This window comes from Salvelinus namaycush, chromosome 27, assembly GCF_016432855.1.
Source record: "Salvelinus namaycush isolate Seneca chromosome 27, SaNama_1.0, whole genome shotgun sequence".
Classification (NCBI taxonomy): domain Eukaryota; kingdom Metazoa; phylum Chordata; class Actinopteri; order Salmoniformes; family Salmonidae; genus Salvelinus; species Salvelinus namaycush.
The window spans coordinates 6,110-78,198 of NC_052333.1; the positions used below are offsets into that span (position 1 = coordinate 6,110).

The 72,089-nt window shown below is 42.9% G+C and overlaps 2 protein-coding genes and 1 long non-coding RNA gene across 3 annotated transcripts; 2 read left to right on the forward strand and 1 right to left on the reverse strand.

Moving 5' to 3' along the window:
* The first annotated feature begins 6,010 nt into the window (after positions 1 to 6,010).
* On the forward strand, positions 6,011 to 23,828 carry LOC120021984 (acetylcholinesterase collagenic tail peptide-like). Its single transcript, XM_038965787.1, has 12 exons — positions 6,011 to 6,031; positions 6,826 to 6,960; positions 7,131 to 7,175; positions 10,824 to 10,850; positions 11,219 to 11,290; positions 15,488 to 15,568; positions 17,332 to 17,428; positions 18,515 to 18,669; positions 20,110 to 20,229; positions 21,905 to 22,034; positions 23,146 to 23,248; positions 23,438 to 23,828. The coding sequence occupies exons 1-12, from the start codon at positions 6,011 to 6,013 to the stop codon at positions 23,505 to 23,507; spliced, it is 1,056 nt and encodes a 351-aa protein (XP_038821715.1). The 3' UTR covers positions 23,508 to 23,828.
* Positions 23,829 to 32,419: 8,591 nt separating this feature from the next.
* LOC120022759 lies at positions 32,420 to 34,842 on the reverse strand. Its single transcript, XR_005472634.1, has 3 exons — positions 34,489 to 34,842; positions 33,368 to 33,531; positions 32,420 to 32,483 (listed from the first exon to the last, which is right to left on the reverse strand). It is a non-coding gene; the product is annotated as an uncharacterized LOC120022759 (long non-coding RNA).
* Positions 34,843 to 38,252: 3,410 nt separating this feature from the next.
* Positions 38,253 to 54,961, forward strand: LOC120022735 (nucleoporin NUP42-like). The gene is made up of 7 exons (XM_038966725.1): positions 38,253 to 38,527; positions 49,111 to 49,423; positions 49,551 to 49,639; positions 49,948 to 50,024; positions 50,451 to 50,537; positions 51,575 to 51,677; positions 53,498 to 54,961. Exons 1-7 carry the CDS (start codon positions 38,365 to 38,367, stop codon positions 54,064 to 54,066), a joined length of 1,401 nt encoding a protein of 466 aa, XP_038822653.1. The 5' UTR covers positions 38,253 to 38,364; the 3' UTR covers positions 54,067 to 54,961.
* Positions 54,962 to 72,089: the final 17,128 nt, after the last annotated feature.

Genomic DNA, 72,089 nt, shown 5'->3' on the forward strand with positions numbered 1-72,089 from the left:
GAGTCAAAGTGGAGGCTATATACAGGGTGTTACGGTACAGAGTCAATGTGGAGACTATATACAGGGTGTTACGGTACAGAGTCAAAGTGGAGGCTATATACAGGGTGTTACGGTACAGAGTCAATGTGGACACTATATACAGGGGGTACCGGTACAGAGTCAATGTGGAGGCTATATACAGGGTGTTACGGTACAGAGTCAATGTGGAGACTATATACAGCGGGTACCGGTACCGAGTCAATGTGGAGGCTATATACAGGGGGTACCGGTACAGAGTCAATGTGGAGGCTATATACAGGGGGTACCGGTACAGAGTCAATGTGGAGGTTATATACAGGGGGTACCGGTACAGAGTCAATGTGGAGGTTATATACAGGGGGTACCAGTACAGAGTCAATGTGGAGTCTATATACAGGGGGTACCGGTACAGAGTCAATGTGGAGACTATATACAGGGGTACCGGTACAGAGTCAATGTGGAGGCTATATACAGGGGGTACCGGTACAGAGTCAATGTGGAGGCTATATACAGGGGGTACCGGTACAGAGTCAATGTGGAGGCTAGAAACAGGGGGTACCGGTACCGAGTCAAAGTGGAGGCTATATACAGGGGGTACCAGTACAGAGTCAATGTGGAGGCTATATACAGGGTGTTACGGTACAGAGTCAATGCGGAGACTATATACAGGGGGTACCGGTACCGAGTCAATGTGGAGGCTATATACAGGGGGTACCGGTACCGAGTCAATGTGGAGGCTATATACGGGGTGTTACGGTACAGAGTCAATGTGGAGGCTATATACAGGGGGTACCGGTACAGAGTCAATGTGCGGGGGTACAGGCTAGTTTGTAAAGTAATTTGTAAAGTGACTATGCATAAATAATAAACAGCGAGTAGCAGCAGCGTAAAAACAACTCTGCAACTGCTTGATGTGCGGTAGCAGAGAGAACAGTCTATGACTTGGGTGACAAGAGTCTTTGACAATTTTTGGTTCTTCCTCTGACACCGCCTAGTATATAGGTCCTGGATGGCAGGAAGCTTGACCCCAGTGATGTACTGGGCTGTACGCACTACCCTCTGTAGTGCCTTACGGTCAGATGCCGAGCAATTGCCATACCAGGCGGTGATGCAACCGGTCAGGATGCTCTCGATGGTGCAGCTGTAGAAGTTCCCTGAACTAGTTCACCTGATTCAGCTATTGAAGGGCTTGACTCGTTCAGCTGTTGCCAATGGAGCTCACTTGGATGTGTAGGACTTACTTCTCAGCATCAAGTGTCCCAACTTGCGCCAGCGAATAGCGAGTCTTCTTTTTTCTTTTTTTTTTGTGTGGTGCAGACTGGTAGGACGCTTCAGGAGGAAGGTCACGTGTGCTAGCAAGGCAGAGGTCCCGGGTTCGCTGCCGGGTACGGGCTCGAATCGGGAGGAAGTGGTCATCGCTAAGCAAGCGGTGTGTTGTCCTTTACACTAGCTGTGGAATAGTTCAAATACATAGAACGGATGGGAGTCTCTGTTTGATAGGTTGGAAACCCACAGGGCCTAGGCTACTCCATGAGCGATAAACTAAACCTCTGTACAGAGTAGTCTTCTATTTTGAAGTAAATCCTTCCCATCATATGCAACCCTTTTTGAACAATATGAGGAGAAACCAACAGCCCGAAGACTATAGACCAACTCTGTCCTTTCCAATGACACATCGTGTCTGTCCTTATCCAATGACACATCGTGTCTGTCCTTATCCACTGACACATCGTGTCTGTCCTTCATGTTGATATCATGGGGAAAGTGGTGAAACTATAGTGGTAACGAGGGGGTAAAACAAGCTGTTGTAGTGGCTATGGGAGATTCAGCACCACTGAAGTGGACAGCGTCAGAATCTGGGTCTGGGCCCAGTGGACAGCAACAGTCTGGGCCCAGTGGACAGCAACAGTCTGGGCCCAGTGGACAGCAAGAGTCTGGGCCCAGTGGACAGCAAGAGTCTGGGCCCAGTGGACAGCAAGAGTCTGGGCCCAGTGGACAGCAAGAGTCTGGGCCCAGTGGAAAGCAACAGTCTGGGCCCAGTGGACAGCAACAGTCTGGGCCCAGTGGACAGCAATAGTCTGGGCCCAGTGGACAGCAGCAGTCTAGGCCCAGTGGACAGCAACAGTCTGGGCCCAGTGGACAGCAATAGTCTGGGCCCAGTGGACAGCAATAGTCTGGGCCCAGTGGACAGCAACAGTCTGGGCCCAGTGGACAGCAATCGTCTGGGCCCAGTGGACAGCAGCAGTCTAGGCCCAGTGGACAGCAACAGTCTGGGACCAGTGGACAGCAATAGTCTGGGCCCAGTGGACAGCAAGAGTCTGGGCCCAGTGGACAGCGACAGTCTGGGCCCAGTGGACAGTGACAGTCTGGGCCCAGTGGACAGCGACAGTCTGGGCCCAGTGGACAGCGACAGTCTGGGCCCAGTGGACAGCGACAGTCTGGGCCCAGTGGACAGCGACAGTCTGGGCCCAGTGGACAGCGACAGTCTAGGCCCAGTGGACAGCGACAGTCTGGGCCCAGTGGACAGCGACAGTCTAGGCCCAGTGGACAGCAACAGTCTGGGCCCAGTGGACAGCAACAGTCTAGGCCCAGTGGACAGCAACAGTCTGGGCCCAGTGGACAGCAACAGTCTGGGCCCAGTGGACAGCAAGAGTCTGGGCCCAGTGGACAGCAAGAGTCTGGGCCCAGTGGACAGCAACAGTCTAGGCCCAGTGGACAGCAACAGTCTGGGCCTAGTGGACAGCGACAGTCTGGGCCCAGTGGACAGCGACAGTCTGGGCCCAGTGGACAGCGACAGTCTAGGCCCAGTGGACAGCAATAGTCTGGGCCCAGTGGACAGCGACAGTCTGGGCCCAGTGGACAGCGACAGTCTGGGCCCAGTGGACAGCGACAGTCTGGGCCCAGTGGACAGCGACAATCTGGGCCCAGTGGACAGCGACAGTCTAGGCCCAGTGGACAGCGACAGTCTGGGCCCAATGGACAGCGACAGTCTGGGCCCAGTGGACAGCGACAGTCTGGGCCCAGTGGACAGCGACAGTCTGGGCCCAGTGGACAGCGACAGTCTGGGCCCAGTGGACAGCGACAGTCTGGGCCCAGTGGACAGCGACAGTCTGGGCCCAGTGGACAGCGACAGTCTGGGCCCAGTGGACAGCAACAGTCTGGGCCCAGTGGACAGCGACAGTCTGGGCCCAGTGGACAGCAACAGTCTAGGCCCAGTGGACAGCGACAGTCTGGGCCCAGTGGACAGCAACAGTCTGGGCCCAGTGGACAGCGACAGTCTGGGCCCAGTGGACAGCGACAGTCTGGGCCCAGTGGACAGCAACAGTCTGGGCCCAGTGGACAGCAACAGTCTGGGCCCAGTGGACAGCAATAGTCTGGGCCCAGTGGACAGCAAGAGTCTGGGCCCAGTGGACAGCGACAGTCTGGGCCCAGTGGACAGCAACAGTCTAGGCCCAGTGGACAGCGACAGTCTGGGCCCAGTGGACAGCGACAGTCTGGGCCCAGTGGACAGCGACAGTCTGGGCCCAGTGGACAGCAACAGTCTGGGCCCAGTGGACAGCGACAGTCTGGGCCCAGTGGACAGCGACAGTCTGGGCCCAGTGGACAGCGACAGTCTGGGCCCAGTGGACAGCAATAGTCTGGGCCCATTTATTTCCTTTCATATTTGTGGAAAAGCTGTTACACAAACTTGAAACTTGATATTTGAGTCATTTAGCAGAACCACTGGTGTCCAGAGCGACTTACAGTTATGCGCATTCATCTTCCTGTAGCCGGGTAAGACAACCACATATCACAGTCTTCCTCAATAAAGACACTATCAGCAGCTTGTAAGTGTAACGGTTGTCGTCTGGAGAAGGAGAGGAGGACCAAGGTGCAGCGTGGTAAGTGTTCATATTATTTAATAAAATAAGCAACACTTGACAAAACAACAAACGAACAGTCCTGAAAGGTGAAACAAAAACACTAAACAGGAAACAACCACCCACAACCCATAGTGGGAAAACAGGCTAAGTATGATTCTCAATCAGAGACAACGATCGACACCTGCCTCTGATTGAGAACCATACTAGGCCAAACACATAGAAATATAACAACCAAGACATACAACATAGAATGCCCACCCCAACTCACGCCCTGACCAAACTAAAATAAAGACATAAAAAAGGAACTAAGGTCAGAACGTGACAGTAAGACAATAAAAGACAAGACAAGTGCATGAAAGGCAAGGGTGTCACTTCTCATTTTTAATATGTTTTCACAGTACTTCCACTAGGTGGCAGTGGCTATTAGATATTGGGCATATATTGCACTGCGTTAGGTTAGGCTGCATTCCTACAGACAGATTTCATATCCAAAGATATTTGCTGAGTTGTGCCTTGCCTCCAGCCACTGGCAGCCAGTACTGTTTCTCCTCACTGTCGCGACGCAGCTCCTCACTGTCGCGACGCAGCTCCTCACTGTCGCGACGCAACTCCTCACTGTCGCGACGCAGCTCCTCACTGTCGCGACGCAGCTCCTCACTGTCGCGCCATATAAAAGGCACCCAGCTCTAATTTAATTGTTGTCAACAACAACAACAACAACGGAAGGAAGGAAAGGGATCTATAAGTGAATCTGATTGATAAACAAGCTTGGGATACATTAGCTTACCTCTAAATGACGAGGAAGTAGAGGGACAGGGCGAAGAATCTGGGGAAATTATCGTAACCAAAAGATCTCAAGTTGTGGATTCGACGGGATATTTGAACAGAATACCGTCGAGGTAACGGCACCCTGTTACACCGCTGTATCTTATCTATATGTATGTATTACATTATAAATGACTCGCAGGTGTTGAATGTTTGTGACTGAATAGACAAGAGGTTTGATATCAGCAAGAGGACGCTCTCCCGCAAAGTCCAGGAGGGAACCGGTGATGCGTCCTTTTACTGCTGTCAAGACGCACCTGGAATAACACGGGTTCTTTTACAGCGAATCTGTTTTGGGATGTCTCGGGATGTTTTGGGATATTTTGGGATGTCTTGGGATGTTTTGGGATGTCTTGGGATGTTTTGGGATGTCTCGGGATGTTTTGGGATATTTTGGGATGTTTTGGGATATTTTGGGATGTTTTGGGATGTCTTGGGATGTTTTGGGATATTTTGGGATGTTTTTGGATGTCTTGGGATGTTTTGGGATATTTTGGGATATTTTGGGATGTCTTGGGATGTTTTGGGATGTCTTGGGATGTTTTGGGATATTTTGGGATATTTTGGGATGTCTTGAGATGTTTTTGGATGTCTTGAGATGTTTTGGGATGTCTTGGGATGTTTTGGGAACATGTTTTGGGAACATGTTTTGCTGAACGTTGCCTTTACTGCAGTGTAGAGGGGGGATGAAAACAAAGTCATTTGATTCCACCTCTGTCCGTCTGGAAGAACATGTTGCTATTTTATTTTCCGTCGTAGTAAGAGAGAGTGGGAGAGAGAGAGAGAGAGAGAGAGAGAGAGAGAGAGAGTGGGAGAGAGAGAGAGAGAGAGAGAGAGAGAGAGAGAGAGAGAGGGGGAGAGAGAGAGAGAGAGAGAGAGAGAGAGAGAGAGAGAGAGAGAGTGGGAGAGAGAGAGAGAGAGAGTGGGAGAGAGAGAGAGAGAGAGAGAGAGAGAGAGAGAGAGAGAGAGAGTGGGAGAGAGAGAGAGAGAGAGAGAGAGAGAGAGAGAGAGAGAGAGAGAGAGAGAGGGGGGGGGGGAGAGAGAGAGAGAAAGAGGGGAGAGAGAGAGAGAGAGGGGTTCTAATTCTGGCGCATGAGCTGAGGGAGTGTTAGCGCGCGACTGTAATTACAGCGTCTTGAGCCCATCTGGTCCGCAACGAGCCGGTCATGACACAACACCGCACCTACTGAGCTTTACCCCGTGTGTGTGCCAGCAGGATATGATGGAGATGGTGTGGATAGGACTGGGCCTTCAGCTCCTCCTCTACCAGACATGGGCCCAGTCTTCATATCATCCCTTACACCATGTACTCCATGCTCAAACAGGTAAGACTGCCGTGTGTGTGGTGTGTGTGTGTGTGGTGTGTGTGTGTATGTGTGTGTGTGTGTGCGTGGTGTGTGTGTGTGTGTGTATGTGTGAGGTGTGTGTATGTGTGTGTGTGAGGTGTGTGTGTGTGTGTGTGTGTGTGTGTGTGTGTGTGTGTGTGTGTGTGTGTGTGTGTGTGTGTGTGTGTGTGTGTGTGTGTGTGTGTGTGTGTGTGTGTGTGTGTGTGCGTGCGCGTGCGCGTGCGCGCGTGTGTGTGTGTGTGTGTGTGTGTGAGGAGGTGTCACTCTGACTGCTAGACTCAACTCCATCATGTGTTTCAGCTTTATTGATTTCTCTTAAATGGCTGTCTGTCATTGGTTCTGCCATGTGTCTGTCAGCCCTCAGGTCCCTGGATGAGCCAGTGAGGGTTGACCCCTGCTGTCTCTTGGCCCCTCCCCCACCCCCACTCTTCCCTCCACCTACCCTGCTCTGGAAGCGACGGACTGCGGTGAGGTTATACACACACACACACACACACACACACACACACACACACACACACACACACACACAGACACACACACACACACACACACACACACACACACACACACACACACACACACACACACACACACACACACACACACACACACACACACACACACACACACACACACACACCATAACCGATGAGTAACCTTGTCTTGCACCTGAAGACCCACAGCTATTGCCTGGACTTTAGCTCCCATTATTGACAGACAGCTCCTGTTGGATACCCAATCAGACACTGTTACATAACCTGTGTTTGAAGGTTGACTATCCAGTGATAGGAGGAGGAGGAGGAGGAGGAGGAGGAGAGGAGGAAGAGCAGAGGTATAAACACCTGCCTGTGATCCCTGGATGTGAACCAGGACCCCAGGGGCCCAACGGACCCCCAGGACCAGAGGTGTGTGTGTGTGTGTGTGTGTGTGTGTGTGTGTGTGTGTGTGTGTGTGTGTGTGTGTGTGTGTGTGTGTGTGTGTGTGTGTGTGTGTGTGTGTGTGTGTGTGTGTGTGTGTGTGTGTGTGTGTGTGTGTGTGTCATTATAAATGTGTGAGCTGTATCAATTGTTTTCAGGGTCCCAGTGGGATGCCAGGAATTAGAGGACCAAAGGGAGAACAGGTGAATATTATGTGTGTCTGTGTGTCTGTGTGTCTGTGTGTCTTCATGTCTGTGTGTCTGTGTGTCTACATGTCTGTGTGTCTGTGTGTCTACATGTCTGTGTGTCTGTGTGTCTTCATGTCTGTGTGTCTACATGTCTGTGTGTCTTCATGTCTGTGTGTCTACATGTCTGTGTGTCTTCATGTCTGTGTGTCTACATGTCTGTGTGTCTGTGTGTATACATGTCTGTGTGTCTGTGTGTCTTCATGTCTGTGTGTCTTCATGTCTGTTTGTCTACATGTCTGTGTGTCTGTGTGTCTACATGTCTGTGTGTCTGTGTGTCTTCATGTCTGTGTGTCTACATGTCTGTGTGTCTACATGTCTGTGTGTCTACATGCCTGTGTGTCTACATGTCTGTGTGTCTGTGTGTCTTCATGTCTGTGTGTCTACATGTCTGTGTGTCTGTGTGTCTACATGTCTGTGTGTCTACATGTCTGTGTGTCTACATGTCTGTGTGTCTGTGTGTCTACATGTCTGTGTGTCTACATGTCTGTGTGTCTGTGTGTCTACATGTCTGTGTGTCTGTGTGTCTACATGTCTGTGTGTCTACATGCCTGTGTGTCTACATGTCTGTGTGTCTACATGCCTGTGTGTCTACATGTCTGTGTGTCTGTGTGTCTTCATGTCTGTGTGTCTACATGTCTGTGTGTCTGTGTGTCTTCATGTCTGTGTGTCTGTGTGTCTGTGTGTCTACATGTCTGTGTGTCTACATGCCTGTGTGTCTTCATGTCTGTGTGTCTACATGTCTGTGTGTCTACATGTCTGTGTGTCTGTGTGTCTTCATGTCTGTGTGTCTACATGTCTGTGTGTCTGTGTGTCTTCATGTCTGTGTGTCTGTGTGTCTGTGTGTCTACATGTCTGTGTGTCTGTGTGTCTGTGTGTCTACATGTCTGTGTGTCTACATGCCTGTGTGTCTGTGTGTCTACATGTCTGTGTGTCTACATGTCTGTGTGTCTGTGTGTCTGTGTGTCTACATGCCTGTGTGTCTACATGCCTGTGTGTCTTCATGCCTGTGTGTCTTCATGTCTGTGTGTCTACATGCCTGTGTGTCTACATGCCTGTGTGTCTTCATGTCTGTGTGTCTACATGCCTGTGTGTCTTCATGTCTGTGTGTCTACATGTCTGTGTGTCTTCATGCCTGTGTGTCTACATGTCTGTGTGTCTACATGCCTGTGTGTCTTCATGTCTGTGTGTCTACATGCCTGTGTGTCTTCATGTCTGTGTGTCTACATGCCTGTGTGTCTACATGCCTGTGTGTCTTCATGTCTGTGTGTCTACATGCCTGTGTGTCTTCATGTCTGTGTGTCTACATGTCTGTGTGTCTACATGTCTGTGTGTCTACATGTCTGTGTGTCTGTGTGTCTACATGTCTGTGTGTCTGTGTGTCTACATGTCTGTGTGTCTACATGTCTGTGTGTCTACATGCCTGTGTGTCTACATGTCTGTGTGTCTACATGTCTGTGTGTCTGTTTGTCTACATGTCTGTGTGTCTGTGTGTCTACATGTCTGTGTGTCTGTGTGTCTACATGTCTGTGTGTCTACATGTCTGTGTGACTACATGTCTGTGTGTCTACATGTCTGTGTGTCTGTGTTGTTGTGTGTCTACATGTCTGTGTGTCTACATGTCTGTGTGTGTGTGTCTACATGTCTGTGTGTCTACATGTCTGTGTGTCTGTGTGTCTACATGTCTGTGTGTCTGTGTGTCTACATGTCAACATGTCTGTGTGTCTACATGTCTGTGTGTCTGTGTGTCTACATGTCTGTGTGTCTGTGTGTCTACATGTCTGTGTGTCTGTGTGTCTACATGTCAACATGTCTGTGTGTCTACATGTCAACATGTCTGTGTGTCTACAGTCATGGCCAAAAGTTTTGAGAATTACACAAATATTAATTTTCACAAAGTTTGCTGCTTCAGTGTCTTTAGAAATTTTTGTCAGATGTTACTATGGAATACTGAAGTATAATTACAAGTATTTCATAAGTGAAAAATGCTTTTATTGACAATTACATGACGTTGATGCAAAGAGTCAATATTTGCAATGTTGACCCTTCTTTTTCAAGACCTCTGCAATCCGCCCTGGCATGCTGTCAATTAACTTCTGGGCCACATCCTGACTGATGGCAGCCCATTCTTGCATAATCAATGCTTGGAGTTTGTCAGAATTTGTGGGTTTTTGTTTGTCCACCTGCCTCTTGAGGATTGACCACAAGGTCTCAATGGGATCAAGGTCTGGGGAGTTTCCTAGCCATGGACCCAAAATATCAATGTTTTGTTCCCCGAGCCACTTAGTTATCACTTTTGCCTTATGGCAAGGTGCTCCATCATGCTGGAAAAGGCATTGTTTGTCACTGCTTTACTGTTGGCATGACACAGGACTGATGGTAGTGCTCACCTTGTCTTCTCCAGGACAAGCTTTTTTCCGGATGACCCAAACAATCAGAAAGGGGATTCATCAGAGAAAATGACTAAATGACTTTACCCCAGTCCTCAGCAGTCCAATCCCTGTACCTTTTGCAGAATATCAGTCTGTCCCTGATGTTTTTCCTGGAGAGAAGTGGCTTCTTTGCTGCCCTTCTTGACACCAGGCCATCCTCCAAAAGTCTTTGCCTCACTGTGCATGCAGATGCACTCACACCTGCCTGCTGCCATTCCTGAGCAAGCTCTGTACTGGTGGTGCCCCGATCCCGCAGCTGAATCAACTTTAGGAGACAGTCCTGGCGCTTGCTGGACTTTCTTGGGTGCCCTGAAGCCTTCTTCACAACAATTGAACCGCTCTCCTTGAAGTTCTTGATGATCCGATAAATGGTTGATTTAGGTGCAATTTTACTGGCAGCAATATCCTTGCCTGTGAAGCCCTTTTTATGCAAAGCAATGATGACGGCACGTGTTTCCTTGCAGGTAACCATGGTTGACAGAGGAAGAACAATTATTCCAAGCACCACCCTCCTTTTGAAGCTTCTAGTCTGTTATTCAAACTCAATCAGCATGACAGAGTGATCTCCAGCCTTGTCTTCGTCAACACTCACACCTATGTTAACGAGAGAATCACTGACATGATGTCAGCTGGTCCTTTTGTGGCAGGGCTGAAATGCAGTGGAAATGTTTTTGGGGGATTCAGTTCATTTGCATGGCAAAAAAGGACTTTGCAATTAATTGCAATTCATCTGATCACTCTTCATAACATTCTGGAATATATGCAAATTGCCATCATACAAACTGAGGCAGCAGACTTTGTGAAAATGTATATTTGTGTCATTCTCAAAACTTTTGGCCACGACTGTACATGTCTGTGTGTCTACATGTCTGTGTGTCTACATGTCTGTGTGTCTACATGGCTGTGTGTCTACATGTCTGTGTGTCTACATGTCTGTGTGTCTACATGGCTGTGTGTCTACATGTCTGTTTGTCTACATGTCTGTGTGTCTACATGTCTGTTTGTGTGCATAAGAGATGTTATTGACACCATCAGAGACACATTTTGTGCGGAAGGCATTTTGTGTGTGTGTGTGTGTTTGTGTGCGTGTGTGTTTGTGTTTGTCATACATTGTGTCCTTAACAGATTCTCTGAGTACTAATGAACACATCCCTCGTTTCTTCTTGTCATCCAGGGAGAGATCGGACGACCAGGGTCAAAGGTGAGACTCCACACAGACACACAGACACACCCACACACCACACCACACTGTTTAATGGGGCACCAAGCTGAAGTCAGATATCATGTTCGCTCAGGATTCAAGATATTTGATAAAAAGTCCTGTATTTTTTTTTTCTATCCTGTGTCTCTTTTGTTTCATTCATCAGTTGGAGTTCTGTGGTTATTGATTTAACTACTGTCTTGGATCGGGTCTGCAGCAGGTTCTGACAACGTTTCAAGAGAGCCAGTTAATGTATAACCATTGTTTTCTACGAGCCTGTGGATCCTAATACAGTAGTGTGTTTCATCTGTATGGAATTCAGTAAATCCTTTTTGCAGTAGTGTAAATGTGCCTTTTGTTTACTCCAGGGTCGTACTGGTCCTCCTGGGTTACCAGGTAGACACGGACCAGCCGGATGGCCCGGTCCAGAGGGACCCAACGTAAGTCTCTCACGCCTCTTAATGAATACCTCTCTACGGAGGTCTTGTGGTGTCAGCAACACGCAGGTGAATAAACCTTCTGTTTCCAGGGACAGAAAGGAGACCCAGGATTGATGGGCCTGCCGGGGTTGAGAGGACCACATGGGGCTAAGGTCTGTAATCACAGAAACACAATCAAACAAACATATTTCCTCCTCTCACACACAAATGGACACACATGCAAACCACCATCCACACCAGAACAGAGATCATTAATACAGGTAAACACCATACACACAAGAACAGAGATCATTAATACAGGTAAACACCATACACACCAGAACAGAGATCATTAATACAGGTAAACACCATACACACCAGAACAGAGATCATTAATACAGGTAAACACCATACACACCAGAACAGAGATCATTAATACAGGTAAACACCATACACACAAGAACAGAGATCATTAGTACAGGTAAACACCATACACACAAGAACAGAGATCATTAATACAGGTAAACACCATACACACCAGAACAGAGATCATGAATACAGGTAAACACCATACACACCAGAACAGAGGTCATTAATACAGGTAAACACCATACACACCAGAACAGAGATCATTAATACAGGTAAACACCATACACACCAGAACAGAGATCATTAATACAGGTAAACACCATACACACAAGAACAGAGATCATTAATACAGGTAAACACCATACACACCAGAACAGAGATCATTAATACAGGTAAACACCATACACACAAGAACAGAGATCATTAATACAGGTAAACACCATACACACAAGAACAGAGATCATTAATACAGGTAAACACCATACACACCAGAACAGAGATCATTAATACAGGTAAACACCATACACACCAGAACGGAGATCATTAATACAGGTAAACACCATACACACCAGAACGGAGATCATTAATACAGGTAAACACCATACACACCAGAACAGAGATCATTAATACAGGTAAACACCATACACACCAGAACAGAGATCATTAATACAGGTAAACACCATACACACAAGAACAGAGATCATTAGTACAGGTAAACACCATACACACAAGAACAGAGATCATTAATACAGGTAAACACCATACACACCAGAACAGAGATCATTAATACAGGTAAACACCATACACACCAGAACAGAGGTCATTAATACAGGTAAACACCATACACACCAGAACAGAGATCATTAATACAGGTAAACACCATACACACCAGAACAGAGATCATTAATACAGGTAAACACCATACACACAAGAACAGAGATCATTAATACAGGTAAACACCATACACACCAGAACAGAGATCATTAATACAGGTAAACACCATACACACAAGAACAGAGATCATTAATACAGGTAAACACCATACACACAAGAACAGAGATCATTAATACAGGTAAACACCATACACACCAGAACAGAGATCATTAGTACAGGTAAACACCATACACACCAGAACAGAGATCATGAATACAGGTAAACACCATACACACCAGAACAGAGATCATTAATACAGGTAAACACCATACACACCAGAACAGAGATCATGAATACAGGTAAACACCATACACACAAGAACAGAGATCATTAATACAGGTAAACACCATACACACAAGAACAGAGATCATTAATACAGGTAAACACCATACACACCAGAACAGAGATCATGAATACAGGTAAACACCATACACACCAGAACAGAGGTCATTAATACAGGTAAACACCATACACACCAGAACAGAGATCAGTAATACAGGTAAACACCATACACACCAGAACAGAGATCATTAATACAGGTAAACACCATACACACCAGAACAGAGATCATTAATACAGGTAAACACCATACACACCAGAACGGAGATCATTAATACAGGTAAACACCATACACACCAGAACAGAGATCATTAATACAGGTAAACACCATACACACAAGAACAGAGATCATTAATACAGGTAAACACCATACACACCAGAACAGAGATCATTAATACAGGTAAACACCATACACACCAGAACAGAGATCATTAATACAGGTAAACACCATACACACCAGAACAGAGATCATTAATACAGGTAAACACCATACACACAAGAACAGAGATCATTAATACAGGTAAACACCATACACACAAGAACAGAGATCATTAATACAGGTAAACACCATACACACCAGAACAGAGATCATTAGTACAGGTAAACACCATACACACCAGAACAGAGATCATGAATACAGGTAAACACCATACACACCAGAACAGAGATCATTAATACAGGTAAACACCATACACACAAGAACAGAGATCATGAATACAGGTAAACACCATACACACCAGAACAGAGATCATTAATACAGGTAAACACCATACACACCAGAACAGAGATCATTAATACAGGTAAACACCATACACACCAGAACAGAGGTCATTAAGACATGATTTCTCTCTCTCACTCCAGGGTCTTCCTGGTTATAAAGGAGAGAAGGTGAGCTCAGATCATACTCATCATACCATGCTGTTATAACTACATTACCCAGATCATAGTCATCAGGCCATAACTACATTACCCAGATCATACTGATCATTACCCAGATCATACTCATCATTACCCAGATCATACTTATCATTACCCAGATCATACTCATCATTACCCAGATCATACTGATCATTACCCAGATCATACTTATCATTACCCAGATCATACTTATCATTACCCATATCATACTCATCATTACCCAGATCATACTTATCGTTACCCAGATCATACTTATCATTACCCAGATCATACTTATCATTACCCAGATCATACTTATCATTACCTAGATCATACTCATCATTACCCAGATCATACTTATCATTACCCAGATCATACTCATCATTACCCAGATCATACTTATCATTACCCATATCATACTTATCATTACCCAGATCATACTTACGCCAGATCATACCACGCTGCTCAAACTACATTACCCATAATGATTAGGATTCTATCATATACTCTCTCTCTCCCGCCCTCCCGCCAGGGGTCTCGTGGGGATTCAGGCGTATTGGGACCGAAGGGGAACAAGGTGGGTCTTGTAACTGGACGTCATCTAGCTAGTCAGAGCTAACCTAGCATTGTGCATTAACCTAGCATTGTGTATTAACCTAGCATTGTGCTTTAGTAACCTAGCATTGTGCTTTAACCTAGCATTGTGCATTAACCTAGCATTGTGCATTAACCTAGCATTGTGCTTTAACCTAGCATTGTGCTTTAACCTAGCATTGTGTATTAACCTAGCATTGTGCTTTAACCTAGCATTGTGCATTAACCTAGCATTGTGCATTAACCTAGCATTGTGCTTTAACCTAGCATTGTGAATTAACCTAGCATTGTGCTTTAACCTAGCATTGTGTATTAACCTAGCATTCTGCTTTAACCTAGCTTTGTGCTTTAACCTAGCATGGTGCTTTAACCTAGCATTGTGTATTAACCTAGCATTGTGTATTAACCTAGCATTGTGCATTAACCTAGCATTGTGCATTAACCTAGCATTGTGCATTAACATAGCATTGTGCATTAACCTAGCATTGTGTATTAACCTAGCATTGTGTATTAACCTAGCATTGTGCATTAACCTAGCATTGTGCTTTAACCTAGCATTGTGTATTAACCTAGCATTGTGCTTTAACCTAGCATTGTGTATTAACCTAGCATTGTGCATTAACCTAGCATTGTGCTTTAACCTAGCCTTGTGTATTAACCTAGCATTGTGCTTTAACCTAGCATTGTGCATTAACCTAGCATTGTGTATTAACCTAGCATTGTGCTTTCACCTAGCATTGTGCATTAACCTAGCATTGTGCATTAACCTAGCATTGTGTATTAACCTAGCATTGTGCATTAACCTAGCATTGTGCATTAACCTAGCATTGTGCATTAACCTAGCATTGTGTATTAACCTAGCATTGTGCATTAACCTAGCATTGTGCATTAACCTAGCACTGTGCATTAACAACACCTTCTCAGAGACAGCGAGGGAGCTGATGCTTCTTTCTCTTCTATGTTCTTCTCTCTAGGGTTCCAGAGGCCTGTCTGGGATGTCGGGACACAAGGTGAAAAACAACAACCCACGGGATCTATATTATTTAAAAAAAAATAGTTTATTATCTCTGTTCTTTCTTTTCTCAGGGAGAGATGGGATCGAAGGGAGACCCGGGAATTTCAGGCAAAAGAGGTCCCGCTGGCCGACCTGGGAAGACTGGAAAACAGGTGGGAGAGAGTGGAGAAATGTAGAGACGTTAGAAGCCCTCTAAGAAGGTGGTTTACAGAGTATTCGTGTGTTAGTCAGCTCAGTGCCGAGGATGTTATAATCTAATGATATATGTCATTTAGCATTTAATCCAACCTACGATCCTTGGTGTTGCTCTGTACTCTCCTCAACTGAGCCACACAGGATATGTGTGTGTAGGAGGGGGTAGCCCATTGGTACCAGATTCTTGACACAGACACACCCCTGTCCTTACCCTGTCATCTGATAGGTGTCTCCTCCAGAGCTAATTCTGTCAAACACGGTGTATTTCCTGTTCTATATTAAAACCTCTACGTGTGGAGCTCTGAGAAAGCTTTCTCTGAGCCTGTTGGTCCAAGACCCTATTCTCTCTCTCTCTCTCTCTCTCTCTCTCTCTCTCTCTCTCTCTCTCTCTCTCTCGCTCTCTCGCTCTCTCCCTCTCTCTATTCCTCTCTTTCTTTCTCTCTCTCTCCCTCTCCCTCTCTCTCTCTTTCTCTCTCTCTCTTTCTCTCTCTCTCTCGCTCAGTAGCTCTCAATTCAATTTAAAAGGTTTTATTGCCATAGAACGTGTTCCCACATACATAGCCAAAGTAAACATATAGACACATATCAAATCAATGATGACACAGATACATAATAATAGGAAAAATAATAATTCTCCAGTAGTAACAACTAACAGGACACTACAGTAACAAAAGGTAGCGACGTTGTCGATCTGGTTGGTCGTTCCACTGGCTGTCTCTACGGGTGTGGACGGAAGCTACTAATATGTCACGAAGGGGGTTTTCTCACAATACATATTAGATTTGTCCATTTCTGATTTGTTTTCAATGTAGGGGAAGAAAATTGCCTGTAAGTCTGTATAGTTCTGACATTGTAGGACAAAATGTAGCTCTATCTGTATAGTTCTGGTAGAGTAGGACAAAATGTAGCTCTATCTGTATAGTTCTGGTAGAGTAGGACAAAATGGAGCTCTATCTGTATAGTTCTGGTAGAGTAGGACAAAATGTAGCTCTATCTGTATAGTTCTGGTAGAGTAGGACAAAATGGAGCTCTATCTGTATAGTTCTGGTAGAGTAGGACAAAATGGAGCTCTATCTGTATAGTTCTGGTAGAGTAGGACAAAATGGAGCTCTATCTGTATAGTTCTGGTAGAGTAGGACAAAATGGAGCTCTATCTGTATAGTTCTGGTAGAGTAGGACAAAATGGAGCTCTATCTGTATAGTTCTGGTAGAGTAGGACAAAATGGAACTCTGTCTGTATAGTTCTGGTAGAGTAGGACAAAATGGAGCTCTATCTGTATAGTTCTGGTAGGGTAGGACAAAATGGAACTCTGTCTGTATAGTTCTGGTAGAGTAGGACAAAATGGAACTCTGTCTGTATAGTTCTGGTAGAGTAGGACAAAATGGAACTCTGTCTGTATAGTTCTGGTAGGGTAGGACAAAATGGAACTCTGTCTGTATAGTTCTGGTAGAGTAGGACAAAATGGAGCTCTGTCTGTATAGTTCTGACGGTGTAGGACAAAATGTAGCCGTGTCTGCTGCAATCTCTCTCTCTCTCTCTGTGAAGATTTTACGAGCCATCAAGACTATCATTGGTGTCCCCAACTACATAGATCACCTTAAGAGTGTGTGTGTGTGTGTGTGTGTGTGTGTGTGTGTGTGTGTGTGTGTGTGTGTGTGTGTGTGTGTGTGTGTGTGTGTGTGTGTGTGTGTGTGTGTGTGTGTGTGTGTGTGTGTGTAGGGTAAAAAGGGTCAGGGTGGAATCCCAGGTCCTATGGGTCCTACAGGTCCTGCTGGTCCCTCTGGTCATCCTGGACCCCCTGGACTACCTGCCTCAGGTAGGATAATCCCCCTGGACTACCTGCCTCAGGTAGGATAATAATCCCTGGACTACCTGCCTCAGGTAGGATAATACCGCCTGGACTACCTGCCTCAGGTAGGATAAGACCCCCTGAACTACCTGCCTCAGGTAAGATAAGACCCCCTGGACTACCTGCCTCAGGTAAGATAAGACCCCCTGGACTACCTGCCTCAGGTAAGATAAGACCACCTGGACTACCTGCCTCAGGTAAGATAAGACCCCCTGGACTACCTGCCTCAGGTAAAATAAGACCCCCTGGACTACCTGCCTCAGGTAAGATAAGACCCCCTGGACTACCTGCCTCAGGTAAGATAAGACCCCCTTGACAACCTGCCTCAGGTATGATAAGACCCCCTGGACTACCTGCCTCAGGTAAGATAAGACCACCTGGACTACCTGCCTCAGGTAACATAAGACCCCTGGACTACCTGCCTCAGGTAAGATAAGACCACCTGGACTACCTGCCTCAGGTAACATAAGACCACCTGGACTACCTGCCTCAGATAAGATAAGACCACCTGGACTACCTGCCTCAGGTAACATAAGACCACCTGGACTACCTGCCTCAGATAAGATAAGACCCCCTGGACTACCTGCCTCAGGTAAGATAAGACCACCTGGACTACTTGCCTCAGGTAAGATAAGACCCCCTGGACTACCTGCCTCAGGAAGATAAGACTCCCTGGACTACCTGCCTCAAGTAACATAAGACCCCTGGACTACCTGCCTCAGGTAAGATAAGACCACCTGGACTACCTGCCTCAGGTAAGATAAGACCACCTGGACTACCTGCCTCAGGTAAGATAAGACCCCTGGACTACCTGCCTCAGGTAAGATAAGACCACCTGGACTACCTGCCTCAGGTAAGATAAGACCACCTGGACTACCTGCCTCAGGTAAGGGGCATGAATGCTTTCTGAAAACACTTTATATTTTTGTGTATTCTGTGTAAGTGTGTTTATTTTTGAATAAGAGTCTGTTGTGATGATCTGTGCGTGTGTACGCGCGTGCATGCGCGCGTGTGTGTGTGTGTGTGTGTGTGTGTGTGTGTGTGTGTGTCCAGCCCTGTACCTGGTGGGGGAGAAGGGAGAAAAAGGTGTAGCAGGACATCCAGGTCACTGTGACTGTAACACCTATGGTGGTAACACCCCTCAGGGAGTCAACAGCCCCCCCTACGCCAGTTACACACAACGGGGCAACTATCACAAAGTCCCTGCGGTGAGACAAACCTCCTCTCACTCCCTCGCTCTTTACACACCTCTACTCAGTCCCTTGCTCTTAACACACCTCTACTCAGTCCCCCACTCTTTACAAACCTCCTCTCACTCCCTCGCTCTTTACACACCTCTACTCAGTCCCTTGCTCTTAACACACCTCTACTCAGTCCCCCGCTCTATACACACCTCTACTCAGTCCCTCGCTCTTTACAAACCTCTACTCAGTCCCCTGCTCTTTACACACCTCTACTCAGTCCCTCGCTCTTAACACACCTCTACTCAGTCCCTCGCTCTTAACACACCTCTATTCAGTCCCTCGCTCTTTACAAACCTCTACTCAGTCCCCTGCTCTTTACACACCTCTACTCAGTCTTTCGTTCTTTCCACACCTCTACTCAGTCCCTCGCTCTTTACAAACCTCTACTCAGTCCCTCGCTCTTTACAAACCTCTACTCAGTCCCTTGCTCTTAACACACCTCTACTCAGTCCCCCACTCTTTACAAACCTCCTCTCACTCCCTCGCTCTTTACACACCTCTACTCAGTCCCTTGCTCTTAACACACCTCTACTCAGTCCCCCGCTCTATACACACCTCTACTCAGTCCCTCGCTCTTTACAAACCTCTACTCAGTCCCCTGCTCTTTACACACCTCTACTCAGTCCCTCGCTCTTAACACACCTCTACTCAGTCCCTCGCTCTTAACACACCTCTATTCAGTCCCTCGCTCTTTACAAACCTCTACTCAGTCCCCTGCTCTTTACACACCTCTACTCAGTCTTTCGTTCTTTCCACACCTCTACTCAGTCCCTCGCTCTTTACAAACCTCTACTCAGTCCCTCGCTCTTTACAAACCTCTACTCAGTCCCTCGCTCTTTACAAACCTCTACTCAGTCCCCTGCTCTTTACACACCTCTACTCAGTCCCTCGCTCTTTACACATCTCTACTCAGTCCCTCGCTCTTTACACACCTCTACTCAGTCCCTCGCTCTTTACACACCTATACTCAGTCCCTCGCTCTTTACACACCTCTACTCAGTCCCTCGCTCTTTACACACCTCTACTCAGTCCCTCGCTCTTTACACACCTCTACTCAGTCCCTCGCTCTTTACACACCTCTACTCAGTCCCTCGCTCTTTACACACCTCTACTCAGTCCCTCGCTCTTTACACACCTCTACTCAGTCCCTCGCTCTTTACACACCTCTACTCAGTCCCTTGCTCTTTACACACCTATACTCGGTCCCTCACTCTTTACACACCTCTACTCACTCACTCTCTCTCTCTGTCCCTCTCTCTATCTCTCTGTCCTCTCTATCCCTCTCTTTTTCTATCACGTACACCACCTACAGTACACTTCTCAAGTACTCAAGTTGGACAACTTCAATATGTATTAGTTTCTTTGCAATATTTATTGAAAGTTTTCTGTCTGGTCTCTATGTAGATCTTTGTAGTGGACAGTGAGGAGGAGTTAGACCGTCTCCACACGGTCAATGCCATCGCCTTCAGGAAGGACCAGAGATCTCTCTACTTCAAAAACAAAGATGGCTGGCAGCCCATACAGGTACTATACTATACTATACTATACTATACAGGTACTGTACTATACAGGTACTATTCTATACTATACAGGTACTATACAGGTAATAAGTGATTACTTCCCCTCGTGTTAGGGATGCACACAATCACAGCACCAGATCAGGTGTGCTTATACAGGTTCAGGAGTAATGCTGGGAAAGGTACTTTCTTTTAAACTGGAGCCTCAGAATGGAATGAGTTGCCTCTGCCTATAAAAACAACGTCCTCTCTGGGCAGCTTTAAAAATAAAGTAAAAATATGTTTGATGTCCTCTGTGCCCATATGAATAACCCCTATGATGTAACTGGGATGATGAGATAGATGTTCTTCTTTTATGTTTTTGTTGTATTATTTCACTGCCATACTGTGTTCCATCTTGTCCAGCCATCTTGTCTCAAGAGGACCACAATGGAAATAAGTCCCAGACTTTATCGTGTGTTATCCTCGATGATTTTATTCATGTGCATGTATGGCTTTTAAGTTTTATGTGTGCTTGCTTTTTAAAATGGTCGAATTAATAAACTAAACTAAACTAAGATACTTTACTATACTATACAGGTACTATATTATACAGGTACTATACTATGCAGGTACTATACAGGTACTTTACTATACAGGTACTATACTACACAGGTACTATACTATACAGGTACTATATTATATTTGTATTGTATTGTACAGATAATTTACTATACTATACAGGTACTATATTATATATGTATTGTATTGTACAGATCATTTACTATACTATACAGGTACTATATTATATTTGTATTGTATTGTACAGATAATTTACTATACTATACAGGTACTATATTATATATGTATTGTATTGTACAGATCATTTACTATACTATACAGGTACTATATTATATTTGTATTGTATTGTACAGATAATTTACTATACTATACAGGTACTATATTATATTTGTATTGTATTGTACAGATAATTTACTATACTATACAGGTACTATATTATATATGTATTGTATTGTACAGATCATTTACTATACTATACAGGTACTATATTATATTTGTATTGTATTGTACAGATAATTTACTATACTATACAGGTACTATATTATATTTGTATTGTATTGTACAGATAATTTACTATACTATACAGGTACTATATTATATATGTATTGTATTGTACAGATCATTTACTATACTATACAGGTACTATATTATATTTGTATTGTATTGTACAGATCATTTACTATACTATACAGGTACTATATTATATATGTATTGTATTGTACAGATAATTTACTATACTATACAGGTACTATATTATATTTGTATTGTATTGTACAGATAATTTACTATACTATACAGGTACTATATTATATATGTATTGTATTGTACAGATAATTTACTATACTATACAGGTACTATATTATATATGTATTGTAGGAGACAGGGCTTTAGATGTCTTTGGCCCATCACCTCAGGAAAAACGAATGGTACTGACTAACAGAAATACAGCACTAAGCACACGAGAGTTCTAGATAGTTTTTACCATATTGAATACACCTCAGAATTGTGTATTTTGTGTATATTGTTATATGAAAGCGTATTTAATACAAATACAAATCTGTTAAAAGAAAAAAATAGCTGGGATTGAATGTTAAATCAAATGTTGTTAAACCGTGTTGTAGCCGGTCCAGGCGTTCCAGTCGACAGAGAAGGTTCCGGAGAGGATTGGTGTGTGTGGGGACGGACTGGTGCAGGCGCAGAACGGAGAGGAATGTGACGACGGAAACAAGGTCATCACGGACGCCTGTCTCAGTGAGTCACACACACACACGTACGTACGCACACACACATAGACACACTGATAATCATGCATAAACACAGACAAAAACACACATAGACAAAGTTTACAGGCAATGACATTGATAAAGTCACAATAGGAAATGCATGCATTCACACACACACACACACACACACACACACACACACACACACACACACACACACACACACACACACACACACACACACACACACACACACATACATGCAGAGAAAGACACACAATTACACATGCATACACAAACGCATTCACACACGTTAGCCTATAGGCCTCTGTCCCGACATACAATGTGAAAAGAGAAGCTAGGTAAATACTGACCGTTAGGTATATACTGTATATCACCGTTGGGTCATTAATCTGTCAGCCTGTCACTATTTCTCCAACTTAATTAAATTAGTTTTAAATGCTGTATCAGCATCAACGTCATAAATAGGGTTGCCAAAGCGATTAACAATCTCTCTCGCTTGCTCGCTCCCTTCCTCCCTCTTTATCTTCCTTCCTTTCTCTCTCTTCCTCTGTCTGTCTCTCTCCCTCCCATTCTCCCGCTCTCTCTCTCCATCCCTTCCTTCTCTCTCTCCCTCTCTCTCTCTCTCTCTCTCTCTCCCTCCCTCCCTCCCTCTCTCTTCATCCCTTCCATCTCTCTCTTCCTCCCCCTCTCCCTCTCTCTCTCCATCCCTTCCTTCTCCCTCTCTCACTCTCTCTCTCTCTCTTCATCCCTTCCTTCTATCTCCATCCCTTCCTTCTCTCGCTCCTCCTCTCCCTACCTCCCTCTCCCTCCCTCCCTCCCTCCCTCCCTCCCTCCCTCCCTCCCTCCCTCCCTCCCTCTCTCTCGCTCCCTCCCTCCCTCTCTCTCCCCCTCTCTCTCTCCATCCCTTCCTTCCTTCTCTCTCTCTCTCCTCCTCACTCTTCCTCCCCCTCTCCCTCTCTCTCTCATCCCTTCCTTCTCTCTCTCCCTCTCTCCTCTCTCCCTCCCTCTCTCTCTCTCTCTCTCTCTCTCTTCATCCCTTCCTTCTATCTCTCCATCCCTTCCTTCCTTCCTTCTCTCTCTCTCCTCCTCTCTCTCTCTCCCTCTCTTCCCTGTAGATTGTAGGTGGGCGTACTGTGGAGATGGCTATCGTCATGAGGGCCTGGAGGACTGTGATGGAAAAGACTTTGGCTACCAGACCTGCACATCATATCTCCCTGGGTATGTTCCCAGATGCCATCCTTCTACACACACACACACACACACACACACACACACACACACACACACACACACACACACACACACACACACACACACACACACACACACACACACACACACACACACACACACACACACACACACACACTATAGTGTCCTGTTAAAGTGTGTCCTCTCTTGTTTCAGGTCTTTTGGGAATCTCAGGTGTACCGAGTCCTGTTCCATTGATTCTACTGGCTGCAAATACTTCACCTGAGCCAATGAGAAGATGTTATTGCAGTATTACCAATTGTGATTGGTCCACCTTCAGCGAGCCTCTATTTTGATAGGTTTCTACTTCAGCTCTGTTCTGGAGTGTTCCATAAAGGAGGGCACCTACCTCTTATATGACTGACTGTGTGCAATTATGAAAAACTAAAACAAACAATGCATTTTCCTGTAAGCTACTGTTGGGGGACAGCTACGGCTACGGGAGATCCCTGTATTCTGTCTGGATGGTTTTGGCCGCATGACTAGGGCTGTGTGACTGTTCTAGTGGCTCTACGCTGGTATCTCTGGCTGTAGCTGTTAACGAATGTTAAAAGACACTGGAGCTAATTGTGCAATATGTGTAAGTTATACAGAAGTTATACAGTAAGTTAAAACAATAAGCTATAGATTAAGTTATACAGTAAGCTATAGATTAAGTTAAACAATAAGCTATACAGTAAGTTATACAGTAAGTTATACAGTAAGCTAGACAGTAAGTTATACAGTAAGCTAGACAGTAAGCTAGACAGTAAGTTATACAGTAAGCTAGACAGTAAGTTATACAGTAAGTTATACAGTAAGTTAGACAGTAAGTTATACAGTAAGTTATACAGTAAGTTATACAGTAAGCTAGACAGTAAGTTATACAGTAAGTTATACAGTAAGTTATACAGTAAGCTAGACAGTAAGTTATACAGTAAGTTATACAGTAAGTTATACAGTAAGCTAGACAGTAAGTTATACAGTAAGTTATACAGTAAGTTATACAGTAAGTTAGACAGTAAGTTATACAGTAAGTTATACAGTAAGCTAGACAGTAAGTTATACAGTACGCAATACAGTAAGTTAAACGGTAAGCTATACAGTAAGTTATACATTAAGTTAAACAGTAAGCTATACAGTAAGTTATACAGTAAGTTATACAGTAAGTTATACAGTAAGTTAGACAGTAAGTTATACAGTAAGTTATACAGTAAGTTAGACAGTAAGTTATACAGTAAGTTATACAGTAAGCTAGACAGTAAGCTATACAGTAAGCTAGACAGTAAGCTAGACAGTAAGTTATACAGTAAGTTATACAGTAAGTTATACAGTAAGTTATACAGTAAGTTATACAGTAAGCTATAGATTAAGTTATACAGTAAGCTATAGATTAAGTTATACAGTAAGCTATAGATTAAGTTATACAGTAAGCTATAGATTAAGTTATACAGTAAGCTATACACTAAGTTATACAGTAAGATTGTAATGTGCAGAAGCTGAATAATGTCAGTAAAGATAAGCTTGATGTTTTGATATCCATATGTTAAATTAAGAAAGCAACCTGGGACCACGTTGTATGTATTTAGAGCCACATGTGACTGCCTGTTTACTAATTGATGGGTTTGTCCTCTTTATGTTGAGACGTAAAGGTGTTACTCAAGTTGTAACTCACAGGACTATTTAGCCAAGAAGCAAAACAAAACAGAGTGTGTAAATAGCTCTGCTTGATGTATTTAGTCTTTATTTAATTAATTGAGAACAAATGATCTCTTACAATAAGGACCTATTATTTGTATTTATATATTTATGAAGTGACTACAATGTGTGCATGTTGATGCTCTGGTCTACTGTATACTAGGACTGTTGATGCTCTGGTCTACTGTTTACTAGGAGTGTTGATGCTCTGGTCTACTGTATACTAGGACTGTTGATGCTTATGTGTAGTGTCTACCACAGACTAGGAGTGTTGATGCTCTGGTCTACTGTATACTAGGACTGTTGATGCTTATGTGTAGTGTCTACCACAGACTAGGAGTGTTGATGCTCTGGTCTACTGTATACTAGGACTGTTGATGCTCTGGTCTACCACAGAGTAGGACTGTGTACAATAATCTTTGCCTTTTAGCAATAATATGTACTGAATACATTGTGTGTATTACACATTGGCATTGTTGAATACTCCTTTCTGATTGGCTTGAAGGGCATTCTAGAGCGTGCATTATTTCCTGTTTACGCACGGCATATATGCACGATAGAATTCAATGGCTATAGTTCATTTTAATTTTGACATGTTTAGTTTGAGCTGCTTTTGAATGTAAAAGTCAAATTTAAAACAGTATTGGTATTGTTGAATTAGATTTCATAATAGCAAGCTAGGACTGAGGGTTTCGTTATCTAACCTAGCGAGTCTGTTTGTTTGGTTACCACGGCAACTACTGTAACTACAGTATCTAGTCCACTTGCTGGTATATTCAGTTGTTGTTCAACACATTTCTACCGGTAAAATAACACATTTCCAGTAGTAAATGTGTTAAATTATACCCACGGTATAAAAGGGACAGGTCAGTTCACCGCTAACGCGTCGTTCATTATTTTCCATAGGTTCATTAACGGTGAACTGACCTTTCCACGGAGCTGCATTATTTTCTAAACAACGCATAACGTTAGAGCCCCGAGTTGATTATACCTTTTATACCGTGGGTATAATTTAATACATTTACTACTGAAAATGTGTTCTTTTACCGGTAGAAATGTGTTGAACAACAACTGAATAAACTAGCAAGTTGACTAGATACTGTAGTTACATTAGTTGCCGTGGGCTATTTCATCAAATAATCTGATACGGAACTGTAGCCATCGATGAAGAATGTGAACGTTAGACCAGCATGATGTAAATTCAGTAACACACATTGTTTCATCTCTCTTCATATAAAGTTCATAATATATAATGTTCAATCAGCTTTTGCTAAACTGAATAGTTGATGGCATGTTGATTTGTCTACATGAGAAATCTGTTTTTTTTATTATTAAAAAGTTAATAAAAAGTGTCATTAGTCTTCTGTAACTCACTTCCAATGCATGCAGGTGTAGGTCTATTGTTAATCTGATTATCTTCCCCATCCTTCTTGTACTTTATCATTTGAAGGCTTCGACATTGATACTTCTTTGAGCTACAGTAGGTCTTTTAGTTTAGCCTGGTCCCAGATCTGTCTGTAGCCTGGTCCCAGATCTGTCTGTAGCCTGGTCCCAGATCTGTTTGTAGCCTGGTTCCAGATCTGTCTGTAGCCTGGTCCCAGATTTGTCTGTAGCCTGGTCCCAGATCTGTTTGTAGCCTGGTTCCAGATCTGTCTGTAGCCTGGTCCCAGATTTGTCTGTAGCCTGGTCCCAGATCTGTCTGTAGTCTGGTCCCAGATCTGTCTGTAGCCTGGTCCCAGATCTGTCTGTAGCCTGGTTCCAGATCTGTCTGTAGCCTGGACCCAGATCTGTCTGTAGCCTGGTCCCAGATCTGTCTGTAGCCTGGTCCCAGATCTGTTTGTGCTTTTGCCTATTCCATTGTCATTGTCAAGCTCAACTGTTTCATAAGGGGTTGGCCAGAAGGCCAACTGGGTACCAGTCTGTGTAGCTATCGTTCAGTCTGTTTAGCTATCGTTCAGTCTGTTTAGCTATCGTTCAGTCTGTTTAGCTATCGTTCAGTCTGTGTAGCTATCGTTCAGTCTGTTTAGCTATCGTTCAGTCTGTCTAGCTATCGTTCAGTCTGTTTAGCTATCGTTCAGTCTGTTTAGCTATCGTTCAGTCTGTGTAGCTATCGTTCAGTCTGTTTAGCTATCGTTCAGTCTGTTTAGCTATCGTTCAGTCTGTGTAGCTATCGTTCAGTCTGTTTAGCTATCGTTCAGTCTGTTTAGCTATTGTTCAGTCTGTCTAGCTATCATTCAGTCTGTTTAGCTATCGTTCAGTCTGTGTAGCTATCGTTCAGTCTGTCTAGCTATCGTTCAGTCTGTCTAGCTATCGTTCAGTCTGTTTAGCTATCGTTCAGTCTGTTTAGCTATCGTTCAGTCTGTTTAGCTATCGTTCAGTCTGTTTAGCTATCGTTCAGTCTGTTTAGCTATCGTTCAGTCTGTGTAGCTATCGTTCAGTCTGTTTAGCTATCGTTCAGTCTGTTTAGCTATCGTTCAGTCTGTTTAGCTATCGTTCAGTCTGTTTAGCTATCGTTCAGTCTGTTTAGCTATCGTTCAGTCTGTTTAGCTATCGTTCAGTCTGTGTAGCTATCGTTCAGTCTGTTTAGCTATCGTTCAGTCTGTTTAGCTATCGTTCAGTCTGTCTAGCTATCGTTCAGTCTGTTTAGCTATCGTTCAGTCTGTTTAGCTATCGTTACACTCCTTGCCACTGTTGTAATTGTAAACAATCTTTAGCATATGACACAGAGTACAAGGAGTGGAATGTTATTTAAACAGACTAGTACACAGGACACCCAGGATACTTCCAGTAGGCTATGCATTCCATTCCACTGACCTGCAAGATCACAGCCAGGAATTTTAGAACGCCCGCTCCCAAGAAAAAAGGTGGGGAATATGTCAATACAGAACATTCAAAACCAATCACAGCAACGCTTCCTGCAACAACTTGCATGATGAAATGTCCGGTTGTCACTAGTTACCACAGCCACAAAGTCCAAGTTGACTATATTGTAAAACTTAATGAAAACAAAAGGTAACTGTTTGGTCTTAATTTAAGGTTAGGGTTATGGATAATGTTAGTGTGGTTAAGGTTAGGTTTTTAAAAAAAAATCTTATTTTAAGAAGATATATCGTTGAAATAGGCTGGTTTAGCCATAATTATGAATTTGTGGCTGCGGTAACTAGTGACGACCGAAACGTCCCTGCTACGTCTTGACACTCAGGCACGTTTGTTCTACTCAGCTGCGTACAGTATAATGTTCTGAAACTGTAACAAGTATACTTTATTTAAACACAAAATAACGTTGAAGTTCTGCACAAACCTTTCCTCTGTCATCCCAAGTCGAAGTACGGAGACATTATGCTGGTACACCGCGAAGGACATCTTCAAAATGGAACTAAGTTCCATTCTACGTTAGTTTATCCAGAACCTCACACAGTTTCCTCAAGACAGGTTCTTTCAGAAAATGTAAGTTTAAAGACCGGTCAGTTGAATCCGACATCAAAAAGTTACTGTAGTTCATTTCAGTCAATTTGAAAAAGTTACTTGCAAAAAAATCGGAACATTTGTGAAATTAAAAAATATGTCTCAGTTTGAAACCAGGTGTTCTAAACAGAAGAGGTAGATACATGGGCATGGTCGCTGCAGAAGTTTGTTATGAAACAGTAATTGTAGGAAGGCAGGACACTGAGGTCCTGCCTTCAATGAAATGAGGTTTACTTGAACCTATAAACAGACACATGTTTTTTATCCTGCCATTTACAGTTACACAATTGCTTAGACACAATTCCTGGAACAACTGACCATTTTCTCAAATCTTCACACACAATTTTAAATCCCTTTCAGGAACACCCTGGCGAGAGAACGTCAAAACAGTACTGTAATAAATACCTCTTACATTAGTGGATAAGGGAGTACTACTGTATATGCTGTTTTGGTCAAAAACCTGACCTTTGAAATGTCACACTGACAAAACATGTAGGGAAGAGTCCATGCACAGTAAAATACCCAATTTCCAAAAGCTTTATTTCCAAATGCAGCAAATGTACAGGTTACTCAGCATCAGCGTTCTCATCGTCTCAGGTCTGGGTCAGGCCATAATATCTCATCAACGTCACACATTATGTTTGCTCTTGCCAGACAGTGTAGGGAAAAATGCCCTCGTGTGCCTTAGAAAACCCTGGATAGACTCCACAGACACATCATGTGACGAAGTCGGTCCCTCTCCTTGTTCGGGCGACGTTCTGCGGTCGACGTCACCGGTCTTTTAGTCATCGCCGATCCACCTTTCATTTTCCATTTGTTTTGTCTTGTTTTCCCACACACCTGGTTTTAACTCCATCATTACATGTTGTGTATTTCACCCTCTGTTCCCCCCCATGTCCTTGTCCGGAATTGTTTATTGTCGTGCTTGTGCACGTTATGCTGGTGTGTAACGGGTTTTGTACCCATTGATTTAGTGTTCTGTTTACGGTGGTTTTATTTATTAAACTGCGCCGTTGTAAATCAGTTTTGGTCTCCTGCGCCTGACTTCTCTGCCACCAGTACCCACCCCTTACACATCACCACAGGCATCCACCATTGCCTCCAGGAGGTGTTGCTGTGCGTAGGGGTTGCTGTCATCTCAGCCTACCTCCATATTCACCAGGACAGTCTCCTGCTCAGCTGTGAGAAGTCTCCATCTACCTCCATATTCACCAGGGCAGTCTCCTGCTCAGCTGTGAGAAGTCTCCATCTACCTCCATATTCACCAGGGCAGTCTCCTGCTCAGCTGTGAGAAGTCTCCTGCTCAGCTGTGGGAAGTCTCCACCTACCTCCATATTCACCATGGCAGTCTCCTGCTCAGCTGTGAGAAGTCTCCACCTACCTCCATATTCACCAGGGCAGTCTCCTGCTCAGCTGTGAGAAGTCTCCTGCTCAGCTGTGAGAAGTCTCCACCTACCTCCATATTCACCAGGGCAGTCTCCTGCTCAGCTGTGAGAAGAGAGCATTAACTTTGCCTTCGTCTCAAATGGCAAGTAGTGCGTATATAGGGAATAGGGTGCCAGCAGTGCACTATGTAGGGAATAGGGTGCCATTTGGGTTGTACTCTGACTTTTGGTCAGGTGATTCACAACTTTACTGAATCAGGAAATAAGCGAGACACCACTGACTCTCACAGAGATGTACATACAGTATGTAGCCACACACACACAAGTGTTCACACAGACATGGAGGCACACATTGATCAATGTTTATTTGTTCTTCTGTCATTACAACAATCATGTTTAGCCTTCATTGCAGTATTTACAGACCATGATTTATGTGTCACGTCCACTTGAAGCACAGTGATGTCAATCACTGTATTACTGAATAGACAAACTTGGTAACACCTTTCTGATTAGCTTCTAATAGTACCTTCTATCAGGATTATATATATATATATATAACATCTTACTGATTAGCTTCTAATAGTACCTTCCATCAGGATTATATATATATATATAACATCTTACTGATTAGCTTCTAATAGTACCTTCTATCAGGATTATATATATATATAACATCTTACTGATTAGCTTCTAATAGTACCTTCCATCAGGATTATATATCTATAACACCTCACTGTTTAGCTTCTAATAGGACCTTCTATCAGGATTATATATATATAACATCTTACTGATTAGCTTCTAATAGTACCTTCTATCAGGATTATATATATAACATCTTACTGATTAGCTTCTAATAGTACCTTCTATCAGGATTATATATATATATATAACATCTTACTGATTAGCTTCTAATAGTACCTTCTATCAGGATTATATATATATATAACACCTCACTGATTAGCTTCTAATAGTACCTTCTATCAGGATTATATATATATATATAACATCTTACTGATTAGCTTCTAATAGTACCTTCTATCAGGATTATATATATATATATAACATCTTACTGATTAGCTTCTAATAGTACCTTCTATCAGGATTATATCTATATAACATTTTACTGATTAGCTTCTAATAGTACCTTCTATCAGGATTATATATATATATAACATCTTACTGATTAGCTTCTAATAGTACCTTCCATCAGGATTATATATATATATATATATATATATATATATAACATCTTACTGATTAGCTTCTAATAGTACCTTCCATCAGGATTATATATATATATATAACATCTTACTGATTAGCTTCTAATAGTACCTTCTATCAGGATTATATATATATATATAACATCTTACTGATTAGCTTCTAATAGTACCTTCCATCAGGATTATATATCTATAACATCTTACTGATTAGCTTCTAATAGTACCTTCCATCAGGATCCACATGGTGCTGTTTCCCTCTAAAACATGTGCCTGTATGTAACTGAATAGCAGCTAGAGGATATAATCTAATATTTTCACCTGTCTGTCACAAACACCAATGCTCATTCAATCCTACCTCTTTAAAATAAAAGAAGAAGTACCCTTCTAACCCACTGTAATCATAGTTTAAAAAACAACAACAACAATTGATTGGTAAAAACAATATCATATCCTTCATATTCAAAATATTACACGTATATATGTAAACTTATAAACAACGTATCATTTCCTGGAATGTGCATAGGTGTGTGTGTCTCATTTTCAGTATACTGTTTCGATACAAAAAAAGTCTAGAAAAGTCTGGATGGTTTTTAAAGCTGAAAGGTGGTACTGTCTTCCTTCCTTCCTTCCTTCCTTCCTTCCTTCCTTCCTTCCTTCCTTCCTTCCTTCCTTCCTTCCTTCCTTCCTTCCTTCCTTCCTTCCTTCCTTCCTTCCTTCCTTCCTTCCTTCCTTCCTTCCTTCCTTCCTTCCTTCCTTCCTTCCTTCCTTCCTTCCTTCCTTGAAGTAGCCTAACCACTAATCTTTATGGGATTGGATTAGTAAAGACACACTTGTCTTCCTATTGCTTTAAATCAATCAAACCTTGTCAGACCTGTGATTTCCTCAAGGAAGGACAGTTTAAGTACCTACCTAGCTGTCACTGAGAAACTTTCACGACTACCCTCAACTTATCTTCAACTTACCCTCAACTTATCTTCAACTTACAATTCATCTTCATCTACCTTCCTCTTTCCCCAGAACGGACGGCCATGTTGAAGTAAAGGTCAGAAGTAAGAGCAGTCTTTGGCCACTATCTCCCTCATCATCACCATCCTCGTTATCGTACGTCCTCTTTCCCAGTAGGAAGACTGGAACGTACCCTCTTCTTCTCCTTAAACCGGCCTGACCGAGACACCCTCAGGTTCCTACGACAAGTCTGTTCGTTGAAGACCGACTCAAACTGGGAGTCATCGAAGGTCTCGTCGCTGAAGAGGCTGGTGCCTGTACTGACTGGTGCCTGTGACTGCTCTGCCTGTGGCTGCTGGGATGCTGGTGACTGCTGTGATGTTGGTGGCTGCTGTGATGCTGGTGGCTGCTGTGATGCTGGTGACTGCTGTGATGCTGGTGGGTGCTGTGATGCTGGTGGTTGTGGTGATGCTGGTGGCTGTTGGTTGGTTGGAAGTTTGGAGGCTGTTGCTGAGAATAGTAGAGTAGAATACAAGCACGTTAGGAGATTTCAAGGAGGCTTAACATAAGTGACCCGTTTCAGGAACTAGGCGTCCCTACTTCACAGGAGAGCCGTTTGAAACAATAACTGATGATTTTACGAACGCTTAACACCCGTTGAATACGGCCGGTGTCAGTAAACGTCGGCAACAAAGCGTAATTAAATGGTTGCCAGCAGCACAGGTACAGTCACCAACGCTCTGGATAATATGAAAGCCAGCTCTGCTAGGGGGAGTAAAATGTTCAGAGTTTGGGTGGGGACTAAATCTCCAGAGGGTGTGAACGATGCTGAATGGGTGGAGACAAAGAAGAGCTTTCCAGACAGGTACCAAAATATTCAAAGGCCATTTTCTCAAAAGTGAGGTTACTAGTTTATCAACGTTCAAAGCAGAATCCTTTCCATTGTTCCTCAAATGTAGTGTATGATATACCATTTTGTAGATCTGAGTCTCTACTTTTATACCAATTTAAAAAACTAAAAAAATTCAAATTTTGCAACATAAGACAGAATCAAGGCGGTCGATCACATTTTTGGGGGCATACAAGGAGGCCAGGAGGCCAGAGGTTCTTTTCTCAAAACATATTATTTTCCCCTCTATGCACCTAGAACAATGTAAGGTAAACACACAATCCAGCCTCTGTTTTAAAAAGTATCTTATAGGCCAGTCTGTCATGATAGACTTAACATTAAAATGGTCCAGTTGGTAGAGCATGGCGTTTACAATAACAGGAATAGTGAGTTTGATTCCCGGGACCACCCATACATAAAATGCTTTTATTTACACATGTCGCTTTTGGATAAAAAGAGTCTGCTAAATGGCATATATCACTGTGTGGGTGCTGAGATGACTTACAGTGTGGTGTAGCTAGGAGTCCCTGCGCGTGGGGCGTCAGAGGGTCCTTCACTGTGTCGGGGAGCTGAGTGGCTGTGGTGATGTCCTTGGTACCACTGCTACTTCTCTTACTGCTCCCCATAAACGCTCTCCACCAAGTCACTCTCTCTGCCATCTTCCACCTGCTAGACACATTAACAGGTCCACCTTTATGCCAAGTATCACTCAGACATCTATTAAACCGTATATCTAAAACATATCTTGTCGTAGTGATGTGATATCGACAGGTCGGGTACAGTGTTATTACAACGTAATAACTGTTTAAAATACTGCTGGTATAATTGCGCAATGAATATTAAGGTTTTTACACCAAACATCCTGAGCAGCATAATGCACATTCATCATCATCATCTTCATCATCAATTATAGCTCTATGATGATGCCCACAGTGTGAATTGTATCCTGACATTCGTGAGATTTTTTTTTTTTTAACGTGACTTCCTATAACGGTAGAAATGTATTATATTTTAATGTGGCATGACCAGTCATGATGCTTTCATCTGATTGTCAACAACAACAACAAAAAATACTCTTTAAAAAAAACAGGGCTACATGTTCGTCCAAGTCCCAAAAAGATTCCGTGCGTCCCAACAGTGCACTGTGCACCGCGATTGGATGAATAGAAAGAGACCTCTGTTACAAGACACCAACAAGTCTAAATGACATTCAGTGAGTATCATCAGGCCTACACTCTTGTAGCCTGATTCATTGATACGTTTTGTTGACAAAATGAGCTTTTGTCTGGACACATGAGACGGTGCTGAAATATGGGATATATGTATGATGTATACTGTATGTATATGAAATATATGGGACGGAAATACAGTGTCTAGAAGCTCACGTCTCATTCGCACACGGATTATGCCTTTATGTTCTTCTTGGTCAGTGAAAGACTATGAATATGAATACGTAACTTCTTTGCAAAAAACAACAACAACCTAAACAGCAAACGCAGCGTATACTATCCGTAACTATCTATGTCGTGTAGAACAGGTTTAATGAGCCGTGAGAACAGCTGAGACAGAGCTGTGATTCACCGCTCAGCAATGCTATAAGCATCTCTACACCACCGGGCCACTCACCTGTACTATTCGGGCTGGTATGGGACAGGGCCGGAGAGGAGCGGGTCGGACCTCTTCGAGAACGAACTTTAGTCCGTGTTGATGTAAAAATCCATGGCTGATATCTTGTGGAGTCAGTTGAAACGGCTATTATGTTGTGCGTCCTAAAAGTGCGTCTATCTTTACACACGGATTCTCAGCGCAAGCTATCTCCACTCATTCTCTTTCCACGGTTGAAAAATTATATATATTTAAAACGAACTATCAGTAATTTGATTCGCTCTCATAACTCGTTTCAGTGATTCTCTGATTAAAAAAATACGACTGAATTTACAACTTTATATTGAGGCGTCTGTCTTTTAGTGGACCTGCAGGTTTCCGCCTCCGAAACTGTCCTCCCGGAGGAGCACCTGTCCGGGCCCCTGATTGGCCAAAACCGGAGGACCGCTGACGTGACCAGCGTTCAGGTGAATCCACTAGAAGGGAGGGTTGGGCTTCAGGGTAACCTAGCAACGTGCCGCGGCGCGTACATTGCCTGACATCCAGGAGGAAATGCATAGAGGCGCTGAACAATAGGACACAACACAGAGTCACACCCTCCAAAGGGACAGACGATGTTCAGATACTAGAGTTTAATTGGTTAGCAACAGTATATTAAAACGTCAAGAAAATGGAATGAAGATAGCACTGGTGATATTTTTTACCGGAACAAATATTTTAATGGTTACCACAGCGACAGTGAGGTATACCACTAATTGTAGACCTATCTGTCACATCTAATAAAAAAACTGTTTTCTGCAGATAGATACAACTGAGCAGATTGATGTGCTGTACAAGTGGACGCTAGTTTATCACAGGGCCTTAACCCCAATCTATCTGAGTACAGAGCAGAGACGCCTCAAGATCCATTTTCAGTCTTTAGTATGACTCTACTGAGGGGCGGACAATCTGACCACAAGGCAACTGAGTTGGTGATAGATGCAACTAGGCCTATACAATTTCTACAGTATATGTATTCCAACCTCCTGTGACAGATACAGAGAAGAAAAGGCAATCAGTGTTAAAATTAGCAGAGACATTTAGTGTCTCTATTATAAAAAAGGAGCGAAGGAGTTGGAGGAATCCCAGGACCTTTCAAAGTCATATTGACACAGAGCATACAAACTGACATAAGCACAGCAAAGACTGGACTGTTGCCAGTTTTACCTGTTGTGCAGCTTGTAGGAAATGAAGGTTCCGGATGCTTTAGCATGGACACATACTGTGCATTCCTTAGTGTTTCTGGATTAAGTTTCTCTATGAGTGTTTTACAGTTTCTCTCTCTCTCTCTCTCTCTCTCTCTCTCTCTCTCTCTCTCTCTCTCTCTCTCTCTCTCTCTCTCTCTCTCTCTCTCTCTCTCTCTCTCTACTCTGAAGAATCTCAAATATAAAATATAAATATTTAGATTTGTTTAACACTTTTTTTGGTTACTACATGATTACATATGTGTTATTTCATAGTTTTGATGTTTTCACAATTATTCTGCAATGTAGAAAATAGTAAAAACATCAAGAAAAACCCTTTGACTTGTACTGTATGTCTCTGGGTAGCATCCAGCTCTAGAACTGACCGTGTGAGGTGATTGTTTTGATATGACAGAGCAAATTATTAGGCAATTTCGGGACTGTTGTGAATACAGTATCTGAATGGTTGTTACAGAGAAAGAATGTGAGTGGGGACAGACGCTAACTTTAATTTGATTACAAATGGGTAGTAAGCGTGTCGTAGATGAGTATCAGTCCTCATTCGGAGAAGGCAGTCAGCAAGAAAATCTCATGCTACTGTGGTATCTTTAACTTGGGTAAGAGGTAGACCTCAGGAATGCCTGTATAAATAAACAGTTTTCGTGTGTTTACAAATGACAGCGAGGACCCGAACAGGTAGAGAGGGAGGGAGGGAAGTGGTTCCCCTCTTCCATCAGGAATGTGGGTCAGGTATCCCTGCTATCTCATTCCTCCCTGTCTGTCTGCATACCTGGGGGACTCCCTAACCTCCCTCCCTCTCCCTCCCACCCCGAAACTACACGTGACTAGTATGTACACACACATGCACAGTATATTTGACAGAGTAAATGGAAAGCATCAGGAGTGCTGTCCACTTCTTAGGGCTAGGGTCCATTTTTCTTAATTTCCGCCTGACTGACGTGCCAAAAGTAAACTGCCTGTTGCTCAGGCCCTGAAGCAAGGATATGCATATAATTGGTACCATTGGAAGGAAGACACTTTGCAGTTTGTAGAAATGTTAAAATAATGTATGAGACTATAAAACAATAGATATGGTAGGAGAAAATCAAAAGAAAAACCAACCTGATTCCCACAGGGCGGCACACAATTGGCCTTGCGTCATCGGGTTAAGGTTCGGCCGGGGTAGGCCTTCATTGTAAATAAGATTTTGTTCTTAACTGACTTTCCTAATTAAATAATACAACTCCCTATCCCTAATGCAACTCTCTATCCCTAATGCAACTCCCTATCCCTAATGCAACTCCCTATCCCTAATGCAACTCCCTATCCCTAATGCAACTCCCTATCCCTAATGCAACTCCCTATCCCTAATGCAACTCCCTATCCCTCATGCAACTCCCTATCCCTAATGCAACTCCCTATCCCTAATGCAACTCCCTATCCCTAATGCAACTCCCTATCCCTAATGCAACTCCCTATCCCTAATACAACTCCCTATCCCTAATGCAACTCCCTATCCCTAATGCAACTCCCTATCCCTAATGCAACTCCCTATCCCTAATGCAACTCCCTATCCCTAATGCAACTCCCTATCCCTCATCCAACTCCCTATCCCTAATGCAACTCCCTATCCCTAATGCAACTCCCTATCCCTAATGCAACTCCCTATCCCTCATGCAACTCCCTATCCCTAATGCAACTCCCTATCCCTAATGCAACTCCCTATCCCTAATACAACTCCCTATCCCTAATGCAACTCCCTATCCCTAATACAACTCCCTATCCCTAATGCAACTCCCTATCCCTAATGCATGCTAAACCTTCCTCACATTTGCATGGGCTTGTTGTCAACAATAACCCCCAAAATACTATTTGCAGGAATATTACGGTGGAGTGTCTCTTGTACAATATTGGGAAAGGGACTTTTCAGTCTATTGGTGACCTGTGATTTGCGATACTGTACTGTGTGTGTGTGTGTGTGTGTGTGTGTGTGTGTGTGTGGTACTGTGCAAACACTGCACGGCCCTCCAGGTGAAACTCACCTTAATCTCACCTCAACAGGTTGTGTGTTGTCATGGCAAGACTCGCCACAGGTGAAACGCTCTGGAATGTGGAGTTGGCAAAGAGGAATCACAAAGACACTCTGTGTCCCTCCCTCCTCCTCTCTCTTCCACTTCCTCTTTCTCTCTGTTTTGCAACACTTTCACCTGTAAGTTAAAAATAGCATAGTTTACATAGCAACTGTACTGACAATGCAGACAATCTTGTTGCTCTAAACACAGGCTACGTATGTACAGTATTTAAGCACCCATACGCACCTGACACACACACGCACATAGACAGAAATACACATACACAATACAATAATACTACCAATTGTATAGAGTCTTAGGTAATATAGCCTAATTATGTAATTATTTTCTGTACTATTGTCTACTGTGGCTGATCATTTTGATTGAGGATTACTTTCCTGGATGCAGTACCAAAACCAAACACATGGGCGCATTGTTGCATTTGCCTTGCACTTGACGTCATAGACCTGCGACATTCCTTCATGTGGATTTTCAAAATGGCGTAATTTGAACGAAAACAATGTGGTGTTGAAAACTATTGTGGGGAAACGAGAGGATTTAATTTCATTCACCGCACCAGCAATTATAAATCCTGCCACACTATGACGGTGTGCAACTTTTGGATGCAAGGCCGGTGTCGATATGGCGACAAGTGTTGGAATGAGCACCCAAAAGGTGGTGGTGGAGGAGGCGGCGGTGGAAATTACAACAACCGTCCCCCTCAACAGTCCAACAGAGGTGGTGGAGGAGGAGGAGGTGGAGGAGGTAAGGGGTAACTAGTAGCTAGCCTCTGCCCCACAAGCTTTCATCCTCACTTTCGACAACGTCGGCGAAGCTTGGGAGCCGAGGCTAACTAAATGTAGTACTAGCTAGTAGTATTGTTCATCCGGGTCCCCAGACCGCTGTCTGTTTCTGTTATAGCCAACTCTACACCGTAGCTAATAGCCATAAACTCAACTATAACATTTGTTTTGTTTACTTTTTAGCCTAGCTAGCTAGCTACGTTTCTTTCTAGTAGTCTCGGCTTTACATCCGTTACAAAATGTTACGTCAGTGGGATAAAGACGGTGGTAATGAGGAACACTTATATTGTAACGTTACTTGTGATGGTTTTTGGTTCACTGATTATTTGGACCAATCACTATTTCGCGCGTGTGCAGCAGTATCTGTCAGGCATATTTTGAATCTTTATTTTATTTTTTATTAAGAGCAAAAGATGGTATGGTCTTGGGTACTCCTCTTCAGAATGTAACTGTGGGGGAAATAATGCTGTTGGTGATGAGAAATGTGGTGTGCTCGGACGACCCCCGACACTCCAGTCAAGCCCCAGGTGAAAAAGATGAGAGGGCAAGAGGGTATGTCACTTCTTGAGATGCAAAACAATATTGTGATGCTTTTGACAGTAAAATAAAAATTAGATGCAAGGGCAGATGGCTTGGAGAACATGTTTTTATTTTTCAAATTTAACCTTTATTTAACTGGTCAGTTAAGAACAAATTCTTATTTACAATGACGGCCTACCCCCGGCCAAACCCGGCCGATGCTGGGCCAATTGTACGCCACCCTATGGGACTCCCAATCACGTCCGGATGTGATACAGCCTGGATTCGAACCAGGGACTTTAGTGACGCCTCTTGCACTGAGATGCAGTGCCTTAGACTGCTGCGACACTCAGGATCAATGCGATTTAAAAATTAAGGCCATTAAAAAATATATATGTTGACTTTATCTCTGGGGAAGTGAAGACCCTCAAAAGTGACATGAAGAAGGTGGAAGTTATCTGCCAGGAAAATGAAAAGAAGGTGAATGAGGCGGAGAGATACCAGCGCAGGCGGAACCTGAGGCTCCGTCGAATTCCAGAGCAGTCGGGGGAGGACATCAAATGTAGAGTTCTTGACATCTGTGGAGCTCTCTCTCTCTCACTCTCTCTCGCTCTCTTTCTCTCACTCTCACTCTCTCACACACACATCAAAAGGCAAACTTCTGAAATATGTGGACATCGTTTGGAAGACTCAAAGATCAAGACAAGAGTCAGAGTGACAACCTTCGTCCAGTTCAACAACAGATCTACACGGGATCATCTCTGGAGGCGAGCGAAGAGCTGAGTTCCTTATCAAGCAAAAATTGAGATTCATTGAGGATCTGACCTCTGCGGACAAAGTGACACGGGAGAAACTGTGGCTGCGGCTCGAACGGCAGGCAAAACGGCATTCATTGTCGGTGCAAAAATGATTACCGAGGGGAAAGAAATGCGGCCAAATCAGAACATTTGAGAGAGAGCCAGAGTCTAACTCGGTCAGAACTGGCAGGCCTAAACACGGCCTAATCGCCAGGTGAAAAGCAGCCTTTTATTATAAAGAATTTACACAAACACTTGAAGTAAGAAAAGGCTAAACTGAAAACTGGCAAACTAAACACAAACTATGGGTGAATAACTGCTTATTGTAAAGTCTACACAATGTCTCCCTCTTGTGGGAGTAAAAATACTTTGGTAGCTTTATGGACAGTATAATGGGATGGACATCTTTTGAGTTACAACTTTTTTTCCTTAGCTTTTCCTAACAAGGTTGTTGGTTGAAATTGATGTATTTTTATCTCTTTGTTCAATTAATGTCAGGGTTATTGGGCATTTACTCAAACCTAAGGCTATTTTCCTGTATTGAAAACAGTTTAATGGAGACTTTTCTACAAGAGACTCATGCTTGTTGTTCCGATCTAGCTTTTTGAAAAAATATGTGGAGTAACGATATCTGGTTATCATATGGCAACAACCACTCTGCAGGTGTAGCAGTTTTAAGAGGTGTATTTAAAGGGAAGGTCATCAGTAGTACGACTCACCACTCTGGTAGACATTAATAGAATTAAAGGTGTATTTAAAGGGACGGTCATCAGTAGTAAGACTCACCACTCTGGAAGAGATTCATAGAATTAAAGGTGTATTTAAAGGGAAGGTCATCAGTAGTAAGACTCACCGCTCTGGAAGAGATTAATAGAATTAAAGGTGTATTTAAAGGGAAGGTCATCAGTAGTAAGACTCACCGCTCTGGAAGAGATTAATAGAATTAAAGGTGTATTTAAAGGGAAGGTCATCAGTAGTAAGACTCACCGCTCTGGAAGAGATTAATAGAATTAAAGGTGTATTTAAAGGGAAGGTCATCAGTAGTAAGACTCACCACTCTGGAAGAGATTAATAGAATTAAAGGTGTATTTAAAGGGAAGGTCATCAGTAGTAAGACTCACCGCTCTGGAAGAGATTAATAGAATTAAAGGTGTATTTAAAGGGAAGGTCATCAGTAGTAAGACTCACCGCTCTGGAAGAGATTAATAGAATTAAAGGTGTATTTAAAGGGACGGTCATCAGTAGTAAGACTCACCACTCTGGAAGAGATTAATAGAATTAAAGGTGTATTTAAAGGGAAGGTCATCAGTAGTAAGACTCACCGCTCTGGAAGAGATTAATAGAATTAAAGGTGTATTTAAAGGGAAGGTCATCAGTAGTAAGACTCACCGCTCTGGAAGAGATTAATAGAATTAAAGGTGTATTTAAAGGGAAGGTCATCAGTAGTAAGACTCACCGCTCTGGAAGAGATTAATAGAATTAAAGGTGTATTTAAAGGGAAGGTCATCAGTAGTAAGACTCACCGCTCTGGAAGAGATTAATAGAATTAAAGGTGTATTTAAAGGGAAGGTCATCAGTAGTAAGACTCACCACTCTGGAAGAGATTAATAGAATTAAAGGTGTATTTAAAGGGAAGGTCATCAGTAGTAAGACTCACCGCTCTGGAAGAGATTAATAGAATTAAAGGTGTATTTAAAGGGAAGGTCATCAGTAGTATGACTCACCACTCTGGTAGACATTAATATAATTAAAGGTGTATTTAAAGGGAAGGTCATCAGTAGTAAGACTCACCGCTCTGGAAGAGATTAATAGAATTAAAGGTGCATTTAAAAGGAAGGTCATCCGTGGTAAAACTCACCACTGGTACAGATTAATAGAATTAAAGGTGTATTTAAAGGGAAGGTCATCAGTAGTACGACTCACCACTCTGGGAGAGATTAATAGAATTAAAGGTGTATTTTAAGATGATCTTAAGTGGAGATTGTAATTCTGTGCCTAATGTGATGATTGACAGATATCCCCCTCCTAAAAGATCCAGCATTGTTAATACCGAGTTTAATAATATGTCTTGGATTATTCGATATTTGGATATATAAATATCCTGATTTTAAAAAGTACTTCACTTGGTGTAACAAGGACATGTCCAGACAGTCAAGAATATACTTATAATTCATTAGATAACACTGTAGTCAAGGTATCCATTGAACCATCTGATCATAAAGTTATATTCTTATCTTTAAATATGAATGGATCTGAAGTTAATAACCCGAATCAGAGTTATTGGAAACTCAATAGTAGACTGCTGGAAGAGGATCATATCAAGATGGATGCCAATGATATTATACAAGACAATTGGAGGAAAACCCAACTATTTAAGTCTTATGGGAAATATTGGGAATGAATGAAGTATATGAGATAAGACAAACAGCCATGAAGAGAGGTAAAGACATTTCTGAAGGTAAACAGATTGAGAGAAGAGAAACTTAAGGACATACTTTCTCTAATCTCTATGGGAGGACCTTGGATGAAGAAGGAAAGAGTCAGTTAATTTCTTTACGACTAGAAATGGACCGAATGTATGAAGAGAACTAAATGTATCAACAAGTTAAAAGGAGAACAAATCTCCAAGGGAATGATGGCCTTATTAATGAATTCTATAAATATTTTTCAGGAGGATATTTTTTAAATTTATATTTAATGTCTTTAAAGGAGGCGATTGATTTAGGGCTCCTGCCTGTTTTTATGACACAAGGTCTCACTGCTGTAATCCCCAAACCAAACAAAGATCCTATGATCTTTGGCTAATCAAAGGGCTACCCAGACCCTGCTTATACATTGCTGCTACTCTCTGTTGTTATTATCTATGCATAGTCACTTTAATAACTCTACCTACATGTACATATTACCTCAATTACCTCGACTAACCGGTGGCCCCGCACATTGACTCTGTACCGGTACCCCCTGTATATAGCCTCCACATTGACTCTGTACCGTAACACCCTGTATATAGCCTCCACATTGACTCTGTACCGGTACACCCTGTATATAGCCTCCACATTGACGCTGTACCGTAACACCCTGTATATAGTCTCCACATTGACTCTGTACCGGTACCCCCTGTATATAGTCTCCACATTGACTCTGTACCGTAACACCCTGTATATAGCCTCCACATTGACTCTGTACCGTAACACCCTGTATATAGCCTCCACATTGACGCTGTACCGTAACACCCTGTATATAGCCTCCACATTGACTCTGTACCGTAACACCCTGTATATAGCCTCCACATTAACTCTGTACCGTAACACCCTGTATATAGCCTCCACATTGACTCTGTACCGTAACACCCTGTATATAGCCTCCACATTGACTCTGTACCGTAACACCCTGTATATAGCCTCCACATTGACTCTGTACCGTAACACCCTGTATATAGCCTCCACATTGACTCTGTACCGTCCATCCCTCCCTCCGCACCTCTCTGATTCAGAGGGTTAAATGGGGAAGACACATTTCAGTTGTACATCTCACTAGATATCCTTTCCATCTTTGACGAAAGACTTCAAAAAGGTTTTTACCAAATCATTGATGATACCCAGTCTGGTTTTATGAAGGGAAGACATATATTTAATAATATTCGACTAGTATTGGACTTGATAGACTACAATGAGCACATTATGGAAGATAGTGTTTTTTTTATTTGTAGGCTTTTACAAGGCTTTTGATACAGTTGAGGACTATTTTCTTTTTGAGACAGATTTTTTTAAACGTCTAATTAAGACACTTCAACAGCTCTGTTAAATTATCCCACGGAACCTTAGAGATTTGATGTTAGACGAGGAATTAAACAAGGATGCCCAATTTCTCCTTATTTTTATTGGTCACACAAGTTATGGCACTTCATATCAATAAGGATAGTTTTGGGGGTGTTATGACAGTTCATATCAATAAGGATAGTTTTAGGGGTGTTATGACACTTCATATCAATAAGGATAGTTTTAGGGGTGTTATGACACTTCATATCAATAAGGATAGTTTTAGGGGTGTTATGACACTTCATATCAATAAGGATAGTTTTAGGGGTGTTATGACACTTCATATCAATAAGGATAGTTTTACGGGTGTTTTCAGATACAAGATAAGAGAAAATGTTCACAATTGGCTGACAACTCCCTTCACAGAACAGCGCAAACTGGCTCTAACCAGAATAGAAAGAGGAGTGGGAGGCCCCGGTGCACAACTGAGCAAGAGGACAAGTACATTAGTGTGTCTAGTTTGAGAAACAGACGCCTCACAAGTCCTCAACTGGCAGCTTCATTAAATATTACCCGCAAAACACCAGTCTCAACGTCAACAGTGAAGAGGCGACTCCGGGATGCTGGCCTTCTAGGCAGAGTTGCAAAGAAAAAGCCATATCTCAGACTGGCCGATAAAAAGAAAAGATTAAGATGTGCGAAAGAACACAGACACTGGACAGATGAACTCTGCCCTATGTTTATATATTAGATTCTTCAAAGTAGCCACCCTTTGCCTTGATGACAGCTTTGCACACTCTTGGCATTCTCTCAACCTGCTTCACCTGAAATGCTTTTACAACAGTCTTGATGGAGTTCCCACATATGCTGGGCACTTGTTGGCAAATATTTAGGCGGCTTATTCTAATGCTCACCCTATAATGATGCACTTTATCAAGATTTGGCGTCATCGTTGTGCGTATGTAAGTCTACACGTCATTAAATATATTGTGACAAATTACAGATGGTAACCTACAAGTATCTAAATATAACTAAATTGATTGAACATTAAATGTATTTCAGTATGATGATTGAAATAGGCCTAGAGCCTACTGTATTTATATTTTAATACATTAATCTCGGTTTTCATTTGATGCGTCTTTTTATACATTGTTTATCAATTGCAAAGACATTGGCAACTTTGGATTTATAGTCAACGCTGTTCTGAAGTTATCGGCGGTCACAGAGGCGGATAAACCATGTGATTCTATGTTTAGCTGAGATCTGTGTATAAAGTGACGCGAGAGGTCAGAGGCAGGCGTTTAGATTTACGCCTGTTTTCAAGTTACATTTTTTTGTAATAATGATGGTTTTGGGAAACAGCTCGGAGATTTAACGATTCCTGCTTACAAGCAAAAACTAAAGCAGGAAGTACCAGTGACTCGCGCAACACGGAAGTGGTCAGATGATGTGGATGCTACGCTTCAGGACTGTTTTGCTAGCACAGACTGGAATTTTTTCTGGGATTCGTCCAATGGCATTGAGGAGTATACCACCTCAGTCATCGGCTTCATCAATAAATGCATCGACGACATCGTCCCCACAGTGAACGTACGTACATTGCCCAACCAGAAGCCATGGATTACAGGCAATATCCACACTGAGCTAAAGGCTAGAGCTGCCGCTTTCAAGGAGCGGGACACTAATCCTGACGCTTATAAGAAATCCAGCTATGCCCTTAATCGAACCATCAAACAGGCAAAGCTTCAATACAGGACTAAGATAGAATCCTACTATACCAGCTCTGACGCTCGTCGGATGGGCTTGAAAAATATTATGGACTACAAAGGGAAACACAGCCGTGAGCTGCCCAGTAACGCGAGCCTACCAGATGTGCTAAATGCCTTTTTATGCTTGCTTCGAGGCAAGCAACACTGAAGCATGCCTGAGAGCACCAGCTGTTCTTGACGACTGTGTGATCACGCTCTCCGTAGCCGATGTGAGCAAGACCTTTAAACAGGTCAACATTCACAAAGCCGTGGGTGCTCCAAGCATGCGCGGACCAACTGGCAAGTGTCTTCACTGACATTTTCAACCTCTCCCTGATTGAGTCCTTAATACCTACATATTTCAAGCAGACCACCATAGTTCCTGTGCCCAAGAACACCAAGGTAACCTGCCTCACGTCTGTAGCCATGAAGTGATTTGAAAGGCTGGTCATGGCTCACATCAACACCGTCATCCTGGAAACCCTAGACACACTCCAATTCGCATACAACAGATCCACAGATGACGCAATCTCAATCGCACTGCCCACCTTTCCCACCTGGACAAAAGGAACACCTATGTGAGAATGCTGTTCATTGACTACAGCTCAGCGTTCAACAGCATAGTGCCCTCAAAGCGCATCACTAAGCTAAGGATCCTGGGACTAAACACCTCCCTCTACAACTGGATCCTGGACTTCCTGACAGGCCGCCCCCAGGTGGTAAGGTTAGGTAGCAACACATCTGCCACGCTGATCCTCAACACGGGGGCCCCTCAGGGGTGCGTACTTAGTCCCCTCCTCTACTCCTTGTTCACTCACGACTGTGTGGCCAAGCACTAATCCAACACCATCATTAAGTTAGCTGATGACACAACAGTGGTAGGCCTGATCACCGACAGCGATGAGACAGCCTATAGGGAGGAGGTCAGAGACGTGTGATGCCAGGACAACAACCTCTTCCTCAACGTGATCAAGACAAAGGAGCTGATCGTGGACTACAGGAAAAGGAGGGCCAAACATGCCCCCATTAACATCGACGGGGCTGTAGTGGAGGGGGTCGAGAGTTTCAAGTTCCTTGGTGTCCACATCACCAACAAATAATCATGGTCCAAACACACCAAGACAGTCGTGAAGAGGGCAGGACAACACCTTTTCCCCTCAGGAGACTGAAAAGATTTGGGTCCTCAGATCCTCAAAAAGTTCTACAGCTGCACCATTGAGAGCACCCTGACAGGTTGCGTCACCGCCTGGTATGGCAACTGCTCGGATCTGACCGTAAGGCACTACAGAGGTTAGTGCGTACGGCCCAGTACATCATTGGGGCCAAGCTTCCTGACATCCTGGAAATATTTACTAGGCTGTGTCAGAAGGGCCAAGATAATGTCAGACTCCAGCCACTCAAATCCTAGACTGTTCTCTCTGCTACCGCATGACAAGCAGTAGCAGAGTCAGGAGACTAGGACCAAAAGGCTTGAAATGGCCCAGGCTCGAAATGCTGCCCTCTATCATCGGGATAGGGGGCAGCATTTCGACTTTGAACAAATTGCGTGCCCAAACGAAATTTCCTCCTACTCTGTCCCAGAAGGTAATACATGCATATTATTATTACTATTGTATAGAAAACACTCTGAAGTTTCTAAAACTGTTTGAATTATTTCTGTAAGTATAACAGAACTCATTTGGCAGACAAAAACCTGAGAAGAGGTCAAAACAGGAAATGAGAACTCGATTTTCAAAACAGTGTCAAATGAGACCCATTGTAGATATGGCTGAACAAACACTGCCTAGGGCTTCCACTAGATGTCGTCGTCTTTAGATTTTAGTCTTGTTATTCTACTATAAGGGAGGGGCTCAGAAGAGCTGTTTTAGTGAGTGGTCGTCAGATTTTTCAGTCAGGATTTGCGCGTGAGAGAGAGAGCTCTCGTTCCAATGCTCTTTCTACAGACAATGAAATTCTCTGGTTGGATCCTTATTGATGATTAATGTAAAACACATCCTAAATATGGATTGCAAACATCATTTGACCTGTTTCTACGACCTGTAACGGAACTTTTTGAGTTTTTGCCTGGAGGTTTGCTCGTGCGTCATGAAAATGGGTTCCTGGGCTGAACATGCTAACAACAAGTGGCTAAATGATGGGCTTTATGGAACTTATTTTCATTTATTGTCGATTTGGGAATCCTGGGAGTGCCTTCTGATGAAGTTATTCGAAGGTAAGTGCATATTTATAGTGTTTTTGTAGCTTTTGTTGACGCCAAAATAGTGACTATTTCTTTGGCTGGTTGGGGCTCTGGGCGCCGTTCTCAGATTAATCTTTTTCCGTAAAGTTTATTTTGAAATCTGACACATCGGTTGCATAGAGGATAAGTTTATCTTTAATTATGTGAATAACACTTGCATCTTTTATCAATGTTTATTATGAGTATTTCTGCAAAATCACCAGATGTTTTGGATTCAAAACATTACTGCACATAACGCGCCAATGTAAACTGAGATTTTTTAAAATATATATATATGCACATTATCGAACAAAACATAAATGTATTGTGTAACATGATGTTATATGACTCATCTGATGAAGATTTTCCAAGGTTAGTGAATAATTCTATCTCTATTTGTGGGTTTTGTATAAGCTACCTGTGCTGTGAAAGAAATGTCTGTGCTTTTTTGGATTTGGTGGTGAGCTAATATAAATATACGTGGTGTTCGCTGTAAAACATTTAAAAAATCGGACATGTTGGCTGGATTCACAAGATGTTTATCTTTCATTTGCTGTGTTGGACTTGTTAATGTGTGAAAGTTAAATATTTCTAAAAAATATTTTTGAATTTCGCGTGCTGCCTTTTCAGTGGAATGCTAGCGGAACCCCGGGGCTAGACAGGTTAACAGCTACTACCCCTAAGCCATAAGACTGCTGAACAATGAATCAAATGGCCCCCCTGGCTATTTACATGGACCCCCCCCACTCCCCCTTTGATTTTACACTGCTGCTACTCACTGTCTATCTATGTATAGTCACTTTACAAATTACCTCGACTAACCTGTACCCCCCCCCCCCCCCCCCCCACATTGACTCGGTACCGGTACCCTCTGTATATGTTACTGTTATGTCATTTCCGTGTTACTTTTTTATGTACATTTTTTTAAACTTTTGTTTATTTTGTCAATATTTTCTTACCTCTATTTCTATGAGCTGCCCCGTTGGTTGAGGGCTTGAAAGTAACATTTCACGGTAAAATCTACACCTGTTGTATTTGCCCTCATGTAACAAATACAATTTGATTTGGTTTGATCAATACAAAAGTTCTAGTAATGAATTTTGCCTCGATGCTTTTGGGAAACTAGGTCCTGTCTAGTAAAACATCTGTGTTGGCTATAGAAGAAACAGATTGGCTAATTCATTGAAAGTGTGGCATCATGCCATGCAGTCTAGCAACACACTTATCCCATCTAGTGTTTTTCATTTTTTTATTTAACTAGGCAAGTCAGTTAAGAACAAAATTTCATTTAAAATGACGGCCTACCCCCGGCCAAACCCAGACGACGCTGGGGCCAATTGTGCGCCGCCCTACGGGACTCCCAATCACGGCCGGATGTGATACAGCCTGGATTCGAACCAGGGACTGCAGTGTCACCTCCTGCACTGAAATGCAGTGCCTTAGACCACTGCCCCACTCAGGAGCCCGTATTTAGGTTGTCTAATCAATGAACGTCCTGTTTTCAGGGTTTGGGAACAGAGTGTGGGTGAACCCAGCTCAGAGGTCTGGAGGAGGAACCTACGTCCAGCCATCATCCTTCTCCTCCCAGCAGGGTGGGGATGACTGGGGCAGAGGGGGAGGAAGAGGAGGAGGGGGAGGTGGTGGCAACAACTGGGGTCCAGGCGGAGGAGGAGGAGGAGGAGGAAGAGACAGCCAAGTCAAGAGTTCCAATTTCAGTTTTGCAGCCGCCTCTCCAAACCAAAACAGATTTTCTGCCTTGAGCACACAGAGCAGCTTCGACAGGGGTGGGAGTGAAGGGGAGGACAATGAAAAACACTTGTAAGTCCAGTGATTGGATACAGTTTTCACAATGGTATTCAGAATTCACACACACACACACACACACACACATACTTTACAAAGTAGTCTGTAAATGTAATAGGCATTGTCTTGTCTCCTCCACCAGGGAGACCATCCAGAAAGACATGGAGATCTGGGAGACTTCAGGACAGTGGCTTTTCTCCTGTTACTCTGTCCTCAAAGAAACCATCTCAGGTAAGACAAAACAGAAGGGTTAAGCTTTGGTCTGTCCCACTGTAGGATTGTCTGGTTGGAACAGATTAATTGTTACCACCACACACTCACACATGAGGGTTGGACACAGCTGTTAACCATTTACCTACTAGTCAGGGGAGGATTTAGAGGGAGTGGTTTCGGGAGTGCAGCCCTGGTGGCTGCAAGTGGTTTTGGACAGGCGAGTGGATATTACTGTGAATTGTCGTTAATTACTTTTGGACGGTGAAGAGTCTCCAGTATATTGAATGGATGTGGACGCCATGAACCTGGTCTTCTCCTCTGTGTAGGGTTTACAGAGCTCTCTCCAGAGGAGCTGAGACTGGAGTACTACAACACCAAGCCAACGGGAGACCTGCAGGGTTATGTGAGTAGAATCACACGCATGTCCCTTTATCTGCATGAACACAGTATAACATAAAGCCATCTGCACTGGGATTCAATGTCATGAAGAAAATATTGTATTGCTCCATTACGAGACAGACATTTGTCTCCTGCTTTTTAACGAACCCTTCCGATATACACACACACACACACACACACACACACACACACACACACACACACACACACACACACACACACACACACACACACACACACACACACACACACACACCTTATGTAGAAGTGGCTGGAGCAGCCGGCGGCCGTAGTGCAGCGCCCAAAGAGCAGTTTAGGGGCGTTAAGTTCCTTGCTTCTAACTTAAGGACAGTGATTCCAGAGTGTACAGCCATTACGTTCATATGTGTCTGTATTGTCCAGTCAATACTACCGTCTGTGTCGTCTGTAGGTTAACGTCATCAATCAGCTGCTCAACCAATGGAGAAGCAGAGTCCAGGAGCTGAGGGCTATGAGCGGCAACACCAGAGTCGCTATGGTAACACACACACACACACACACACACACACACACACACACACACTACTTTCTGTAGTGATACGACAAGACAAAATAGAAAGTCGTATACACTAACCGTTCAAAAGTTTGGGGTCACTTAGAAATGTCCTTGTTTTTGAAAGAAAAGCAAAACATTTTTGTCCGTGTTTAAAATAACATCAAATTGATCAGAAATACAGAGTAGACATTGTTAATGTTGTAAATGACTATTGTAGCTGGAAACTGCAGATTTTTATTATGGAATGTCTACATAGGTGTACAGTGGCCCATCAGCAACCATCACTCCTGTGTTCCAATGGCACGTTGTGTTAGCTAATCCAAGTTTATCATTTTAAAAGACTAATTGATCATTAGAAAACCCTTTTGCAATTATGTTAGCACAGCTGAAAACTGTTGTTCTGATTTAAAGAAGCAATAAAACTGGCCTTCTTTAGACTAGTTGAGTATCTGGACCATCAGCATTTGTGGGTTCGATTACAGTCTCAAAATGGCCAGAAACAAATAACTTTCTTCTGAAACTGGTCAGTCTATTCTTGTTCTGAGAAATTAAGGCTATTCCATGCGAGAAATTGCCAAGAAACTGAACATCTCGTACAATGCTGTGTACTACTCCCTTCAGAGCAGCACAAACTGGCCAGAATAGAAAGAGGAGTGGGAGGCCCCGGTGCACAACTGAGCAAGAGGACAAGTACATTAGTGTGTCTAGTTTGAGAAACAGACGCCTCACAAGTCCTCAACTGGCAGCTTCATTAAATAGTACCTGCAAAACACCAGTCTCAACGTCAACAGTGAAGAGGCGAATCCGGGGTGCTGGACTTCTAGGCAGAGTTGTAAAGAAAAAGCCATATCTCAGACTGGCCAATAAAAATTAAGATGGGCAAAAGAACACAGACACTGGACAGAGGAACTCTGCCTAGAAGGCCAGCATCCCGCAGTCGCCTCTCTTCACTGTTGACGTTGAGCCTGGTGAACGGTAGTGTGTGTACAAGGTGACTAATACTCTCTCGTCTCTCCCAGCTTGCAGAGCTGGACAACCCAGCACCACAGGCAGCGTCTGGAGGTTTTGGGTCGACACCAGTCACCGGCTTTGGGTCCTCAGCACCATCTGGCTTTGGAACGGGTAAGATTTGCTGTAGCCTGTGTTCTTCATAGGAATACAATAGATTTGCTGTAGCCTGTGTTCTTCATAGGAATACAATAGATTTGCTGTAGCCTGTGTTCTTCATAGGAATACAATAGATTTGCTGTAGCCTGTGTTCTTCATAGGAATACTATAGATCTGCTGTAGCCTGTGTTCTTCATAGGAATACAATAGATCTGCTGTAGCCTGTGTTCTTCATAGGAATACAATAGATCTGCTGTAGCCTGTGTTCTTCATAGGAATACTATAGATCTGCTGTAGCCTGTGTTCTTCATAGGAATACTATAGATCTGCTGTAGCCTGTGTTCTTCATAGGAATACTATAGATCTGCTGTAGCCTGTGTTCTTCATAGGAATACTATAGATCTGCTGTAGCCTGTGTTCTTCATAGGAATACTATAGATCTGCTGTAGCCTGTGTTCTTCATAGGAATACTATAGATCTGCTGTAGCCTGTGTTCTTCATAGGAATACTATAGATCTGCTGTAGCCTGTGTTCTTCATAGGAATACTATAGATCTGCTGTAGCCTGTGTTCTTCATAGGAATACTATAGATCTGCTGTAGCCTGTGTTCTTCATAGGAATACAATAGATTTGCTGTAGCCTGTGTTCTTCATAGGAATACAATAGATTTGCTGTAGCCTGTGTTCTTCATAGGAATACTATAGATCTGCTGTAGCCTGTGTTCTTCATAGGAATACTATAGATCTGCTGTAGCCTGTGTTCTTCATAGGAATACTATAGATCTGCTGTAGCCTGTGTTCTTCATAGGAATACTATAGATCTGCTGTAGCCTGTGTTCTTCATAGGAATACTATAGATCTGCTGTAGCCTGTGTTCTTCATAGGAATACTATAGATCTGCTGTAGCCTGTGTTCTTCATAGGAATACTATAGATCTGCTGTAGCCTGTGTTCTTCATAGGAATACTATAGATTTGCTGTAGCCTGTGTTCTTCATAGGAATACAATAGATCTGCTGTAGCCTGTGTTCTTCATAGGAATACTATAGATCTGCTGTAGCCTGTGTTCTTCATAGGAATACTATAGATCTGCTGTAGCCTGTGTTCTTCATAGGAATACTATAGATCTGCTGTAGCCTGTGTTCTTCATAGGAATACTATAGATCTGCTGTAGCCTGTGTTCTTCATAGGAATACTATAGATTTGCTGTAGCCTGTGTTCTTCATAGGAATACAATAGAAAAGGAATACAGGCGTGGAGGCCCTCAATAACTCCTATGTTGACTGGCTAAGACCCTCTAACTCCTATGTTGATTGGATAAGACCCTCTGTAGCTCCTATGTTGACTGGCTAAGACCCTCTAACTCCTAGGTTGGCTGGCTAAGACCCTCTGTAGCTCCTATGTTGACTGGCTAAGACCCTCTAACTCCTAGGTTGACTGGCTAAGACCCTCTAACTCCTAGGTTGACTGGCTAAGACCCTCTAACTCCTAGGTTGACTGGCTAAGACCCTCTGTAGCTCCTAGGTTGACTGGCTAAGGCCCTCTCTAACTCCTAGGTTGACTGGCTAAGACCCTCTAACTCCTAGGTTGCCTGGATAAGACCCTCTAACTCCTAGGTTGACTGGCTAAGACCCTCTAACTCCTAGGTTGACTGGCTAAGACCCTCTGTAGCTCCTAGGTTGACTGGCTAAGGCCCTCTCTAACTCCTAGGTTGACTGGCTAAGACCCTCTAACTCCTAGGTTGCCTGGATAAGACCCTCTAACTCCTAGTTTGCCTGGATATCTCTCTGGTACTTCTCTGAATCTAAAGCTAGATTCTCTCTTCTCCTCCTCCCTAGGTTTTGGAGTGCCAGCCCAGGCTCCAGTCCAGGACACCTCAGGTGTCAGCAGTTTCAGCTTTGCTGCGCCGAGTGCAGGAGGCTTTGGTTCGGCTGCTCCCAAGCCTGCAGCTTCTGGTTTTGGCAGTACTGTGGTAGGCGCCGTACCAGCACCCGCTGGAATCGGTTCTACGGCCACCTCTGCTCCCTCGGCAGCAGGTTTCTCCTTTGCCGCGCCTGCTGCCAACAAAGACCCAACTACTGCCGGTTTCGGAGCTTCTGCTTCAGGATTTGGAGCTGCTGCCTCTGCTTCCGGGTTTAGCTTCAACTCGACGACCACTAGTGGAGGAGGATTTAGTGGAAGTGGTTTCGGGAGTGCAGCCCCGGTGGCTGCAAGTGGTTTTGGACAGGCGCGTGGAGGGTTTGGGGGTATGGTAGCAGGAACAGGGGCGGCTGGGGGGGCAGCAAACAGTCTCTTCTCCCCCCAGAGCCAGCTGAGTGAAGAGGAACTGAAGGAGTTTGGAGGGAAAAGGTTCACCCTGGGACAGATACCACTCAAACCTCCCCCTGTTGATATGCTGGTTGTCTGATCCCACCGTGGACATCTACAAAATGGCTTCTCTCCTTGTCTTTAACTGACCCGATGGGGAAAGAGCTGGACTGAATGTCTCTCAACCCATTTTGTTGAGTAAAAAACCCTTATGTTCAGAATCTTTCCCCCCCATCCTTGATGATGTAATCACTGATCTGACTAGTTTCTACTGATACAATCAATCAAATGGATTCTGAATGATGTCATGTTTTAACCAAGAGGGTGTTCCAGGTAATAGTGCCTTGCCATTCTGTTGAAATGTTCCCTTTTTAAAATGAAGCGGGAGCAGAATGTAATGCAGACAACATGACCACAGACCACTGGTGGTCTGCAAGGCCTTAATATATCAACATTAAAATTAAGTTTTAATTATGCTTGGTGGTATTTTTTTTCTTTTGCATAGATTTATTTTTCAAACCAAATTGTTGGCTGTTGTGTGCTTTCATCTCAGTCCGTTATTCCCCCCCCCCCCCCCCCCCCCCCCTCAGGTGTATGTTGTATGAACGATACTTTTTGACAAGTAACACAAGCTTCCTGCTCTGTTCTGTATGTGTAGTTAAGGGGAAAGGCTTCCTGCTCTGTTCTGAGCTGCAGCTTTGCTAGGTCTTTATTTAGCTACACTTGACCATATTACCGGACAGCCTGATACTACTGCTACTGTTGATTTGTGTGTAAACAACAACAACAACAAAAAACAACACAGAACATCTTTTAATAACAGACCTTCCCGTCTTCACAGCAACTTAGTCAATATGTCTTAACCATGATCCTCCGATGTTAAACCAACGAGATTAGTTTCCTCAACTGGCTCAGTGGTCACATCCTTTATGTACTCCAGTTGAGGTCTTAGAGAATGTTTTTAATCAAATAAAATACTTTTAGTTGTACATGTATTTAAGACCTGTGCGTTATTAATCACCTATTCTGTAACTAACTCATTATTTAGAGTTTCAGCTCAACTGGTTTTGGGTGCAGACTGTGTATGCAGAATCATCTGCATCATTCTAGCTTTGTGTTTAAGACCAGTGGCAAATAATTTGTCAAAAAATGGAGAAGAGTAACGGCCCAAGCCAACTGCCCTGAGGGACACCCCACTGTACATATCTGATGTTAGAGAAGCTTCCATAGAAGAACACTCTGGATAAGAAACTCTCCAATCAACCATGTGATGGCAGGTGATGTAAAACCATAGAAAGTGAGTTTCTTCAATAACAATTTATGATCAATAACTGTAAAGGCTGCACTGAAATCTAACAATAACAGCTCCAACTATCATTTTATCCTTGTCTTTTAACCAATCATCCTTCATCTGAGTCAGTCGTGAAGACAGCAGCAAACTAAAAAGATTTGGCATGGGTCTTCAAAAGGTTCTACAGCTGCACCATTTGGTAGCATTGCCTTTAAATTGTTTAACTTGGGTCAAACGTTTCAGGTAGCCTTCCACAAGGTTCCCACAATAAGTTGGGTGAATTTTGGCCCATTCCTCCTGACAGAGCTGGTGTAACTGAATCACGTTTGTAGGCCTCCTTGCTCGTACACGCCTTTTCAGCTCTGCCCACAAATGTTCTATAGGATTGAGGTCAGGTCTTTGTGATGGCCACTCCAATATCTTGACTTTGTTGTCCTTAAGCCATTTTTCCACAACTTTGGAAGTATGCTTGGGGTCATTGTCCATTTGGAAGACCCATTTGCGACAAAGCTTTAACTTCCTGACTGATGTCTTGAGATGTTGCTTCAATATATCCACATAATTTTCCGTGCTAATGATGCCATCTATTTTGTGAAGTGTACCAGTCCCTCCTGCAGCAAAGCACCCCCACAACATGATGCTGCCACCCCCGTGCTTCACGGTTGGGATGGTGTTTTTCAGCTTGCAAGCATCACCCTTATTCCTCCAAACATAACGATGGTCATTATGGCCAAACAGTTCTATTTTTGTTTCATCAGACCAGAGGACATTACTCCAAAAAGTACGATCTTTGTCCCCATGTGCAGTTGCAAACCGTAGTCTGGCTTTTTTATGGTGGTTTTGGAGCAGTGGCTTCTTCCTTGCAGAGCGGCCTTTCAGGTTATGTCGATTATAGGACTCGTTTTACTGTGGATATAGATACTTTTGTACCCGTTTCCTCCAGCATCTTCACAAGGTCCTTTGCTGTTGTTCTGGGATTGATTTGCACTTTTCACACCAAAGTACGTTCATCTCTAGGAGACAGAACGCGTCTCCTTCCTGAGCGGTATGACGGCTGCGTGGTCCCATGGTATTTATACTTGCTTACCATTGTTTGTACAGATGAACGTGGTACCTTCAGGCGTTTGGAAATTGCTCCCAAGGATGAACCAGACTTGTGGAGGTCTACAATTCTTTTTCTGAGGTGTTGGCTGATTTCTTTTGATTTTCCCATGATGTCAAGCAAAGAGACACAGAGTTTGAAGATAAGCCTTGAAATACATCCACAGGTACACCTCCAATTGACTCAAATGATGTCAATTAGCCTATCAAAAGCTTCTAAAGCCATGACATCCATTTCTGGAATTGTCCAAGCTGTTTAAAGGCACAGTCAACTTGGTGTATGTAAACTTCTGACCCACTGGAATTGTGATTCAGTGAATTATAAGTGAAATAATCTGTCTGTAAACAACTGTTGGAAAAATTACTTGTGTCATGAACAAAGTAGATGTCCTAACCGACTTGCCACAACTATAGTTTTTTAACAAGATATTTGTGGAGTGGTTGAAAAACAAGTTTTAATTTCTCCAACCTAAGTATATGTAAACTTCCGACTTCAACTGTACATACTACCTCAATTAGCCCGACTAACCGGTGCCCCCGCACATTGGTTACCCGGACTATCTGCATTGTGTCCCACCACCCGCCAACCCCTCTTTTACGCTACTGCTACTCTCTGTTCATCCTATATGCATAGTCACTTTAACCATATCTACATGTACATACTACCTCAATTAGCCTGATTAACCGGTGCCTGTATGTAGCCTCGCTACTGTTATAGCCTCGCTACTGTATATAGCTTCGCTACTGTTATTTTTCACTGTCTTTTTTATTTCTTTACTTATCTATTGTTCACCTAATACCTATTTATTTACTTAAAAATTGCACTGTTGATTAGGTCCTGTAAGTAAGCATTTCACTGTAAGGTCTACTCCTGTTGTATTCGGCACACGTGACACACAAACATTGATTTGATTTGCAGTACAAGTTGAGTGCCCTTCTCTATATGCTGAAAGTCACTAGTTGAAGATGCACAGTGCAGAAATCGCTCCGCCATTTCCTGGTTGCTACGTTTTTATTTTTTTTCGTTCCGACTAATTTCAGTTTATGACAAAAACAAGTAGTTTAGAGAATCATTGTACCATCTAAACTAATGTGAAATATGTTTTCCATAACAAAAAAATGTTACTTTCAGCTGTTTGAAGCTGGTGAACAAAACCGAAAGTAAAAGACGCATAAACAACATTTTAAGGAACGGGAAGCATAGAAATAGCGTACATAGAACATATCTACCGCTTCTTAGACTTGTTTTCAATGAAAATGACAGATCTATAACCCACATTTCTATGTTAATTTCGTCGGGTCACCCAAAAAGTAACATATTGCAGCTTTAACTCTTCACAGCAAGTAACTGGCATGTGGCAGGTAGAGGGGGGCCAGATGGGATTGGACCAGGCACGTCCAGGTGTCAGGCCAGGATGTCCTCAGTCGCGGTCCAAGCGCCTCAGGCCCTCCGAAAAGGGGAGACAGAGAAAAGATGAGGGTTAGTGATGTCTAAGATCAGACCATAGTAGACCACATACACTGGGGGGTTAGAGAATAATCAATAGCACACACCTGTTCCACCTGGCTGTGATACTGTAGGACTACTCATGTTACTCTACTGAGTCAAATCAGGTAGCATTTAATGTCCTGTGTTTGTGTTAACCATGGAAGCTACCATTGCAACTAAAGAGATGTGCAGAAAGATATTCCTCTGTCTATGGATATTTTCCCTTCATGTATTTTTCATGTCACACAGACCCTCTCTTTTCAAAGAAACACCATTTAAATTCATCTCTAGGTGAGTAAAATATGTCGCTTTATTCTGGTCACAAAAAAATAATCCAGAAAATTGGGGTAAACATCGGCACACTCTGGCAGAAAAATGTATGTTCTATTCTCAGCCAGGCCCATCTTGTCAAAGAAAACACAATTTAATGCTCTCTCTATTTGAGCAAAATACGTCGTTTTGTGATCACAAGAAAACCCAAACACTTCCGGTAAAGAGCACCACAACCATTAAAGTGGGAACAATTCATTGAATGGGCTGCTACTTAGAACTACTATAACAGTAAATGAATAGATGACATTGACTGCTATAAACCTGTCTCCATTATAATAGTTTAAACTGGCAGACCTTTGACAAATAAGTCTCCGTTTGAAAAGGGTGTCCCATCGTCTGTTTTGTGAACGAACTCAATGTATTCCAAACATTGATAGTAATCAGATGATCGCAATAATGTAGGTAGTCTAGTAAATGCTGCCCCCCTCTGGTGTGTTCTATTGAAAACTGTCTGGGACTCGTTGCTTCCCTGTTTACCACTCACATATATATATATGACTTATTAAAAATCAAAGACGAAATGAACTGCAATACTCTGGTCTCAGATATATTAGTACTACTAGACTACACAGTACCACGGCGGATCCATTTTGAAATGAGAGTTTTTTTCGTCGTATTAAAACAAGTCCCAGTCCAACGCCTTGTTCTGCACCTCAAATCAAAATCAATCATTACTGCCACGCACAGATTGGCTGGGGACAATACAAGACCACTCTAAAATCTAGTTTTGTCACGCAACATAATGACCACAGATGTCGACGATTTTGAGAAAGGGTGCAATTAGCATGCCGACTGCAGAAATGTCCACGTGTTCACTTCTCTACCGTAAACTGTCTTCAACGTCATTTTAGAGAATTTGCTGATGTCAGCATTGTGAACAGAGTGTCCCATGGTGGGGTTATGGTATGGGGCAGACATAACATAGACAACAAAAACAATTGCATTTTACCGATTGGCAATTTGAATGCACAAAAATACCATGAGGAGATTCCGAGGCCCATTATGAGGCCACATGTTTTAAAGGTATCAGCGGTGCTTAAAATGTAAATCGGGAGGTGCAGGAACAACAGTGAGCGCAAGAGGGGGTACCTGGGGAGTACAGAGGTACTGGAAGACATGAGAAAAAAGTAGCGTAGAGGTACTTACAGAAGCCTCACATATAGTGGAAACATTTTTAGTAGCCTGGGGTCTGGGTAAAATTTAGCCTTTTTTAAAACGCATTTCATGACATTCTATGTCATTTTACATGACTGGAGACTTTAGCAGAATATGTTTTAATACCGCAGAAAGGTTCGAAATGGCAGGCTACTTTAACACTGACAAACTGAGGGCAATAAAAACGACCTGGTCTTATATCCATCAATAGCCTATAGGCCTAGGTTTGTGGAGACATATTGTAGGCTACAATATGAGGAGGAAATTATAGTCCTAAAAATGCTTTCCAGTTACACTGATTCACCCAATGATGTGCAGCTGACTCGCTGGTGATGGCTATTGCGCTCGTGCCAAATGCCTCTCTCTCAATATTTGGAAGATGATCAAATATTTTGGTAATTTACAGCATAGTCTTTTCAGCAGGAGCCATTTGCTTTCCGATCAGTGTTTTCCCTCGATTGTATTTGAAATATTGTGAAAGGCCTGTTTTGCCTGCATGCTGTTTTTTTCACTGTCAGATTTGCAGCGTGTTCCCGACTGTAGGCTATTCCTTATTGGGCTACAATCCACAGCTAGCCTATTCCTTATTGGGCTACAATCCACAGCTAGCCTATTCCTTATTGGGCTACAATCCACAGCGAGGCTATTCCTTATTGGGCTACAATCCACAGCTAGGCTATTCCTTATTGGGCTACAATCCACAGCTAGGCTATTCCTTATTGGGCTACAATCCACAGCTAGCCTATTCCTTATTGGGCTACAATCCACAGCTAGGCTATTCCTTGTTAATGGGCTACAATCCACAGCGAGGCTATTCCTTATTGGGCTACAATCCACAGCTAGGCTATTCCTTATTGGGCTACAATCCACAGTTAGGCTATTCCTTGTTGGGCTACAATCCACAGCTAGCCTTCCTTATTGGGCTACAATCCACAGCTAGGCTATTCCTTATTGGGCTACAATCCACAGCGAGGCTATTCCTTATTGGGCTACAATCCACAGCGAGGCTATTCCTTATTGGGCTACAATCCACAGCTAGGCTATTCCTTATTGGGCTACAATCCACAGCGAGGCTATTCCTTATTGGGCTACAATCCACAGCTAGGTTCTCTGTCACACGTCATCGTTCTCACCTTCTCCTCTAGTGTTCTGTTCTTCTCCTGCTCTGTCTCCTGTTTATGTTGTCTCAGCACAGTCCAAAATGCAGACATGTCTCTCTCCCACCTCCAGCTCTCCGGGTCTGGTTGAGGGGGTGTTGCTGAGCTGGACAACTTTTGTGTGCTGACTGGAGTGTGTTCACCTGCTGTTCCTTTAGCTCCAGCTGGGTGAGTTTATCCTTCATTTCAGTGAGGGTCCACCTTGCTACCATACAGCGGGTAAATGCAAGTATTTCTCGTGACTGTGCCTGAAAAACCAAATGTCGACCTGGCCCACCACTCCACCCTGGACTTGAACAGCCCTTAACGACCAGGTCCACCTATACAAGGCGGCAGTGCCCACCTTCGCCCGGACCATAAAAGACATCGCCCTCAACCTCAGCCACAACACCTCACACAGGATCAATAGACACCCCGCCCAGACCAGCGTCTGTGTCGGCCCGTGTCGTCTGTGTCAGCCCGTGTCGGCTGTGTTGGCCCGTGTCGGCTGTGACGGCCCGTGTCGGCTGTCTCGGCCCGTGTCGTCTGTGACGGCCCGTGTCGTCTGTGACGGCCCGTGTCGGCTGTGACGGCCCGTTTCGTCTGTGTCGGCCCGTGTCGTCTGTGTCGGCCCGTTTCGTCTGTGTCGGCCCGTGTCGGCTGTGTCGGCCCGTGTCGGCTGTTTCGGCCCGTGTCGGCTGTTTCGGCCCGTGTCGTCTGTGTCGGCCCGTGTCGTCTGTGTCGGCCCGTGTCGGCTGTTTCGGCCCGTGTCGGCTGTTTCGGCCCGTGTCGGCTGTGTCGGCCCGTGTCGGCTGTGTCGGCCCGTGTCGGCTGTTTCGGCCCGTGTCGTCTGTGTCGGCCCGTGTCGTCTGTGTCGGCCCGTGTCGTCTGTTTCGGCCCGTGTCGGCTGTTTCGGCCCGTGTCGTCTGTGTCGGCCCGTGTCGGCTGTGACGGCCCGTGTCGGCTGTGACGGCCCGTGTCGGCTGTGACGGCCCGTGTCGGCTGTGTCGGCCCGTGTCGGCTGTGTCGGCCCGTTTGGGAAGAAGTGATATATTTCTTCACTTTTTATAGAACCATTTACATACTTAGTCTTTGTGTCAAATGACCCCCTATTCTTTACTGACTTAGTTTCTCTGTGAACTCTCTACATACTTCAGTCAGGCTAATGACACCATTGTCAATGTCTATGCATGAATGTTAGGGTTAAAACCATTTTCAATGACTATGTATGACTGTTAGGGTTAAAACCATGTTTAATAACTATGTATGACTGTTAGGGTTAAAACCATGTTTAATAACTATGGATGACTGTTAGGGTTAAAACCATGTTAATGACTATATATGACTGTTAGGGTTAAAACCATGTTTAATGACTATATATGACTGTTAGGGTTAAAACCATGTTAATGACTATGGATGACTGTTAGGGTTAAAACCATGTTTAATGACTATATATGACTGTTAGCGTTAAAACCATGTTTAATGACTATATATGACTGTTAGGGTTGTAGCCATGACTACTGTGTGGATAACGCTGACAGAAAGAGGAGGTGTAGCAGGATGTTGGAAGTTAAAGGGCTGTATAAATATATAATGTATAAATAACATTTGACGGACTGATGGAGGAGCATAACAGATCTCCCTTTCTGCTATTTTTCTACCAGTGGCTATTCTCTTTTATTTATTTAAACTAGTAACTAACTTCTATTTAAACTAGTAACTAACTTCTATTTAAACTAGTAACTAACTTTTATTTAAACTAGTAACTAACTTTTATTTAAACTAGTAACTAACTTCTATTTAAACTAGTAACTAACTTCTATTTAAACTAGTAACTAACTTCTATTTAAACTAGTAACTAACTTCTATTTAAACTAGTAACTAACTTCTATTTAAACTAGTAACTAACTTCTATTTAAACTAGTAACTAACTTCTATTTAAACTAGTAACTAACTTTTATTTAAACTAGTAACTAACTTTTATTTAAACTAGTAACTAACTTTTATTTAAACTAGTAACTAACTTCTATTTAAACTAGTAACTCACTTATATTTAAACTAGTAACTCACTTATATTTAAACTAGTAACTCACTTATATTTAAACTAGTAACTCACTTATATTTAAACTAGTAACTAACTTCTATTTAAACTAGTAACTAACTTATATTTAAACTAGTACATAACTTCTATTTAAACTAGTAACTAATTTAATTTAAACTAGTAACCGACTTCTATTTAAACTAGTAACTAACTTCTATTTAAACTAGTAACTAACTTCTATTTAAACTAGTAACTAACTTCTATTTAAACTAGTACCTAACTTCTATTTAAACTAGTAACTAATTATATTTAAACTACTAACTAACTTCTATTTAAACTACTAACTAACTTCTATTTAAACTAGTAACTAATTTAATTTAAACTAGTAACCGACTTCTATTTAAACTAGTACCTAACTTCTATTTAAACTAGTAACTAATTATATTTAAACTAGTAACTAACTTCTATTTAAACTACTAACTAACTTCATTGTTTGACTGCTGTGCAGGTGATCAATCCTAAACCTGATCCCAGAACATTGGATTCACCTTGAGATCACATGCCTACTTGTCTGTCAAACACACTTCCTGAATAACTCCCAACTCTCACCACCAGAGGGCACCCTGGATCTCTTAAATGTCCTCTAAATCAACAGTAAACTCCCATCCGTGTGGGTCTGGGGTAGGGGTCAGTCCATCTACTCGGATGAATAGGAAATGAATTGGTAAGAACAAATGGGTTAAGATGTATCTCACGGGTTGTATTCATTGTGATTAAAGTAGACACAACCTAACCTGTTGGGTTTCTAGTCCTGGATGCTTTCTATCTTTCTTTATTTATTCTCCTCTCAGATACGTCGGCCTATATTGCACATCGTCATCTGCACATCTATCACTCCAGTGTTAATTTGATAAATTGTAATTACTTCACTACTATTGGCCTATTTATTGCCTTACCTCCTTACTTCTTTACTTTTCTATTGTGTTATTGACTGTACGTTTCTTTATGTGTAACTCTGTGTTGTTGTTTGTGTCGCACTGCTTTGCTTTATCTTGGCCAGGTCGCAGTTGTAAATGGGAACTTGTTCTCAACTGGCCGACCTGGTTAAATAAAGGTGAAATAACTAAATAAATCCCTGAGCTACAGTCTGACTCTAGCCCACTGTGACGCGCTCATGTCCATCCTCAGACTCAAGTGCCACGCCCTCTTCCTGGACTTTAAAGTGAGTCGGGCTCTGCTATAGGCTATGACCACCTGTCAATCAACTGTCTGTCCACTCTGTCCACGGCCTACATGAAATGTGTGACCACAACCAGCCACAGTAAACAAAGGAGAGGGACTTCAGCCTCTCTGTCTGGAAGAAACCCAGATAGACACACCAGCAGATTGATGGTTAACTAGCTAACCACTAACATAGTATTATAGATACTGTAATAAACCGTAGCAGCTATGATATAGTAATGGTCATTTCTCTATGGTTAATGTTTTACTGGGTTTTATGAATGAATTTTTGGGGGGATTACATTTTATCTGTAATGGAATCAATCATTTTCTTGCTCACCTTTATTCCAAGAGTGGACACATTCCATTTCCCTCAGTAACCTTGTTACTTCTAACCAGCGATACTTTCTGTGGTTTTGGGCGTTAGGTTCCATGCCTATGCATGGAAGGGAGTTTTTCTAGGGAGTTTTTCCTAGCCACCGTGCTTCTACACCTGCATTGCTTGCTGTTTGGGGTTTTAGGCTGGGTTTCTGTACAGCACTTTGAGATATCAGCTGATGTACGAAGGGCTATATAAATACATTTGAAATTTGATTTGATTTATGCACAGAGTTTGCCCTTTGGTCAGAATGTGTACTGAAACCAGGCTTACTTCCTCAATGTGATCTGGGACATGGCGGAGTACACCAACCAGCTAGTCAGACTCTGAAACAAAGGCAAGCCTGAGCGTTTTACTACATCATATAGGACTCTCCATACTTCTGTCGTTTTAGCTTCCATCTCCCTTTCACCTCCTCCATCGCCATCCACTCAACGTCACTGTAGTCTTCATTAGCTAATTGACGACTGTGCTGATAATTAAAGTATTTTTCTCCCTGGTGCCCCGAGCCCAGGTCTGTCTTGAGGCTGTGAAAGGCTCTCCGCCGTGATTTCACAGTCTACGCAAACTGATCTACGGAGCTCCGTTTGCGTTAGGTTCCGAGATTTCAGCCGCACAAATACGGCTCCTTTGCGTAGAACCTAACAGGTGTTGCCTCCAGTATGAGACAGTATAACTAATGTACTGTTTGAATCAACTTCTCAATTAAATTTAAACATACAGTGGCTTGCAAAATTATTCATCCCCCTTGGCATTTTTTCTATTTTGTTGCATTAAAACCTGTAATTTAAATGGATTTTCATTTGGATTTCATGTAATGGACATACACAAAAAAATCTAAATTGGTCAAGTGAAATGAAAAAAATAACTTGTTTCAGAATTCGCCCGGACCATAAAAGACATCGCCCTCAACCTCAGCCACAACACCTCACACAGGATCAATAGACACCCCGCCCAGACCAGCGTCTGTGTCGGCCCGTGTCGTCTGTGTCAGCCCGTGTCGGCTGTGTTGGCCCGTGTCGGCTGTGACGGCCCGTGTCGGCTGTCTCGGCCCGTGTCGTCTGTGACGGCCCGTGTCGTCTGTGACGGCCCGTGTCGTCTGTGACGGCCCGTGTCGGCTGTGACGGCCCGTTTCGTCTGTGTCGGCCCGTGTCGTCTGTGTCGGCCCGTTTCGTCTGTGTCGGCCCGTGTCGGCTGTGTCGGCCCGTGTCGGCTGTTTCGGCCCGTGTCGGCTGTTTCGGCCCGTGTCGTCTGTGTCGGCCCGTGTCGTCTGTGTCGGCCCGTGTCGGCTGTTTCGGCCCGTGTCGGCTGTTTCGGCCCGTGTCGGCTGTGTCGGCCCGTGTCGGCTGTGTCGGCCCGTGTCGGCTGTTTCGGCCCGTGTCGTCTGTGTCGGCCCGTGTCGTCTGTGTCGGCCCGTGTCGTCTGTTTCGGCCCGTGTCGGCTGTTTCGGCCCGTGTCGTCTGTGTCGGCCCGTGTCGGCTGTGACGGCCCGTGTCGGCTGTGACGGCCCGTGTCGGCTGTGTCGGCCCGTGTCGGCTGTGTCGGCCCGTTTGGGAAGAAGTGATATATTTCTTCACTTTTTATAGAACCATTTACATACTTAGTCTTTGTGTCAAATGACCCCCTATTCTTTACTGACTTAGTTTCTCTGTGAACTCTCTACATACTTCAGTCAGGCTAATGACACCATTGTCAATGTCTATGCATGAATGTTAGGGTTAAAACCATTTTCAATGACTATGTATGACTGTTAGGGTTAAAACCATGTTTAATAACTATGTATGACTGTTAGGGTTAAAACCATGTTTAATAACTATGGATGACTGTTAGGGTTAAAACCATGTTAATGACTATATATGACTGTTAGGGTTAAAACCATGTTTAATGACTATATATGACTGTTAGGGTTAAAACCATGTTAATGACTATGGATGACTGTTAGGGTTAAAACCATGTTTAATGACTATATATGACTGTTAGCGTTAAAACCATGTTTAATGACTATATATGACTGTTAGGGTTGTAGCCATGACTACTGTGTGGATAACGCTGACAGAAAGAGGAGGTGTAGCAGGATGTTGGAAGTTAAAGGGCTGTATAAATATATAATGTATAAATAACATTTGACGGACTGATGGAGGAGCATAACAGATCTCCCTTTCTGCTATTTTTCTACCAGTGGCTATTCTCTTTTATTTATTTAAACTAGTAACTAACTTCTATTTAAACTAGTAACTAACTTCTATTTAAACTAGTAACTAACTTTTATTTAAACTAGTAACTAACTTTTATTTAAACTAGTAACTAACTTCTATTTAAACTAGTAACTAACTTCTATTTAAACTAGTAACTAACTTCTATTTAAACTAGTAACTAACTTCTATTTAAACTAGTAACTAACTTCTATTTAAACTAGTAACTAACTTCTATTTAAACTAGTAACTAACTTCTATTTAAACTAGTAACTAACTTTTATTTAAACTAGTAACTAACTTTTATTTAAACTAGTAACTAACTTTTATTTAAACTAGTAACTAACTTCTATTTAAACTAGTAACTCACTTATATTTAAACTAGTAACTCACTTATATTTAAACTAGTAACTCACTTATATTTAAACTAGTAACTCACTTATATTTAAACTAGTAACTAACTTCTATTTAAACTAGTAACTAACTTATATTTAAACTAGTACATAACTTCTATTTAAACTAGTAACTAATTTAATTTAAACTAGTAACCGACTTCTATTTAAACTAGTAACTAACTTCTATTTAAACTAGTAACTAACTTCTATTTAAACTAGTAACTAACTTCTATTTAAACTAGTACCTAACTTCTATTTAAACTAGTAACTAATTATATTTAAACTACTAACTAACTTCTATTTAAACTACTAACTAACTTCTATTTAAACTAGTAACTAATTTAATTTAAACTAGTAACCGACTTCTATTTAAACTAGTACCTAACTTCTATTTAAACTAGTAACTAATTATATTTAAACTAGTAACTAACTTCTATTTAAACTACTAACTAACTTCATTGTTTGACTGCTGTGCAGGTGATCAATCCTAAACCTGATCCCAGAACATTGGATTCACCTTGAGATCACATGCCTACTTGTCTGTCAAACACACTTCCTGAATAACTCCCAACTCTCACCACCAGAGGGCACCCTGGATCTCTTAAATGTCCTCTAAATCAACAGTAAACTCCCATCCGTGTGGGTCTGGGGTAGGGGTCAGTCCATCTACTCGGATGAATAGGAAATGAATTGGTAAGAACAAATGGGTTAAGATGTATCTCACGGGTTGTATTCATTGTGATTAAAGTAGACACAACCTAACCTGTTGGGTTTCTAGTCCTGGATGCTTTCTATCTTTCTTTATTTATTCTCCTCTCAGATACGTCGGCCTATATTGCACATCGTCATCTGCACATCTATCACTCCAGTGTTAATTTGATAAATTGTAATTACTTCACTACTATTGGCCTATTTATTGCCTTACCTCCTTACTTCTTTACTTTTCTATTGTGTTATTGACTGTACGTTTCTTTATGTGTAACTCTGTGTTGTTGTTTGTGTCGCACTGCTTTGCTTTATCTTGGCCAGGTCGCAGTTGTAAATGGGAACTTGTTCTCAACTGGCCGACCTGGTTAAATAAAGGTGAAATAACTAAATAAATCCCTGAGCTACAGTCTGACTCTAGCCCACTGTGACGCGCTCATGTCCATCCTCAGACTCAAGTGCCACGCCCTCTTCCTGGACTTTAAAGTGAGTCGGGCTCTGCTATAGGCTATGACCACCTGTCAATCAACTGTCTGTCCACTCTGTCCACGGCCTACATGAAATGTGTGACCACAACCAGCCACAGTAAACAAAGGAGAGGGACTTCAGCCTCTCTGTCTGGAAGAAACCCAGATAGACACACCAGCAGATTGATGGTTAACTAGCTAACCACTAACATAGTATTATAGATACTGTAATAAACCGTAGCAGCTATGATATAGTAATGGTCATTTCTCTATGGTTAATGTTTTACTGGGTTTTATGAATGAATTTTTGGGGGGATTACATTTTATCTGTAATGGAATCAATCATTTTCTTGCTCACCTTTATTCCAAGAGTGGACACATTCCATTTCCCTCAGTAACCTTGTTACTTCTAACCAGCGATACTTTCTGTGGTTTTGGGCGTTAGGTTCCATGCCTATGCATGGAAGGGAGTTTTTCTAGGGAGTTTTTCCTAGCCACCGTGCTTCTACACCTGCATTGCTTGCTGTTTGGGGGTTTTAGGCTGGGTTTCTGTACAGCACTTTGAGATATCAGCTGATGTACGAAGGGCTATATAAATACATTTGAAATTTGATTTGATTTATGCACAGAGTTTGCCCTTTGGTCAGAATGTGTACTGAAACCAGGCTTACTTCCTCAATGTGATCTGGGACATGGCGGAGTACACCAACCAGCTAGTCAGACTCTGAAACAAAGGCAAGCCTGAGCGTTTTACTACATCATATAGGACTCTCCATACTTCTGTCGTTTTAGCTTCCATCTCCCTTTCACCTCCTCCATCGCCATCCACTCAACGTCACTGTAGTCTTCATTAGCTAATTGACGACTGTGCTGATAATTAAAGTATTTTTCTCCCTGGTGCCCCGAGCCCAGGTCTGTCTTGAGGCTGTGAAAGGCTCTCCGCCGTGATTTCACAGTCTACGCAAACTGATCTACGGAGCTCCGTTTGCGTTAGGTTCCGAGATTTCAGCCGCACAAATACGGCTCCTTTGCGTAGAACCTAACAGGTGTTGCCTCCAGTATGAGACAGTATAACTAATGTACTGTTTGAATCAACTTCTCAATTAAATTTAAACATACAGTGGCTTGCAAAATTATTCATCCCCCTTGGCATTTTTTCTATTTTGTTGCATTAAAACCTGTAATTTAAATGGATTTTCATTTGGATTTCATGTAATGGACATACACAAAAAAATCTAAATTGGTCAAGTGAAATGAAAAAAATAACTTGTTTCAGAATTAAAAACAGAAAAGTGGTGTGTGCATATGTATTCACCCCGTTTGCTATGAAGCCACTAAATAAGATCTGGTGCAACCAAATACCTTCAGAAGTCATATAATTAGTTAAATAAAGTCCATCTGTGTGCAATCTGTCACATGATCTCAGTATATATACACCTGTTCTGAAAGGCCCCAGAATCTGCAACACCACCAAGCAAGCGGCACCATGAAGACCAAGGAGCTCTCCAAACAGATCAGGGACAAAGTTGTGGAGAAGTACAGATCAGGGTTGGTTTAAAAAAATATCAGAAACTTTGAACATCCCACAGAGCACCATTAAATCCATTATTAAAAAATGGAAAGAATATGGCACCACAACAAACCTGCCAAGAGAGGGCCTCCCACCAAAACTCACGGACCAGGCAAGGAGGGCATTAATCAGAGAGGCAACAAAGAGACCAAAGATAACCCTGAAGGAGCTGCAAAGCTCCACAGCGGACATTGGAGTATCTGTCCATAGGACCACTTTAAGCCGTACACTCCACAGAGCTGGGCTATACGGAAGAGTGGCCAGAAAAAAAACATTGCTTAAAGAAAAAAATAAGCAAACACGTTTGGTGTTTGCCAAAAGGCATGTGGGAGACTCCCCAAATATATGGAAGAAGGTACTCTGGTCAGATGAGACAAAAAATGTGCTTTTTTGAAAACGCTATGTCTGGCGCAAACCCAACAGCTCTCATCACCCCGAGAACATCATCCCAACAGTGAAGCATGGTGGTGGCAGCATCATGCTGTGGGGATGTTTTTCATCGACAGGGACTGGGAAACTAGTCAGAATTGAAGGAATGATGGATGGTGCTAAATACAGGGAAATTCTTGAGGGAAAACTGTTTGTCTTCCAGAGATTTGAGACTGGGACAGAGGTTCACCTTCCAGCAGGACAATGACCCTAAGCATACTGCTAAAGCAACACTCGAGTGGTTTAAGGGGAAACATTTAAATGTCTTGGAAAGGTCTAGTCAAAGCCCAGACCTCAATCCAATTGAGAATCTGTGGTATGACTTAAAGATTACTGTACACCAGCAGAACCCAACCAACTTGAAGGAGCTGGAGCAGTTTTGCCTTGAAGAATGGGCAAAAATCCCAGTGGCTAGATGTGCCAAGCTTATAGAGACATACCCCAAGATACTTGCAGCTGTAATTGCTGCAAAAGGTGGTTCTACAAAGTATTGAGTTTGGGGGGTGAATAGTTATGCGCGCTCAAGTTTTCTGTTTTTCTGTCTTATTTCTTGTTTGTTTCACAATTAAAAGTATTTTGCATCTTCAAAATTGTAGGCATGTTGTGTAAATCAAATGATACAAACCGCCAAAATATCCATTTTAATTCCAGGTTGTACGGCAACAAAATAGGAAAAATGCCAAGGGGGTGAATACTTTTGCAAGCCACTGTATGTTTACATTGCCAAAGCAAGTAAAATGCAGTGCATTCGGAAAGTATTCAGACTCCTTGAATTTTTTCACATTTTGTTAAGTTACAGCCTTATTCTAAAATTAAATTGTATGTGCAAATTTATAAAAAATAATAAAACTGACATATCACATTTCCATAAGTATTCAGACCGTTTACTCAGTACTTTGTTGAAGCACACTTGGCAGCGATTACAGCCTCAATGTCACACCCTGACCGTAGATGGCTTTGTATGTTTCTATTTTTAGTTTGGTCAGGGTGTGATGTGGGTGTGTATTCTATGTTGTATGTCTAGGTTGTCTATTTCTATGTGTTTGGCCTGGTGTGGTTCCCAATCAGATGCAGCTGTCTATCGTTGTCTCTGATTGGGAGCTATACTTAGGTAGCCTGTTTTCCCACTGTTAGTTGTGGGTGGTTGTTTTCTGTTTAGTGTATGTCACCTTGCAGAACTGTTCGTTTATCGTTTTTGTTTTGTTATAGTATTCGTATTCATTAAAAGTAATTATGAGTACTTACCACGCTGCACCTTGGCCTTCTCCTCTATACAACGATCGTTACACTCAAGCCTTGTTGAGTATGACGCTACAAGCTATTTGGGGAGTTTCTCCCATTCAACTCTGTGATCATCTCAAGCTCTGTCAGGTTGGATGAGGAGCGTAGCTGCACAGCTATTCTCAGGTCTCTCCAGAGATGTTTGATTCGCTCTGGCTGGGCCACTCAAGGACATTCAGAGACTTGTCCCGAAGCCACTTCTGCATTGTCTTGGCTGTGTGCTTAGAGTCATTGTCCTGTTGGAAGGTGAACCGTCACCCCAGTCTGAGGTCCTGAGCACTCTGTAGCAGGTTTTCATCAAGGATCTCTCTGTACTTTGCTCCGTTAATCTTTCCGTCGATCCTGACTAGTCTCTCAGTCCCTGCCACTGAAAAACATCCCCACAGCATGATGCTGCCACCCCCATGCTTCACCGTAGGGATGTTGCCAGGTTTCCTCCAGACATGACACTTGGCACTCAGGCAAAAGGGTTCAATCTTGGTTTCATCAGACCAGAGAATCTTGTTTCTCATAGTCTGAGAGTCTTTTAGGTGCCTTTTGGCAAACTGAGGAGTGGCTTCCGTCTGTCCACTCTTACCATAAAAGACCTGCATGGTGGAATGCTGCAGAGATGGTTGTCCTTCTAGAAGTTTCTCCCATCTCCACAGAGGAACTCTGGAGCTCTGTCAGAGTGACCATCAGGTTCTTGGTCACCTCCCTGACCAAGGCCCTTCTCCCCCGGTTGCTCAGTTTTGCCGGGTGACCAGCTCTAAGAAGAGTCTCGGTGGTTCTAAACTTCTTTCATAGATCAGGTGTTGCCTCACTGAGAAGAGTCTAATTTAATATAAATCTATCATAGATCAGGTGTTGCCTCACTGAGAAGAGTCTAATATAAATCTATCATAGATCAGGTGTTACCTCACTGAGAAGAGTCTAATAGAAACCTATCATAGATCAGG

Excerpts from the sequence above, each read along its gene's own strand:
- LOC120022735 (XM_038966725.1), top strand. The coding sequence starts at position 38,365 with ATGACGGTGTGCAACTTTTGGATGCAAGGCCGGTGTCGATATGGCGAC. Across the intron at positions 49,640-49,947 it reads CCTCAAAGAAACCATCTCAG|GGTTTACAGAGCTCTCTCCA; the intron begins GTAAGACAAAAC and ends TCCTCTGTGTAG. Across the intron at positions 50,025-50,450 it reads CGGGAGACCTGCAGGGTTAT|GTTAACGTCATCAATCAGCT; the intron begins GTGAGTAGAATC and ends TGTCGTCTGTAG.
- LOC120021984 (XM_038965787.1), top strand. The coding sequence starts at position 6,011 with ATGTACTCCATGCTCAAACAG. Across the intron at positions 6,032-6,825 it reads TGTACTCCATGCTCAAACAG|GTTGACTATCCAGTGATAGG; the intron begins GTAAGACTGCCG and ends CTGTGTTTGAAG. Across the intron at positions 11,291-15,487 it reads CCGGTCCAGAGGGACCCAAC|GGAGAGATGGGATCGAAGGG; the intron begins GTAAGTCTCTCA and ends TTCTTTTCTCAG.